The sequence below is a fragment of the Arachis stenosperma genome, chromosome 5, assembly GCF_014773155.1.
Source record: "Arachis stenosperma cultivar V10309 chromosome 5, arast.V10309.gnm1.PFL2, whole genome shotgun sequence".
NCBI classification, from domain to species: domain Eukaryota; kingdom Viridiplantae; phylum Streptophyta; class Magnoliopsida; order Fabales; family Fabaceae; genus Arachis; species Arachis stenosperma.
In genome coordinates this window covers 96,525,059-96,597,147 of record NC_080381.1, presented here as the reverse complement: position 1 = coordinate 96,597,147, position 72,089 = coordinate 96,525,059, and the positions used below count along the sequence as shown (strand labels likewise).

The 72,089-nt window shown below is 39.8% G+C and overlaps 4 non-coding genes across 4 annotated transcripts; all 4 read right to left on the bottom strand.

Moving 5' to 3' along the window:
• Nucleotides 1-7,715: 7,715 nt before the first annotated feature.
• LOC130984637 (small nucleolar RNA R71) lies at nt 7,716-7,823 on the bottom strand. The gene has a single exon (XR_009088555.1). It is a non-coding gene; the product is annotated as a small nucleolar RNA R71 (small nucleolar RNA).
• A 15,516-nt stretch (nt 7,824-23,339) lies between these two features.
• On the bottom strand, nt 23,340-23,443 carry LOC130984411 (small nucleolar RNA R71). The gene has a single exon (XR_009088349.1). It is a non-coding gene; the product is annotated as a small nucleolar RNA R71 (small nucleolar RNA).
• A 22,350-nt stretch (nt 23,444-45,793) lies between these two features.
• Nucleotides 45,794-45,897, bottom strand: LOC130984144 (small nucleolar RNA R71). Its single transcript, XR_009088096.1, has one exon. It is a non-coding gene; the product is annotated as a small nucleolar RNA R71 (small nucleolar RNA).
• Nucleotides 45,898-50,811: 4,914 nt separating this feature from the next.
• Nucleotides 50,812-50,915, bottom strand: LOC130983581 (small nucleolar RNA R71). Its single transcript, XR_009087564.1, has one exon. It is a non-coding gene; the product is annotated as a small nucleolar RNA R71 (small nucleolar RNA).
• Between the last annotated feature and the right edge of the window lie 21,174 nt (nt 50,916-72,089).

Here is a 72,089-nt window from a genome sequence, read left to right as displayed (position 1 = left end):
ACGTTTTCTGGAGTTAAACGCCAGTTCTCATGCCAGTTTGGGCGTTTAACTCCAAGTTTTATGCCAGTTCCGGCGTTTAACGCTGGAATTTCTGAGGCCGGTTTGCTACGCAGGTTTGGGCCATCAAATCTTGGGCAAAGTATGGACTATTATATATTGCTGGAAAGCCCTGGATGTCTACTTTCCAACGCCGTTGAGAGCGCGCCAATTGGGCTTCTGTAGGTCCAGAAAATCCACTTCGAGTGCAGGGAGGTCAGAATCCAACAGCATCTGCAGTCCTTTTCAGTCTCTGGATCAGATTTTTGCTCAGAACCTTCAATTTCAGTCAGAAAATACCTGAAATCACAGAAAAACACACAAACTCATAGTAAAGTCCAGAAAAGTGAGTTTTAACTAAAAACTAATAAAAATATAATAAAAACTCAACTAAAACTACCAAAAACATACTAAAAACAATGCCAAAAAGCATATAAATTATCCGCTCATCAGCATCACTACCACAAACCCTATGATGCTTTCGCAGCTCTATACAAAAATCTGAGTCCACCACAGAAATACACAGAAGAACCATAGAATCCACACAATCAGCCATTCCCTCAAGTACTTGGGAAGATGTCTCAACAATATTTTTGCGAGAAGCCATGAGGCCAACTAGTCCTACAATAAGAAAATAATATTGGATTACTAAAACACATATCGGACAACAGCAAAACAACTCGGCTACACAATCAGGCACGGTATGAGGAACAAAAGGAGACCTAGGACCTACACGAAATATCCAGGGGCGTCCTTTGGAGGCAAACACAAAACAAGAACTCAAAGGACCTACAAGTTCCCACCCCAGCAACGACCCTTCATTCTTAACCAGAAACCATCAAGAAATCATCATCTCCGTCAAAAAGATAAACTATCGACACAACAAAGCCACCAAAGGAGCAACCTTTTTTCAAAACGCAGCAACTTGCAAAACCCTAAAGGCACTAAACCACCAGGAAATCCAGCCGAAAGCATACAGAAAGACTAAAAGAAAATCAGAAACATACATCATAGCGACAGTCAAGCATAGTGGTACGAAAAGGTTCAAGCTTTCCAAGCATACAAAATCAAGGCCTCAGCAAAATGATCAAAAGCAAAAGTAGCAGAAATAAAAAGCTGAGGAAGAAAGCAAAACCAACCTGGAAGAAGGAGGAAAACTTTGAAAAGCGAGTAGCAGAGAATCGATCACAAAGCAGAAACACCAAGCGAAGGCCAAAGCTTCACAGAGAGACGAGAAGTGCAGAACAGGAAACGGCGAAAGAAAAGGGAAGTTACAGGGAAAGGAAAACAGTCTCTTGGATACAAAAATTTGAAAAGAGAAAATCAAGGGAAATGGAACAAATTAATGGGGGCATTAAAAACCCTCGCATATTCCCAAGGAAAATGCTAAAAAGCAAAAGCGCGCTCTTTCAGAAGAAATGGAATAGAAACGTTCCGCATTCAAGAAAAAGCTCTATGGAAGATAAAGCGACAAAATGCTCGAGTTCGGCTTTACCCGAGAAGGCTCGAAGTCCTAAAACCAAGACTCGACCGCCAGATAAAAGACTAAGCTCGAGCAGGGGAACTGTTCATACCCTGGGTCGAGCTGTCCGACCCGGGATGTTCTACAGACAAAGCGACCGACCTCTTCAGGCTAGCACAACCCGGCCTCTTCTTAAAGAGCTCGGTCAAGTCACAGGAAAGCCCAATAAAAGGGCCCAAGCAGAGGAACACGACCCGAATGCAAAGGCAGCCCAAGCCTATAGAGATAAAGGCGGTTCCCTTAAAGATAAGATGACCTCGCTCGAAGATAAAGATAAGATAAGATAACTAACTTATCTTATCTAAGAAGGTCACTCTATACCATTATAAATACATTGGAGCACCCAGGTATAAACTCATACTCTGATACTACTCAATACCTGCTTAATACCCTTGCTAACTTAAGCATCGGAGTCCCTTGCAGGTACCCCCACCCTCCGGAGACGAAGGATTAGCATTATCACCAAGTCTCACACGTCAAACACCGCGACTCCAAACACCCCCGTAAGATTGGACTCAGCAGCTCCGATCAGTATAAAAGATCTCGTCCGAGATCGACCTCTAGTTTCAGGTAACCCTCAGAATAGATTCTGACCTCCCTGCACTCGAAATAGATTTTTCGAAGATACAGAAACCCAAATGGCGTGCTCGCAATTGCATTGGAGAGTAGACATCCTGGGCTTTCCAGAAACATATAATAATCCATACTTTGCTCGACTTTTGAGGATGCAAACTGGCATTCAAAGGCCAACTTTCTGCCCTATTCTGGCATTAAACGCCAGAAACAGGATAGAAACTGCAGTTAAACGCCCAAACTGGCATAAAAACTGGCATTTAACTCCAAGAAATGTCTCTACACATGAAAGCTTCAATGCTCAGCCCAAGCACACACCAAGTGGGCCCGGAAGTCGATTTCTGCATCATTTACTTGTTTCTGTAACCCTAGTAACTAGTTTAGTATAAATAGAACTTTTTATTATTGTACTCACAATCTTTGGACGTTTAGTCCTTAGACCAAGATCTTTGATCAGTTTTATGCTATCTTAGACTTTTGGGAGGCTGGCCATTCGGCCATGCCTGGACCATCATCACTTATGTATTTTCAACGGTGGAGTTTCTACACCCCATAGATTAAGGTGTGGAGCTCTGCTCTCCCTCGACTATTAATGCAAAGTACTATTGTTCTTCTATTCAATTCACGCTTATTCTTGTTCTAAGATATCCATTCGCACACAAGAACATGATGAATGTGATAATTATGTGACACTCATCACCATTCTCAACTTATGAACGTGTGCTTGACAAACATTTCCGTTCTACATGAAAACAAGCTTGAATGCGTATCTCCTGGATTCCTGGTCCATGCGTTTGATTGCCTCTCTTGACAACAGAGCCTTCAATTCTTTGAGATCAGAGTCTTTGTGGTATAAGCTAGAACCAATTGGCAGCATTCTTAAGATCCGGAAAGTCTAAAGCATGTCTGTGGTATTCTGAGTAGGATCTGGGATGGGATGACTGTGACAAGCTTCAAACTCATGACTGTTGGGCATAGTGAGAGACGCAAAAGGATCACTGGATCCTATTCCAACACAAGTGAGAACCGATAGATGATTAGCCCTACGTAACCCGTAGCTGGACTATTTTCACTGAGAGGACGGGATGTAGCCATTGACAACGGTGATCCCCAACAAACAGCTTGCCATGGAAAGGAATATGACTGATTGAATGAAGACAGCAGAGATTCAGAAGGAATAACGCATCTCCATATGCTTATCTAAAATTCCCACCAATGAACTATATAAGTATCTCTATCTTTATTTTAAGTTTATTTATCTTTTAATTATGAAAACTCCAAAACCATTTGAATCTGCCTGAATGAGATTTACAAGACGACCATAGCTTGCTTCAAGCCGACAATCTCCGTGGGATCGACCCTTACTCACGTAAGGTTTATTACTTGGACGACCCAGTGCACTTGCTGGTTAGTTGTGCGAAGTTGTGAAAAAGAGTTGACATTACAATTGTGCGTACCAAGTTGTTGGCGCCATTGAGATCCCAATTTCGTGCACCAAGTTTTTAGCACCGTTGCCGGGGATTGTTCGAGTTTGGACAACTGATGGTTCATCTTGTTGCTTAGATTATGTAATTTTTTTCTTGTTTCAACCTTTATTTTATTTTCAAAAAGTTTTCAAAAAATCTTTCAAAAATTTTTCTTCTTTTTCGTTTTTCCAAAATAATTTTCAAAAAATTTCAAAAAAAATTTAATAAAATCATAAAAAAACAAAAATATTTTGTGTTTCTTGTTTGAGTCTAGTATCAATTTTTTAAGTTTGGTGTCAATTGCATGTTTTTAAAATTTGTGCATTTTTCGAAAAATTCATGCATTGCATTCTTCATGATCTTCAAGTTGTTCTTGACAAGTCTTCTTGTTTGATCTTCATATTTTCTTGTTTTTTGTCTTTTGTTATTTTTCATATGCATTTTTGAATTCTTAGAGTCTTGATGAGCGGATAATTTGTACCCTTTTTGGCATTGTTTTTAGTATGTTTTTAGTATGATCTAGTTAGTTTTTAGTATATTTTTATTAGTTTTTAGTTAAAATTCACTTTTCTGGACTTTACTATGAGTTTGTGTGTTTTTCTGTGATTTCAGGTATTTTCTGGCTGAAATTGAGGGACCTGAGCAAAAATCTGATTCAGAGACTGAAAAGGACTGCAGATGCTGTTGGATTCTGACCTCCCTGCACTCGAAGTGGATTTTCGGGAGCTACAGAAGCCCAATTGGCGCGCTCTCAACGGCGTTGGAAAGTAGACATCCTGGGCTTTCCAGCAATATATGATAGTCCATACTTTGCCCAAGATTTGATGGCCCAAACCGGCGTTCAAAGTCACCCTCACAAATCCCAGCGTTAAACGCCGGAACTGGCACCTAAATGGGAGTTAAACGCCCAAACTGGCATAAAAGCTGGCGTTTAACTCCAAGAAGAGTCTCTACACGAAATTGCTTCATTGCTCAGCCCAAGCACACACCAAGTGGGCCCGGAAGTGGATTTTTATGTCATTTACTCATCTCTGTAAACCTTAGGCTACTAGTTTTCTATAAGTAGGACCTTTTGCTATTGTATTAGACATCTTTTGATCATGCTTTGATGATTGAACCCTCTTTGGGAGGCTGGCCATTCGGCCATGCCTAGACCTTGTTCTTATGTATTTTCAACGGTGGAGTTTCTACACACCATAGATTAAGGTGTGGAGCTCTGCTGTACCTCGAGTATTAATGCAATTACTATTGTTCTTCTATTCAATTCCGCTTGTTCTTTGTCCAAGATATCACTTGTTCTTCAACTTGATGAATGTGATGATCCGTGACACTCATCATCATTCTCACTCATGAACAAAGTGACTGACAACAACTTCTGTTCTACAAGCAAACAAGGCTCTAGTGTTTATCTCTTGGATTCCTGATACACAATACATGGTTGATCGCCTGACAACCGAGTGCTCGCCTGACAAACGATGGTATAGGCAAGAACTGATGGCGGCATTCAAGAGATTCCGGAAGGTCTAACCTTGTCTGTGGTATTCTGAGTAGGATTCAATGATTGAATGACTGTGACGTGCTTCAAACTCCTAGCAGGCAGGGCGTTAGTGACAGACGCAAAAGAATCACTGGATTCTATTCCGGCCTGACCGAGAATCGACAGCTGATTAGCCATATGCTGTGACAGAGCATAGGAACATTTTCACTGAGAGGATGGGAGGTAGCCACTGACAATGGTGAAACCCTACATAAGCTTGCCATGGAAAGGAGTAAGAAGGATTGGATGAAGACAGTAGGAAAGCAGAGAGACGGAAGGGAAGGCATCTTCATATGCTTATCTGAAGTTCCTACCAATGAATTACATAAGTACCTCTATCTTTATCTTTATGTTTTATTCGTATATCACTATACCCATTTGAGTCTGCCTGACTATGATTTACAAGGTGACCATAGCTTGCTTCATACCAACAATCTCCGTGGGATCGACCCTTACACACGTAAGGTATTACTTGGACGACCCAGTGCACTTGCTGGTTAGTTGTGCGAAGTTGTAGTGATCACAATTTTGCGCACCAAGTTTTTGGCGCCGTTGCCGGGGATTGTTCGAATATGGACAACTGACGGTTCATCTTGTTGCTTAGATTAGGTATTTTTCTTCAGAGTTCTTAAGAATGAATTCTAGTGTTTCAAGGTGATGTTCTTATCATCACCAAAGCTGATTGATTATCATCAATTTAGCTCTTGAATGCAATGTCCTGCTGAAGCTTGGCTGGCCATGTCTAATTCCTTTAGACTGAAGCTTTAGACTAACATTGCATGATTCCTGGAATTCTCATTAAGAACTATGATACCTTTATTTTCTTTTCCATATAATTTTCGAAAAAAAAATTACAAAATCATAAAATCCAAAAATTTCTTGTTTGAGTCTAGTGTCTCATTTTAAGTTTGGTGTCAATTGCATGCATTCATTCATGTGTCTTAAGGATCTTCAAGATGTTATTGATGATTTCTTACTCTAATCTTTAAATTCTCTTGACTTGAGTGTTTTGTCTGTCTCATATGCATTCTCATTAGTGTCAGTAGTATACAAACTGCTAAGTTTGGTGTCTTGCATGCATTGTTATTTGATTTTAGTTGCATTCTGATTATTAAAAAATCCAAAAATATTTTTAATTTATGTCTTCTCAAGTCAACAATACAGAGAATTGAAGATTCAGAACATACAGCAGAGGAATTGCACAGAAAAAGCTGGGCGTTCAAAACGCCCAGTGAAGAAGGACAGACTGGCGTTTAAACGCTAGCCAGGGTACCTGGTTGGGCGTTTAACGCCCAAAAGGGTATAGTTTTGGGCGTTAAACGCCAGAATGTGCACCATTCTGGGCGTTTAACGCCAGGATGGCACAAGAGGGAGGATTTTGTTTTCAAATCAATTTTTTTTCAAGTTTTCAAAGTTTTTCAAAATCAAATCTTTTTCAAATCATATCTTTTCAATCAAATGTTTTCAAAATCAATTTCTTTCCTTTTTCAAAGATACTTGCTAACAATTAATGATTTGATTGAACATGTCTAATATGTTGCCTTTTCTGTTGAGAAAGGTTTAATGTTTAAATCATATCTTTTCTTGTTAGGCAAGTCATTAATTTTTTAAATCAAATCTTTTTAAAATTGTTTCAAATCATATCTTCTCAATCACATATTTTTTAAAACCAATCATATTTTCTTAACTTCATCTTTTTCAAAATAGTTTTCAATCAAATCTTTTTATTTCTAATTTCAAAATCTTTTTCAAAAAACATTTGATTTCTTTTCCACTTTCATTTTCGAAAATCAAGTAGTGTTTTTCAAAAATATTTTCAAAATCCTTTACTTAATTTTCGAAAATTACTTCCCTTCTTCTCACATCCTTCTATTTATGGACTAACACTATTCCTTAATGTAAAATTCGAACTCCATCTTCTCTGATAAGTTCGAATTTTCTACTTCTGTCTTCTACTTTTCTTTTCCTCTGGCACCTCAACGAATCTCTATACTGTGACATAGAGGATTCCACATTTTCTTGTTCTCTTCTCTTTCATATGAGCAGGAACAAAGACAAAAGCATTCTTGTTGAAGCTGACCCTGAACCTGAAAGGACCTTGAAGCGAAAGCTAAGAGAAGCTAAAGCACAATTCTCTATAGAGGACCTGACAGAAACCTTCAAAGAAGAAAGACCCATGGCAGCCGAAAACAACAACAATGCCAACAATGCAAGGAAGGTGCTGGGTGACTTTACTGCACCTACTCCCGACTTCTATGGGAGAAGCATCTCTATCCCTGCCATTGGAGCAAACAACTTTGAGCTTAAGCCTCAATTAGTTTCTCTAATGCAACAGAATTGCAAGTTTCATGGACTTCCATTGGAAGATCCTCATCAATTTTTAGCTGAATTCTTGCAAATCTGTGACACTGTCAAGACTAATGGGGTTGACCCTGAGGTCTACAGACTTATGCTATTCCCTTTTGCTGTAAGAGACAGAGCTAGGACATGGTTGGACTCACAACCTAAAGAAAGCCTGGACTCATGGGAAAAGCTAGTCAATGCCTTCTTGGCAAAGTTCTTTCCACCTCAAAAATTGAGTAAGCTTAGAGTGGAAGTCCAAACTTTCAGACAGAAGGATGGAGAATCCCTCTATGAAGCTTGGGAAAGATACAAACAATTGATCAGAAAATGTCCTTCTGTCATGCTTTCTGAATGGAGCATCATAGGTATTTTCTATGATGGTCTCTCTAAACTATCCAAGATGTCTTTGGATAGCTCTACTGGAGGATCTCTTCATTTGAAGAAGACGCCTACAGAAGCTCAAGAGCTGATTGAAATGGTTGCAAATAACCAATTCATGTACACTTTTGAAAGGAATCCTGTGAACAATGGGACTAATCAGAAGAAAGGAGTTCTTGAGATTGATACTCTGAACGCCATATTGGGATAATTTGTACCCTTTTTGGCATTGTTTTTAGTATGTTTTTAGTATGATCTAGTTAGTTTTTAGTATATTTTTATTAGTTTTTAGTTAAAATTCACTTTTTTGGACTTTACTATGAGTTTGTGTGTTTTTCTGTGATTTCAGGTATTTTCTGGCTGAAATTGAGGGACCTGAGCAAAAATCTGATTCAGAGACTGAAAAGGACTGCAGATGCTGTTGGATTCTGACCTCCCTGCACTCGAAGTTGATTTTCTGGAGCTACAGAAGCCCAATTCGCGCGCTCTCAACGGCTTTAGAAAGTAGACATCCTGGGCTTTCCAGCAATATATGATAGTCCATACTTTGCTCAAGATTTGATGGCCCAAACCGGCGTTCAAAGTCACCCTCAGAAATCCCAGCGTTAAACGCCGGAACTGGCACCTAAATGGGAGTTAAACGCCCAAACTGGCATAAAAGCTGGCGTTTAACTCCAAGAAGAGTCTCTACACGAAATTGCTTCATTGCTCAGCCCAAGCACACACCAAGTGGGCCCGGAAGTGGATTTTTATGTCATTTACTCATCTCTGTAAACCTTAGGCTACTAGTTTTCTATAAGTAGGACCTTTTGCTATTGTATTAGACATCTTTTGATCATGCTTTGATGATTGAACCCTCTTTGGGAGGCTGGCCATTCGGCCATGCCTAGACCTTGTTCTTATGTATTTTCAACGGTGGAGTTTCTACACACCATAGATTAAGGTGTGGAGCTCTGCTGTACCTCGAGTATTAATGCAATTACTATTGTTCTTCTATTCAATTCCGCTTGTTCTTTGTCCAAGATATCACTTGTTCCTCAACTTGATGAATATGATGATCCGTGACACTCATCATCATTCTCACTCATGAACAAAGTGACTGACAACCACTTCTGTTCTACAAGCAAACAAGGCTCTAGTGTTTATCTCTTGGATTCCTGATACACGATGCATGGTTGATCGCCTGACAACCGAGTGCTCGCCTGACAAACGAGCCAGCCATTCCGTGAGATCAGAGTCTTCGTGGTATAGGCGAGAACTGATGGCGGCATTCAAGAGAATCCGGAAGGTCTAACCTTGTCTGTGGTATTCTGAGTAGGATTCAATGATTGAATGACTGTGACGTGCTTCAAACTCCTAGCAGGCGGGGCGTTAGTGACAGACGCAAAAGAATCACTGGATTCTATTCCGGCCTGACCGAGAACCGACAGCTGATTAGCCATATGCTGTGACAGAGCATAGGAACATTTTCACTGAGAGGATGGGAGGTAGCCACTGACAACGGTGAAACCCTACATAAGCTTGCCATGGAAAGGAGTAAGAAGGATTGGATGAAGACAGTAGGAAAGCAGAGAGACGGAAGGGAAGGCATCTTCATATGCTTATCTGAAGTTCCTACCAATGAATTACATAAGTACCTCTATCTTTATTTTTTATGTTTTATTCGTATATCACTATACCCATTTGAGTCTGCCTGACTAAGATTTACAAGGTGACCATAGCTTGCTTCATACCAACAATCTCCGTGGGATCGACCCTTACTCACGTAAGGTATTACTTGGACGACCCAGTGCACTTGCTGGTTAGTTGTGCGAAGTTGTAGTGATCACAATTTCGCGCACCAAGTCTAAACATTAAAAATTTCTAATTTTGGTGTCTTGCATGTTTTCTTTTCTTGAAAATTTTTCAAAAATAAGTTCTTGATGTTCATCATGATCTTCAAAGTGTTCTTGGTGTTCATCTTGACATTCATAGTGTTCTTGCATGCATCATTTGTTTTTATCCAAAATTTTTATGTGTTGAGTCATTTTGTGATTTTTCTCTTTCCTCATTAAATTCAAAAAAATAAAAAAAAATATCTTTTCCTTATGTCACTCATAAATTTTGAAATCTTTGGGTTGACTTAGTCAAAAATTTTTAAAATAAGTTGTTTCTTGTTAGTCAAGTCAATATTTCAATTTCAAAAATTTAGCTTTTCAAAATCTTTTTCAAAATCAAATCTTTTTCATTTTTTCCCTTTGTTTTTCGAAAATTTTCAAAAAATCTTTTTCAAAACTTTTCAAGCTAAGGGAGAAGCTGGGAATCTTTGAGGTTCAAGCTACAAACATCTCACTAGAGATGGCAGACAAGTCAATGAAGAAAGCATATGGCTTAGTAGAGGATGTCTTGGTGAAGGTTGAAGACCTTTACATCCCTGCAAACTTCATAATCTTAGATACTGGGGAAGATGACGATGAATCCATCATCCTTGGAAGAGCTTTCCTAGCCACTACCAATTCTATCATTGATGTAGCTAAGGGAGATCTGATTTTGCAACTAGGGGAGGATCACATCTTGTTCAGGATGCCACACCCCAACTCTCCCTCTGAAAAAAGAGACATAACAGTGCAACACTTTGTGTTCCAATCTTCTCTTTGAGTGCAAATCTTTACTAAGCCCAAAACACCAATTCTAAGTTTGGTGCTCGGCAGCCGTCAACAAGCACTGTGAGCAAAGGTACTAAGAAGAAAGTACCTAAAGGCTGGAGGGACAAGAAAGTCTCCACTAAAGGCCTCTCACCTGGCATGAGAGTTGTCTTCACTAAGAAGCCAGTCATACCACATACATTGAGTCGTGTCCTATCTCTAGAGCATGTAGAGCTCATTCATGATAAGACAGGAAAAGAGTTCACTGTAAAGAGCAAAATTTTAAGCCCATATCCATCTCTGTAAGGAGCTAACCGTCAAGCTAATGATGTTAAAGAAGCGCTTGTTGGGAGGCAATCCAACCCTAATTAGTTATTTCTATTTCTTTTAATTCCTTAAATTTGTTTTTTCTTAAGTTATTTCTTTAGGTTCACGATTATGTGCGGAAGTCAGAATAGAGACAAAAAGGTTCAGCAATGAAAATAGAACACTCTGGATAGAGTGTTTTGCTGGCGTTGAACACCAGCCAGGGAGCACTGGCTGGGCATTCAACGCCCAAAATGGCAGCCTTGCTAGCGTCGAACGCCAGCCTTGGGCAAAGCCTGGGCATTTAATTCCCAAATTGGCATACTTGCTGGCGTTGAACACCAGCCAGGGGCATAGAGCTGGGCATTCAACGCCGATGCAGTGGGCAGGGAATCTGAATTCCCTAGCCTCTCATGACCATTGGGTCCCACAGCATCTTTACCTACCCCACTTCTTTCCTCTTCTCTTTCACACTTTCCCATGCACTCTTTCTTATAAACTTTAGCCCAATCACATCTATATCACTTTCCCAAAACCATCATAATTCCAACCAACCCCCACCCACTTCAAAATCAAATTTCTCTCCCATTTACTCCACCCATGACCGAACCCAACCCTAGCCCATTCCTATAAATATCCCCTTTTTAACCCTTCATACACACACCTTTCATACACATCAAAGCCCCCTTGGCCGAATTGCTTTTTCTCTCCATCTCCATCTATTTTCTTCTCCTTCTACTTCATTCTTCTCTTTTATTTATGTTTGCTCAAGGACGAACAAAGCTTTTAAGTTTGGTGTGGGAAAAGCGTTGCTTTTTTGCTTTCCATTATCACTTATGGCACCCAAGGTTGGAGAACCCTCTAGAAAGAGCAAAGGAAAGGCCATAGTTGCCACCTCTGAATCTTGGGAGATGGAGAGATTCATCACTAAAGCCCACCAAGACCACTTCTATGAAGTAGTGGTAGAGAATAAGGTGATCCCAGAGGTCCTTTTTAGGCTTAAGAAGAATGAGTATCCAGAAATCCAACGAGACATCTAGAGAAGGGGTTGGGAAGTCCTAACCAATCCCATCCAAGAGGTTGCGATCTTAATGGTGCAAGAGTTTAATGCTAATGCATGGGTCACGAAAAACTGATGAGCGGATAATTTAAATGCTTTTTGGCATTATTTTTAGGTAGTTTTTAGTATGATCTAGTTACTTTTAGGGATGATTTCATTAGTTTTTATGCTAAATTCACATTTTCCGGACTTTACTATGAGTTTGTGTGTTTTTCTTTGATTTCAGGTATTTTCTGGCTAAAATTGAGGGATCTGAGCAAAACTCTGATATGAAGGCTGACAAAGGACTGCTGATGCTGTTGGATTCTGACCTCCCTGCACTCGAAATAGATTTTCTGGAGCTACAGAACTCCATATGGCACGCTCTTAATGTCGTTGGAAAGTAGATATCTAGTGCTTTCAAGAAATATATAATAGTCCATACTTTATTCGAGATTTGATGACGTAAACTCGCGCTCAATGCCAGTTCCATGCTGCATTCTGGAGTCAAACGCCAGAAACACGTCACGAACCAGAGTTTAACGCCAAAAACATGTTACAACTTCGCGTTCAACTCCAAGATAAGCCTCAGCTCATGTAAAGATCAAGCTCAGCCCAAGCACACACCAAGTGGGCCCTGGAAGTGGATTTCTGCATCAATTACTTACTTCTGTAAACCCTAGTAGCTAGTCTAGTATTAATAGGACTTTTTACTATTGTATTATATATCTTTGGTCTCAATTTTATTTTATTATTCATCTTAGGAGACTATTGATCACGTTTTGGGGGCTGGCCATTCGGCCATGCCTGAACCTTCATCACTTATGTATTTTTAACGGTGGAGTTTCTACACACCATAGATTAAGGGTGTGGAGCTCTGCTGTACCTCAAGTTTCAATGCAATTACTACTATTTTCTATTCAATTCCGCTTGTTCTTATTCAAAGATATTCGTTGCACTTCAACATGATGAATGTGATGATCCGTGACACTCATCATCATTCTCACCTATGAACGCGTGACTGACAACCACATCCGTTCTACCTTAGACCGGGCGCATATCTCTTGGATTCTTTAGTCAGAATCTTCGTGGTATAAGCTAGAATTGATGGCAGCATTCATGGGAATCCGGAAAGTCTAACCTTGTCTGTGGTATTTCGAGTAGGATTCCGGGATTGAATGATTGTGACGAGCTTCAAACTCGCGATTGTTGGGCGTGATGACAAACGCAAAAGAATCATGGGATTCTATTCCAACATGATCGAGAACCGACAGATGATTAGCCGTGCTGTGACAGAGCATTTGGACCATTTTTACTGAGAGGATGGGATGTAGCCATTGACAACAGTGATGCCCTACATACAGCTTGCCATGAAAAGGAGTAAGAAGGATTGGATGAAAGCAGTAGGAAAGCAGAGATTCAGAAGGAACACAGCACCTCCATGCACTTATCTGAAATTCCTACCATTGAATTACATGAGTAACTCTATCTTTATTTTCTGTTTTATTTATTTACTATTCGAAAACTCCATAACATTTATTATCCGCCTAACTGAGATTTTCAAGATGACCATAGCTTGCTTCATACCAATAATCTCCGTGGGATCGACCCTTACTCACTTAAGGTATTACTTGAACGACCCAGTGCACTTGCTGGTTAGTTGTGCGGAGTTGTGACTAAGTGTGATTAACGTTTGAGAGTGCTACCAGGTCTTTGGAGCCATTGTTGATGATCACAATTTCGTACACCAAGTTTTTGGTGCCGTTGCCGGAGATTGTTCGAGTATGGACAACTGACGGCTTGTCTTGTTGCTTAGATTAGGTAATCTTCTATTTATTTTTCTTTTCAAAAAGTTTTCAAAAATATTTTTCAAAATTTTTTCTTTGTTTTCAAAAAATTATTCAAAATTTTTAAGAATGAATTCTAGTGTTTCATAAAGTATGTTGAAGCTTGGCTGGCTGTAAAGCCATGTCTAACTTGATGACAAGTCATCATATACCCATTTTTTCAAGCTAATTTCACTTGTTTTGTTAGCATTTATGCACTTTCTTGCATCCTAAGTAAGTGATTTGGAGTGGAAATGCATAACTTCTTTAAATCAAGCAACCACCATGAAATTAATGTTAAATCATGAGGTTTAAGGTAATTTTAATTGAATTTTAATTGATTTATAAGCCTCTTGAATTTGGTGATACTTTGAGTGGTTGTTTGGTTTATTATAGGTGAAGAAAAGAAAAGAAAAGGAAAAGCGTGGCCTAAGAAGCGTAGCCCAAGGAAAGGAAAGTGTGGCAAAAGAGGGGAGAAGCGTGCCGCATTGCAAGGAGGAGGCAACATTGCCCTCCACAAGAGCACACTGCCCTCTAGGAGAGCAACATAAGGTGACCAAGCAAGATGAGGCAACTCTGCCCTGCCCACTCCAAGGGCAGAGCACAAAATGTGCCTTGAAACCAAGAGAAAAAGAACCTTGCCCTGCCCTTGTGGAGGGCAGAATCGGGCTCTCCAAGGAAGAAATTCAAAGCAAAAATGTCACCCATGCATGCCACAAGGATCGAACAAGGGACCATGAGCAAGCTAAGCACTAAGGTTCACTACCGTGCCAAGAAACCAAGAAAATAATTGTAGCGCATGCGTCCGCCCAGTTTCGAACACGGGACGTGAAGGAAGGGACTTTGCCCTGCCCTTGGCGCGGGCAGGGCAGCATCGTGTGTGTGGCAGCACCATGCACGCACCAATTTCGATCCTGGCGCACCAATTTCCTCCCCTGGCAGCACCAACGCGCACACTCCACAATTCTGGCGCATCAAACTCTTCCTGCCCTGCCCTTGGCGCGGGCAGGGCAGCATCCTTGCGCACCAACAAGCGCTCCACGCACCATGGCCGCACCAATTCTCGCACCATGCACCAATTTTCTGCCCTGCCCTCCACAAGGGCAGGGCAGCCTCCTGGGAGTGAATTTTCATGGGCCGAAAATTCAAATTAAAACACCATTTTAATTCATTTCTTCACCAATTCAAAAGCCCATCCAAATTCCAAAATCCAAGAATAGAAAGTGTATAAATAGAAGCTAGTTTGATGTAATTAGGACCTTTAACAACTTTTGAACCTTTGAACTTTTACTTTGGCATTTTTACCTTCACTTTTGAATTTTACCTTTCTTTGGAGCTTTGGCACTTGTTCTTGGTGACTTGACTGAGAATTCTGAGAATTGGGGAGGAGAATTGATCTCTCTTCTTCCTCATTCTTGCCTAAGCATTTCTAATCTTCTGTTTTTGAGTTTTGGGTGTGTGAAATTGAGGAAATTCAGTCTCAATTCCCATTCAAACTCTTTTCAATTTGTTTTCTGCATAATTCAATTTAAATTCTGTTCTTCCATTGCTTCTTCTTTAATTTTCTGTCAATTGCTTAGATAACTCGGATCTGGGAAGGAAATTGGGTTTTAGGCTCTGCTACCTAAGCCCTTGAATCCTGAGATCACAATTCACTTTGGGTTCTTCTGTGAACCTTGCTGCATTTTATTTCCTTTCTGTTTGAATGCTTATTGCTTCTAATTCAATTTCTGCTCAATCAATTGTTGCAATTTACTTTCTCTTTGTTTAGATTCTGCAATCCCATTCCTCAACCCCTTTTACATTCAAGCAATTTATCTTTCTTGCCATTTAAGTTACTGCAATTTAAGTTTCTTGCACTTTAAGTTTCAGTCATTTATTTTCTTGTTCTTTAAGTTTCTGCAAATTTACTTTCCTGTTCTTTAATTTACTGCATTTTTCCCTTCTCCCTTTACATTTACTGTCATTTACTTCTTGTTAAACACAAATCACTCAACCAAAACTTGATTCGCTTGACTAAATCACCCACTAAACTAAAATTGCTCAATCCTTCAATCCCTGTGGGATCGACCTCACTCATGTGAGTTATTATTACTTGATGCGACCCGGTACACTTGCCGGTGAGTTTTGTGTTGGATCGTTTTCCACACATCAAGTTTTTGGCGCCGTTGTCGGGGATTGAAATAGATTGACAATGATTAAGTGAAGTGGAGGTCTAGATTAAGCATTTTTTTTCTTCTTCTCTGTTATTCTAATTCTTACTAACACACTAACTGTTTGAGAAATTGCCCCTATTAACTCACTAACAATTTATCTCAAATAACTGTACCTAATTCTCGAGCGTGTTGTTGTTTGGTCATCCTGATTTTTTGCATATCACAGGAAATCAAGTTCCTACAGACAAAGGGGATCATGACATGAAGCCACCACTCATCACACTCATCAAGAACAATTGTTCTTATGACGGAAATCCATCGGAAGATCCTCAGCAGCACATATCCACCTTTCTAAAGACTTGTAATGCAGTCAAAACTGATGGCTCAGATCATGACACTTATAAGATTCTGTTATTCCCCTTCTCATTAAAGGGTGAAGCTGCACAATGGTTTGAAACTTTTCCTCAAGGAAGTATCACTAGTTGGGATGATTTGGTTACCAAATTTCTGGCCAAATTCACCTCATCTAGACAGATCATCCAGCTGAAAAAGGAGGAACATCTATTCACACAAGGGAATGAAGAACCACTCTTCAAGGCATGGGAAAGATACAAGAAAGCTACTGATAAAGTGGGCTTCCGAGCTTTCTATGAAGGATTGACCCCAGAAACAAGAAAAGCAGTGGATTACTTCTCAGATGGCCTACTCAAAGCAACAACAACTGCCCAAGGAATTTCAGACTTCAATGACAAAGAAGTCAACAACCAACACTCATCTGAGAAATCACAGAATGCAATCCCAGAAAAAGAAGTGACGAATATTGAAGGGGCGAATGCGTTCAAGGACCTAAACGGACAAATGCACCATCAAACACAGCAAAATATGGAACTATCTGCTGCAGTGAATGCCAAATTTCCACCATGGAGACCTCATTCTTATCTGAGAATAAGGGAGCCTCAACATCAAGAACAAGGAAGTTTCCACCAGGGCAATCCCATGACCACAACCAAACAACATCTCCCACCCACTAATACCCCCCAAAGCCAATACTCACAACACAGACACTCCCAGACACATTTCAACTGGAGAAGGAACGAGTACCAAAATCACAAACCAAGGGACTTCAATTATAACAACCATAATTTCACAAATCAACAAAAACATCATTACAGCAATAACAACCACTACATGCCACCACCACACCCACCCTTCCTACCTTTAACATGTCATAACCAACCAACCTCACAAGACTCTCAGAGAATCACAAACTTGGAAATCCTAATGGAGAGAATAATGAAACATCAAGAGGAGACAATAAGGAAACAAGAGATGTTAATGAGAGGAATTGAGTAGCAGATAGCTCAACTGGCGAAGTATTTTGCAGAAATGGGTGAGACGAAACCAGATACTTTCTTCAAAACCATTGAAGACAAACCAACCAACAATAAAGATGCTACAAGGAAGGAAGGATGGAAAGGGATCATAGAGGACAATGAGAAAAAACTGGACAAAGGAAGCACCAGCCAAGAAAAACACAACAAGGAATTCTTTCAAGAAGAAGCAGAGGATAGAACTAAAGAAAAGCAAAAAATCCTCACTGGAAAGTTTTCACTAGGGGATCGAGTGATGATCAATATTCAACCCTTGAAGGTGTCCCCACAGTTACTTGAGCACTACATTGTAACTAAGATCCTTCCACAAGAATCTATAGAGGTCATCAAAGAGGAAACCGGAAGGAAGTTCACAGTAAAGAAAGACAAGCTAAGACACTGTGATTTTCAACCTCCATGATTAGCAGAACAGAAGATGTCAAGCTAGTGACAATAAAAGAGCGCTTGTTGGGAGGCAACCCAACCTGAGGTAGTTGTCTTTTTCATAGCTTTTCAATAAAAATGTTGAATAATTGGTATGCATTGCAAGGAGCTAAGTTTGGTGTTGCACACCAAAACAATTTGAGGGAGAATGAAAACTTCTAAGTTTGGTGTTCCACCAAAAATATCATTTAAAAACACATTCTCACCTCTTGCATGATTCTAGCTCAAAGCAATCAAACACATTATTCAACTGTTGAGTTGTTTTCTAGCTTTAATTCCATTAACCTTTAGCAAGGATACATGATTTCAAATATGGTTAACTTGTTGCATCTGAGACAGTGGCAAAACAATTAAGTTTGGTGTTCACACACCAACACAAATCCTGCAACCACACTCAGTTTATGCACACTAACCATATAAATTAAGGGCTTGAGAAGCAAGCAACTTTGAGGATTATGCAGAACATGAGTCAACAATTGAAGACACTATGCATTTTAACTCAAAGAGAACACAACAGAAGGAAGAATCAAAGGGCTGCAACTTCAAAGGTTGTATCTAAAACTTAATCCTTGCTGCTGTGAAATGTTCTGAATCTGGAAACAATTGTATGTCTTGCTAAAGTGTTCATCTAGTTGCAAGTGAAATAGCTAGAAAAATGCTAAGTCTGCATATTGCTTGCATCCATCACTTAGCTTTAAATATTGTTTTGTTTCCCATATGCTTAAATAAAAGAGTTTGGTTTGAATTGAAAAGTGAAATATCCAATGTTGCATAAGTATGAATGGAAGTTGGTGGTGGTATATGTGTTTGATTAAATGCATAACTCATGAAATAATTGTTGCATAATATCATTCTCATTCAAATGTGAGTTAGCTTGCTGTTACAAAGACTCCTATCAATAATGAAAAGGCCCTTGGTAACAAAAACAGAAAGAAAAGAGAAAGAAAAAGCCAAAATGGCAAGAAAAACAAAGAATAAAGGTTGGACACCAATAGCTTGGACCTTAGGACATATGCCTGTGGTGTTCTTGTACTAAGATCTGCTTGGATGAGTAAATTCTAAGGGGTATTTTAAAACCCGGTCACTTAGATCAACTGATTTGGGATGGCCAATTGAAAATCCATAATAAAGAGCAACTTAGATACAAAACATTTAGTTATCCAAAGAGATGCTGGGCATCAATGATCCTAGGAAGAATTAGTGAGCCATGTGTCTGTGGTGGAAAGATGTTGAGCAAAAGAAAAGAAAATAAAGCCAAAGGCTATGCTGCAGCATTTGACACCCAACCTCTAAAAGAATAATAAGCTTGTTAAAGCATTATAAGCCAAGAAAAGTTAGCAAGGGAGTGAGTAAAAAGTGAGTCTTATAACAGCAAGTTTAGCAAACCTTTGATGCAAAATGTATATTATGTAACAAGAACAATAACTTGAGTTGTCATTGTCTGCATAAATGCCCCATAGATCAAGTTCTGCTATCTGCATAATAAGGATATGCATTCTTTTCTTATTCATTTCATTTACTCTTAGTTTTGATGCTTGCTTGGGGACAAGCAAGGTTTAAGTTTGGTGTTGTGATGACAAGTCATCATATACCCATTTTTTCAAGCTAATTTCACTTGTTTTGTTAGCATTTATGCACTTTCTTGCATCCTAAGTAAGTGATTTGGAGTGGAAATGCATAACTTCTTTAAATCAAGCAACCACCATGAAATTAATGTTAAATCATGAGGTTTAAGGTAATTTTAATTGAATTTTAATTGATTTATAAGCCTCTTGAATTTGGTGATACTTTGAGTGGTTGTTTGGTTTATTATAGGTGAAGAAAAGAAAAGAAAAGGAAAAGCGTGGCCTAAGAAGCGTAGCCCAAGGAAAGGAAAGTGTGGCAAAAGAGGGGAGAAGCGTGCCGCATTGCAAGGAGGAGGCAACATTGCCCTCCACAAGAGCACACTGCCCTCTAGGAGAGCAACATAAGGTGACCAAGCAAGATGAGGCAACTCTGCCCTGCCCACTCCAAGGGCAGAGCACAAAATGTGCCTTGAAACCAAGAGAAAAAGAACCTTGCCCTGCCCTTGTGGAGGGCAGAATCGGGCTCTCCAAGGAAGAAATTCAAAGCAAAAATGTCACCCATGCATGCCACAAGGATCGAACAAGGGACCATGAGCAAGCTAAGCACTAAGGTTCACTACCGTGCCAAGAAACCAAGAAAATAATTGTAGCGCATGCGTCCGCCCAGTTTCGAACACGGGCCGTGAAGGAAGGGACTTTGCCCTGCCCTTGGCGCGGGCAGGGCAGCATCGTGTGTGTGGCAGCACCATGCACGCACCAATTTCGATCCTGGCGCACCAATTTCCTCCCCTGGCAGCACCAACGCGCGCACTCCACAATTCTGGCGCATCAAACTCTTCCTGCCCTGCCCTTGGCGCGGGCAGGGCAGCATCCTTGCGCACCAACAAGCACTCCACGCACCATGGCCGCACCAATTCTCGCACCATGCACCAATTTTCTGCCCTGCCCTCCACAAGGGCAGGGCAGCCTCCTGGGAGTGAATTTTCATGGGCCGAAAATTCAAATTAAAACACCATTTTAATTCATTTCTTCACCAATTCAAAAGCCCATCCAAATCCCAAAATCCAAGAATAGAAAGTGTATAAATAGAAGCTAGTTTGATGTAATTAGGACCTTTAACAACTTTTGAACCTTTGAACTTTTACTTTGGCATTTTTACCTTCACTTTTGAATTTTACCTTTCTTTGGAGCTTTGGCACTTGTTCTTGGTGACTTGACTGAGAATTCTGAGAATTGGGGAGGAGAATTGATCTCTCTTTTTCCTCATTCTTGCCTAAGCATTTCTAATCTTCTGTTTTTGAGTTTTGGGTGTGTGAAATTGAGGAAATTCTGTCTCAATTCCCATTCAAACTCTTTTCAATTTGTTTTCTGCATAATTCAATTTAAATTCTGTTCTTCCATTGCTTCTTCTTTAATTTTCTGTCAATTGCTTAGATAACTCGGATCTGGGAAGGAAATTGGGTTTTAGGCTCTGCTACCTAAGCCCTTGAATCCTGAGATCACAATTCACTTTGGGTTCTTCTGTGAACCTTGCTGCATTTTATTTCCTTTCTGTTTGAATGCTTATTGCTTCTAATTCAATTTCTGCTCAATCAATTGTTGCAATTTACTTTCTCTTTGTTTAGATTCTGCAATCCCATTCCTCAACCCCTTTTACATTCAAGCAATTTATCTTTCTTGCCATTTAAGTTATTGCAATTTAAGTTTCTTGCACTTTAAGTTTCAGTCATTTATTTTCTTGTTCTTTAAGTTTCTGCAAATTTACTTTCCTGTTCTTTAATTTACTGCATTTTTCCCTTCTCCCTTTACATTTACTATCATTTACTTCTTGTTAAACACAAATCACTCAACCAAAACTTGATTCGCTTGACTAAATCACCCACTAAACTAAAATTGCTCAATCCTTCAATCCCTGTGGGATCGACCTCACTCATGTGAGTTATTATTACTTGATGCGACCCGGTACACTTGCCGGTGAGTTTTGTGTTGGATCGTTTTCCACACATCATAACTCAATTGGATTGAGGCTTCAAAACCATCAGCATAGAGGCAAGTTAATTGGAATATCAGTTGTTACATGCCTGATTTATATCTTCTAAAGCTGGTTGGCTATTAAGCCATGCCCAACCCTTGGATTGGAGCATTAGGCTAATATTGAAAGACTCCTGGAATTCTTATTAAAAATTTTGGATTTCTTATTTTCTTTTTTTCTATATGTTTTTCGAAAAAAATATAAAAGAAAATACAAAAAAACCAAAAATATTGTGTTTCTTGTTTGAGTCTTGAGTCAAGTTATAAATTTGGTGTCAATTGCATATTCATCTTGTTCTTGCAATTTTCAAAAATTCATGCATTCATAGTGTTCATCATGATCTTCAAGTTGTTCTTGGTAAGACTTCTTGTTTGATCTTGATGTTTTCTTGTTTTGTGTCTTTTATTGTTTTTCATGTGCACTTTTGCATTCATAGTGTCCATGCATTAAAGATTTCTAAGTTTGGTGTCTTGCATATTTTCTTTGCATAAAAAATTTTTCAAAAATATGTTCTTGATGTTCATCATGATCTTCAAAGTGTTCTTGGTGTTCATCTTGACATTCATAGTGTTCTTGCATGCATCTTGTATTTTGATCCAAAATATTTATGTTTTGTGTCATTTTTATGTTTTTCTCTCTCATCATTAAAAATTCAAAAAATAAAAAATATATCTTTTCCTTTTTTCCCTCAAAAAAATTCGAAATTTTGGGTTGACTTGGTCAAAAATTTTTTAAAATAAGTTGTTTTCTTGTTAGTCAAGTCAAAATTTCAATTTTAAAAATCTTATCTTTTCAAAACTTTTTCAAAAATTAAATCTTTTTCATTTTTTTTATTAATTTTCGAAAATTCTTTAAAATATTTTTCAAAAATCTTTTTTTTAATTTTATCTTCATTTTTGAAAATTATGCTAACAATTACTATGATTGATTCAAAAAATTTGAAGTTTGTTACTTTCTTGTTAAGAAAGGTTCAATCTTTAAATTATAGAATCTTATCTTTTAGTTAGTAATTAATTTTAATTTAAGAAAAAATTAAATCTTTTCCAACCATATCTTTTTAATCATATCTTTTTACCATATCTTTTTTAAAATTTTATCCTTTTCAAAAATTTGATTTTAAAATATCTTTTCTAACTTCTTATCTTCTTATCTTTTCAAATTTGATTTTCAAATCTTTTTCAACTAACTATTTGACTTTTTGTTTATTTCTTATCTTTTTCAAAATCACCTAACTACTTTTCTCTCTCTAATTTTCGAAAATATCTCCCTCTTTTTCAAAATTCTTTTTAATTAACTAATTGTTTTAAATTTTAATTTTAATTCTATATCACCTTTAATTTTCGAAAATCATTAACTACTTTTCAAATTAATTTCGAAATTTTCTCCCTTTCTCATCTTTTCCTATTTATTTATTCATTTACTAACACTTCTCTTCACCTCTCTTCATCTCAAGTCACTACCCCTATCCTCACCCTTCTGTTTGGATTCTCCTTTCTTTATTCCCTTTCTTTTCTACTAATAATAAGGAACCTCTTTACTGTGACATAGAGGATTCCTCTTCTTTTTTCGTTCTCCTCTCTTTCATATGAGCAGGAACAAGGAAAAAGACATTCTTGTTGAAGCTGATCCAAAATCTGAAAGGACTCTGAAGAGGAAACTAAGAGAAGCTAGATTACAACAATCCAGAGACAACCTTACTGAAATTTTTGAACAAGAAAACGAGATGGCAGCCGAACCCAACAACAATAATGCAAGAAGGATGCTTGGTGATTATACTACACCTACTTCCAAGTTTAATGGAAGAAGCATCTCAATTCGTACCATAGGAGCAAATAATTTTGAGCTGAAACCTCAATTAATTGCTCTAATGCAATAGAACTGCAAGTTTCATGGACTTCCATCAGAAGATTGTTACCGATTCTTAACTGAGTTCTTGCATATCTGTGAGACTATTAAGACTAATGGAGTAGATCCTAAAGTCTACAGGCTCTTGCTTTTCTCTTTTGCTATAAGAGACAGAGCTAGAGCATGGTTGGATTTTCAACCTAAAGATAGCCTGGACTCCTGGGATAAGCTGGTCACGGCCTTCTTGGCTAAGTTCTTTTCTCCTCAAATGCTGATCAAGCTTAGAGTGGATATTCAAACCTTCAAACAAAAATATGGTGAATCCCTCTATGAAGCTTGGGAAAGATACAAGCAGATGACCAAAAGATGTCCTTCTGACATGTTTTTAGAATGGACCATGATAGATTTATTCTATTATGGTCTATCTGAGTTCACTAAAATGTCATTGGACCATTCTGCAGGTGGATCCATTCACCTAAAGAAAACGCCTGCAGAAGCTCAAGAACTTATTGACATGATTGCAAATAACCAGCTCATGTACAGTTCTGAGAGGAATTCCATGAATAATGGGATGCCTCAAAGGAAGGGAGTTCTTGAAATTGATGCTCTGAATGCCATATTGGTTCAGAACAAAATGTTGACTCATCAAGTCAACATGATTTCTCAAAGTCTGAATGGATGGCAAAATGCATCCAACAGTACTAAAGAGGCATCTTCTGAAGAAGAAGCTTATGATCCTGAGAACCCTGCAATAGCTGAGGTAAATTATATGGGTGAACCTTATGGAAACACCTATAATTCATCATGGAGAAATCATCCAATTTTCTCATGGAAGGATCAACAAAAGCCTCAACAAGGCTTTAATAATGGTGGAAGAAATAGGCTTAGCAATATTAAGCCTTATCCATCATCTTCTCAGCAACAGACAGAGGATTATGAATAGAGTACCTCTAACTTAGCAAATTTAGTCTCTGATCTGTCTAAGGCCACTTTAAGTTTCATGAGTGAAACAAGGTCCTCCATCAGAAATCTAGAGGCACAAGTGGGCCAGCTGAGTAAGAAAATCTGAAACTCCTCCTAGTACTCTACCAAGCAATACTGAAGAGAATCCAAAAAGAGAGTGCAAGGCCATTGATATAATCAACATGGCCGAATGCAAGAAGGAGGGAGAGGATGCAAATCCCAATGAGGAAGGTCTCAGGGGACGTCTCTCAAGCAAGAAGGAGTTCCCTATTGAGGACCCAAGGGAATCTGAGGCTCATATAGAGACCATAGAGATTCCATTAAAACTTCTTCTACCATTCATGAGCTCTGAAAACTATTCTTCCTTTGAAGAGGATGAAGATGTAACTGGAGAGCAAGTTGCTCAATATCTAAGAGCTATCATGAAACTGAATGCCAAGTTATTTGGTAATGAGACTTGGGAAGGTGAACCTCCCTTACTCATTAGTAAACTAGATACCTGGATTCAGCAAACTTTACCTCAAAAGAGATAAGATCCTGGCAAATTCGTAATACCATGTACCATAGGCACCATGACCTTTGAGAAAGCTCTGTGTGACCTAGGGTCAGGCATAAATCTTATGCCACTATCTGTAATGGAGAAACTGGGGATCATTGAGGTACATCCTGCCTTATTCTCATTACAAATGGCAGACAAGTCAGTAAGACAAGCTTATGGATTGGTAGAGGACGTGTTGGTAAAGGTTGAAGGCCTTTACATCCCTGCTGATTTCATAATCTTAGACACTAGGAAGGAGGAGGATGAATGCATCATCCTTGGAAGACCCTTCCTAGCCATAGCAGGAACTGTGATAGATGTTAACAGAGGAGAATTAGTCCTTCAATTGAATGGGGACTACCTTGTGTTTAAAGCTCAATGATCTTCTTTAACAATGGAGAGGAAGCATGAAAAGCTTCTCTCAGTACAGAGTCAAACAGATCCCCCACAATCAAACTCTAAGTTTGGTTTTGGGAGGCCACAACCAAACTCTAAGTTTGGTCTTGGGACAATACAACAATGACCTGATCACCTGTGTGGCTTCATGAGAGCCCACTGTCAAGCTATTGACATTAAAGAAGCGCTTATTGGGAGGCAACCCAATTTTTATTTATCTAATTTTATTTTATTTTCATTGTTCTTTTATGTTTTATTAGGTTCATGATCATGTGGAGTCACAAAAAAAATATTAAAATTAAAAACAGAATAAAAAATAGCAGAAGAAAAATCACACCCTGGATGAAGAACTAAACACCAGTAAGGAGCATCTGGCTGGCGTTCAACGCCAGAATAGAGCATAGATCTGGCATTGAATGCCAGAAACAAGCATGGAACTGGCGTCAACGCCAGAAACATGCTGCACATGGGCGTTGAACGCCCAAAACATGCATCACTTCGGCGTTTAAACGCCAGAATTGCATGCAAAGGCATTTTATATGCCTAATTGGTGCAGGGATGTAAATCCTTGACACCTCAGGATCTATGGACCCCACAGGATTATCTTAGGATCTGTGGACCCCACAGGATCCCCACCTACCATATTCTCCCCTATTCTCAACATTCATCCTCTCTTTCCAATAAACACTCTTCCCCAAAACACTTCAGCAATCAGAACTAATATTCATTGATATTTTGAGATTTATAGTATATTCTCTTCTTTTTATCCTAGTTGATTTTCAGTTTCTTGGGGACAAGCAACAATTTAAGTTTGGTGTTGTGATGAGCGGATAATTTATATGCTTTTTGGCATTATTTTTAGGTAGTTGTTAGTATGATCTAGTTACTTTTAGGGATGATTTCATTAGTTTTTATGCTAAATTCACATTTTTCGGACTTTACTATGAGTTTGTGTGTTTTTCTATGATTTCAGGTATTTTCTGGCTGAAATTGAGGGACCTGAGCAAAACTCTGATAAGAAGGCTGACAAAGGACTGCTGATGTTGTTGGATTCTAATCTCCCTACACTCGAAATGGATTTTCTGGAGTTACAGAACTCCAAATGGCGTGCTCTCAATGGCGTTGGAAAGTAGACATCCAGAGCTTTCCAGAAATATATAATTGTCCATACTTTATTCGAGATTTGTCGATGTAAACTGGCGCTCAATGCCAGTTCCATGCTGCATTCTGGAGTCAAATGCCAGAAACACGTCACGAACCAGAGTTGAACGCCAAAAACACGTTACAACTTGGCGTTCAACTCCAAGATAAGCCTCAGCTCGTGTAAAGATCAAGTTCAACCCAAGCACACACCAAGTGGGCCCCGGAAGTGGATTTCTGCATCAATTACTTACTTCTGTAAACCCTATTAGCTAGTCTAGTATAAATAGGACCTTTTACTATTGTATTATATATCTTTGGTCTCAGTTTTCTTTTATTATTCATCTTAGGAGACTATTGATCACGTTTTGGGGGCTAGCCATTCGGCCATGCCTGAACCTTCATCACTTATGTATTTTTAACGGTGGAGTTTCTACACACCATAGATTAAGGGTGTGGAGCTCTGCTGTACCTCAAGTTTCAATGCAATTACTACTATTTTCTATTCAATTCCGCTTGTTCTTATTCTAAGATATTCGTTGCACTTCAGCATGATGAATGTGATGATCCGTGACACTCATCATCATTCTCACCTATGAACGCGTGACTGACAACCACTTCCGTTCTACCTTAGACCGGGCGCATATCTCTTAGATTCCTTAATCAAAATCTTTGTGGTATAAGCTAGAATTGATGGCGGCATTCATGGGAATCCAGAAAGTCTAACCTTGTCTGTGGTATTCCGAGTAGGATTCCGGTATTGAATGACCGTGACGAGCTTTAAACTTGCGATTGTTGGGCGTGATAACAAATGCAAAAGAATCAAGGGATTCTATTCCAACATGATCGAGAACCGACAGATGTTAGCCGTGCCGTGACAGAGCATTTGGACCATTTTCACTGAGAGGATGGGATGTAGCCATTGACAACGGTGATGCCCTACATACAGCTTGCCATGGAAAGGAGTAAGAAGGATTGGATGAAAGCAGTTGGAAAGCAAAGATTCAGAAGGAACACAGCACCTCCATGAACTTATCTGAAATTCGTACCATTGAATTACATGAGTAACTCTATCTTTATTTTTTGTTTTATTTATTTACTATTCAAAAACTCCATAACATTTATTATCTGCCTAACTGAGACTTTCAAAATGACCATAGCTTGCTTCATACCAATAATCTCCATGGGATCGACCCTTACTCACGTAAGGTATTACTTGGACGACCCAGTGCACTTGCTGGTTAGTTGTGCGGAGTTGTGACTAAGTGTGATTCACGTTTGAGAGTGCTACCAAGTCTTTGGAGCCATTGTTGATGATCACAATTTCGTGCACCAAAAACCATGACATTAGTGTAAACCTAAATCCCAAGAATTGGAGCACCATGGTATGAGGAAGAATCTTAGACTTTAGTCCAGAAAGTGTGAGGTTGATGTTCAATTTGACTTTGATGCAAGGAGACCCACATCCTTACACTAGAAGAGTCAACTTTGATCAAAGACTGGATCAAGTGCTCTCAGACATCTGTGTGGAAAGAGCAAAGTGGAAAAGGGATTCTCAAGGCAAGCCCATTCAACTGGGAAGGCTTGACCTCAAGCCCGTAGCTAGAGGATGGTTGGAATTCATCCAACGCTCTATCATCCCTACTAGCAATCGGTCAGAAGTAACCATTGACAGAGCCATCATGATTCATTGCATCATGATTGGAAGTAGGGTGGAAGTACATGAAGTAATACCTCAAGAACTGTACAAGATAGCTGAGAAGCCTTCCACCCAAGCAAGGTTAGCATTCCCTCACCTTATTTGTCACCTATGCAATTCAGTTAGAATTATCATAGAAGGAGACATCTTCATTGAGGAGGACAAGCCTATCACTAAGAAGAGGATGGAGTAAACTAGAGAGCATGCACGTGAGCCTGTACAACTGCCTCAGTAAGAAATCCCTGAGATACCTCATGGGATGCAATTTCCTCCTCAAGGCTATTAGAACCAATTGCATAATTCTCTTGGAGAATTGAACACTAATATGGAGCAATTGAGGATGGAGCATCAAGAGCATTCCCGCATTCTCAATGAACTAAGAGAAGATCAAAGGGCTGTGAGGGAAGAACAGGAGAGACAAGGGCGTGACATTTAAGAGATCAAGCACTACATTGGATGCTCAAGGAGGAGCAGTAGCCACCATCACTAAGGTGGATTTGTTCTCTTAACCCCCTTCTCTTATGTTATTTTTCTATTTTGTGTTATGTTTTATTGTCTGTTCTCTTCTTCTTATTGCATGATCATTTTTATTTATGTCTTAAAGTTATAAAATGTTCCATATATCTTTCACCTTACTTAAAAGAAAATTTTATTTTAAAAGAAGTGAGAGATACATGAATTTCGAGTTCTATAATAAGAAAAGTCAATTATTTTGATGTGGTGGCATTACTTTCGTTTTCTGAATGTATGAATGAACAGTGCATAATTGAAGTTGGAATTAAGAATGTTGGCTCTTGAAATAATGATGAAAAAGGAGAAATATTATTGGCAATCTAAAAAATCCAAAAGTGATTCTTGAAGTAAGAAAAAGCAGCAAAAAGAAAAAAAAGCAATAAAAGAAAAAAATTATATATATATATGCTTATACGAAAAAAAAAACTAAAATAAAATAAAATATGAATGAAAAATAAAAAGCAGACAAAGCCAATAGCTCTTTAAACTAAAAGGCATGGGTAAAAGGATCCAAGGCTGTGAGCATCAATGGTTAAGAGGGTCTAAAAAGAAACAAAATCTTGGCCTAAGCGGCTCAAACAGTGTCAAGTGAAAAGCTTGGGACTGAACAGTTAAAGTCATGATCCAAAGCAAAAAGAGTGTGCTTAAGAACTCTGGACACCCTTATCTGGGGAGTATAGCAAAGCTGAATCACAATCCAAAAGGGTTTTCCCAATTAAGTGTCTGTGGCATTTATGTATCCGGTGGTAATATTGGAAAACAATGTGCTTAGGGTCACGATCAAAACTCTAAAAAACTATGTCCAAGAATAAAAAAGAACTAAAATAGGAGAGTCAATGATATCATATGGATTCTAAGTTCCTAAAGAGACCAACACGCCTAAGTTTCAATCGATAGTGAGATGCCAAAACTATTCAGAAGCAAAAAGCTACTAAGTCCCGCTCATCTATTTGAAACTGAGCTTCATTGAAAACTCTGAGATTTATTGTATCTTACTCTTCTTTTTATCGTACTTTTTTTTGGTTGCTTGGGGACAAGCAACAGTTTAAGGTTGGTGTTCTGATGAGCGGATATTTGATACGCTTTTTGCCATCATTTTTATATAGTTGTTACTATATTTTGTTTAAGTTTTATTGAGTTTTAATAGGTTTCAGTGCAAAATTCACATTTTTTCGATTCTAATTTGATTTTATGTGTTTTTATGCAATTTCAGGTATTTTCTGGCTGAAATTAAGGAGCTGGAGCAAAAGTCTGATTCAGAGACAGAGAAAGCACTGCAGATGTTGTCTGGATCTGACCTTCTTGCACTCGAAAGCAATTTTCTAGAGCTACAGAAGTATAAATAAAGCTTTCTTAATGACTATGGAAAGATAACATCCAGAGCTTTCTAGCAATGTATAATAGTCTATGCTTTGCTTCAAAATTGAAGGCCCAAAACTAGCGTTCAACGCCAGCCTCCTGGCCTATAATGGCGTCCAGCGCCCAAAGGAGAAGAGACCAGCGTCCAACACCCAAAAAGGACACCCTAACCAACGTTCAATGCCCTAGAGGCCTCCCAGCATGTGGATCTCAATGAAGCTCAGCCCAAACACTCACCAAGTGGGCCCCAAAAGTGGATTTTAGCACTAAAAGACATGTTTTACCCTTCTTATGTAATCCTTAGTCATTAAATTAGTATATATAGAACAAGGATCACCCTTGTTCACACCTCTAGCATATTTTCGAATTCCACATTGTATTTTCTATCAGTATGAGTTTCTAAACCTCCTATGTTGAGGGGAGGAGCTCTGCTGAGTTTTATGGATTAATAAAGTACTACTGTTCTACCTCAATACATGTTTGATTCTCTATTCTAAGATGTATATTCGTTCTTCATCAATATGAAGGCGTTGAACTGGCATAAGGTTATCTCATTCTACATGGGTTCAGAGTGAGTCTCTCATCAGATAATTTTGAACCGCTAACTTGATTATACATCTCTTAGACGGCTAATCCACGACTTCATTGGGGACTTCTCGAGACACCGGTTCAGCCGAGGTATGTGAAGATTAGAGTCTTTGTGGTAAAGGCTAGAACCAAGGGCACAGCATTCTCTGATCCGGAAGATTCGACCTTATCTGTGGCGTTTTGAGTAGGATTGGTGCACAAAATTGTGATCTCTAACAATGGCGCTCAACTTGGTATGCGCGTTTATAATCTCAGCACTTTCTTCACAACTTCGCATCACTAACCAGCAAGTGCACTGGGTCGTCCAAGTAATAAACCTTACGTGAGTAAGGGTCGATCCCACGGAGACTGTTGGTATGGAGCAAGCTATGGTCATCTTGTAAATCTCAGTCAGGCGGATTCTAATGGTTATAATGGTTTTCGAAAATAAAGATAAATAAAGCATAAAATAAAGATAAAGATACTTATGTAATTCATTGGTGGGAATTTCAGATAAGCGTATGAAGGTGCTGTATGGCTCTTTGAACGTCTGCTTTCCGGCTGTCTCCATCCAATCGTGCATATTCCTTTCCATGGCAAGCTGTATGTTGGGGATCACCGTTGTCAATGGCTACCGTCCATCCTCTTAGTGAAAATGGTCCAGGTGCTCTATCACGGCACGGCTAATCATCTGTCGGTTCTTGATCATGCTGGAATAGGATCCATTGATCCTTTTGTGTCTGTCACTACTCCCAACACTTGCCAGTTTGAAGCTCGTCATAGTCATTCAATCCCTGAATCCTACTCGGAATACCATAGACAAGGTTTAGACTTTCCAGATTCTCAAGAATTCTGCCAATGGATTCTAGCTTATACCACGAAGATTTTGGTTAAGGAACCCAAGAGATACTCATTCTAGCTTATTTACTTTTAGAACGAAACTGGTTGTCAGGCACGCGTTCATAGGTGAGAATGATGATGAGTGTCACATAATCATCACATTCATCAGGTTCTTAGGTGCGAATGGATATCTTAGAATAGAAATAAACGAGAGTTGAATAGAAAAATAATAGTACTTTGCATTAATTCTCAAGGTACAGCAGAGCTCCACACCGTAATCTATGGTGTTTAGAAACTCCACCGTTAAAAATACATAAGAAAAAGGTCCAGGCATGGCCAAGAGGCCAGCCCCTAATGTCTAAGATCGCATAAACTGATCAAAGATGTAAATACAATAGTAAAAAGTTCTATTTATACTAAACTAGTTACTAGGGTTTACAAAAAAAAGTCTAAGTGCAGAAATCCGCTTCCGGGGCCCACCTTGATATGTGCTTGGGCTGAGCTTGAGCTTTACACATGCAGAGGCTTCTCTTGGAATTAAACGCCAAGTTGTAATGTGTTTTTGGCGTTTAACTCTGGTTTGTGACGTGTTTCTGGCGTTTTACTCCAGAATGCAGCATAGAACTGGCGTTGAACGCCAGTTTGCGTTGTCTAAACTTGAATGAAGTATGGACGATTATATATTGCTGGAAAGCCCTGGATGTCTACTTTCCATTGCAATTGGGAGCGTGCCATTTGGAGTTCAAAATCCATTTTGAGTGCAGGGTGGTCAGAATCTAACAACATCAGCAGTCTTTTGTCAGCCTTCTATCAGATTTTTGCTCAGGTCCCTCAATTTCAGCCAGAAAATACCTGAAACCACAGAAAAACACACAAACTCATAGTAATGTCCAGAAATGTAAATTTTGCATAAAAACTAATAAAAACATCCCTAAAAGTAACTAGATCCTACTAAAAACTACCTAAAAACAATGCCAAAAAGCGTATAAATTATCCGCTCATCACAACACCAAACTTAAATTGTTGCTTGTCCCCAAGAAACTGAAAATCAAATAGGATAAAAAGAAGAGAATATACTATAAATCCCAAAACATCAATGAAGCTTAGTTCTAATTAGATGAGCGGGACTTGTAGCTTTTTGCTTCTAAACAGTTTTGGCATCCCACTTTATCCTTTGAAGTTTAGAATGATTGGCATCTATAGGAACTCAGAGTTCAGATAGTGTTATTAATTCTCCTAGTTAAGTATGTTGATTCTTGAACACAGCTACTTTTATGAGTCTTGGTCGTGGCCCTAAGCACTTTGTTTTCCAGTATTACCACCGGATATATAAATGCCACAGACACATAACTGGGTGAACCTTTTTAGATTGTGACTTAGCTTTGCTAAAGTCCCCAATTAGAGGTGTCCAGGGTTCTTAAGCACACTCTTTTGCTTTGGATCACGACTTTAACCACTCAGTCTCAAGCTTTTCACTTGGACCTGCATGCCACAAGCAAATGGTTAGGGACAGCTTGATTCAGCCGCTTAGGCCTGGATTTATTTCCTTGCGCACTCCTATCCATTGATGCTCAAAGCCTTGGATCCTTTTTACCCTTGCCTTTTGGTTTTAAGGGCTATTGACTTTTTCTGCTTGCTTTTTCTTTTTCTTTTAAAAATTTTTTTCGCAAGCTTTTTATTCACTGCTTTTTCTTGCTTCAAGAATCAATTTTATGATTTTTCAGATCATCAATAACATTTCTCTTTTTCATCATTCATTCAAGAGCCAACAATTTTAACATTCATAAACAACAAGATAAAAAATATGCACTGTTCAAGCATTCATTCAGAAAACAAAAAGTATTGTCACCACATCAATATAATTAAACTAATTTCAAGGATGAATTCGAAACTCATGTATTTCTTGTTCTTTTGTATTAAAAACATATTTCATTTAAGAAAGGTGAAGGATTCATGGAATTATTCATATCCTTAAGACATAGTTACTAAATACTAATGATCATGTAGTAAAGACTCAAAACATAGACAAACATAAAGCATAAAATCGAAAAACAGAGAGAATAGAACAAGGAAGTTAAGGAATGAGTCCACCTTAGAAATGGTGGCGGCTTCTTCTTGAAGGACCAATGGTGTTCTTGAGCTCCTCTATGTCTCTTCCTTGCCTCTATTGCTTCATCCATAGAAATTTTGGTGCTCCTATCCTTAGTTGCTCCCAATAGTTGTGTGGAGGAAAATGTATCCCTTGAGGCATCTCAAGGATTACTTGATGAGGGAATTCCACATGCTCTTGTTGAGGTCCATGAGTGGGCTCTCTTGATGTGCAGTCAAATGCTCTACTACTGAGCTTTGAACCCTTGAGATGAATCTCTCCATCTCCCATGACTCGGAGATGGAAGCTTTTGCCTTCCCTTTTCCTTTTTCTAGAGGTTTCTCTGGCCTTAAGTGCCATCAATGGTTATGGAAAAACAAAAAAGCTATGCTTTTACCACACCAAACTTAGAATGTTGCTCACCCTCGAGCAAAAGTAGAAAGGGATTATTGGGGGGAGAGGGGTATGGGTTCGGTCATTTAGGGTAGGTTTGGGTAGGAAAGAGATTTTGAATTTGAAGGTAGGTGGGGTTTATGGGGAAGAGAGGATGGATGAGAGTGGTGAAGAGGTGATGGGGAAAGGTGATATGAAAAGGTGTGAGAGAGAGGGATAAGGTAGGTGGGGATCCTGTGGGGTCCACAGATCCTGAGGTGTCAAGGATTTCTCATCCCTGCACCCCTTAAGCGTGTAAAATGCCCTCTATATGCAATCCTGGCGTTTAACACCAGACTGCAGCTTGTTTCTGGCGTTAAATGCCCAAATGTAACCTATTTCTAGCATTTAACGCCAGCCTGATACTTGTTTATGGCGTTAAACGCCAGCTTGGTGCTTGTTTCTGGCGTTAAACGCCAGACAGATGCTTGTTTCTGGCGTTTAAGCACCAGACAGCTCTTCCTCCAGGGTGTGCTTTTTCTTCTGCTATTTTTTATTCTATTTTTAATTTTTTCAATTGTTTTGTGACTCCACATGATCATAAACATAATAAAACATAAAAAAACAAAAAAATATAGATAAATAAAAATTGGGTTGCCTCCCAATAAGTGCTTCTTTAATGTCAATAGCTTGACAGTGAGCTCTCATGGAGCTTCACAGATGTTCAGAGCATTGTTGGGACCTCCCAACACCAAACTTAGAGTTTGAATGCAGGGGTTCAACACCAAACTTAGAGTTTGGTTGTGGCCTCCCAATACCAAACTTAGAGTTTGACTTTGGAGGCTCTGTTTGACTCTGCATTGAGAGAAGCTGTTCATGCTTCCTCTCCATGGTTGCAGAGGAAGATCCTTGAGCTTTAAACACAAGGTAGTCCTCATTCAATTGAAGGACTAGCTCTCCTCTGTCAACATCAATTACAGCTCTTGCTGTGGCTAGGAAGGGTCTTCCAAGGATGATGCATTCATCCTCATCCTTCCCAGTGTCTAGGATTATGAAGTCAGCAGGGATGTAAAGGCCTTTAACCTTTACTAACACGTCCTCTACCAATCTATAAGCTTGTTTTATTGACTTGTCTGCCATCTCTAATGAGATTCTTGCAGCTTGTACCTCAAAGATCTACAGTTTCTCCGTTACAGAGAGTGGCATAAGATTTATACTTGACCCCAAGTCACACAGAGCCTTCTCAAAGGTCATGGTGCCTATGGTACAGGGTATTAAGAATTTACCAGGATCTTGTTTCTTTTGTTGTAAAGTTTGCTGAACCCATGTATTTAATTCACTAATGAGTAAGGGAGGTTCATCTTCCCAAGTCTCACTACCAAACAACTTGGCATTCAGCTTCATGATGGCTCCTAGATATTGAGCAACTTGCTCTTCAGTTACATCTTCATCCTCTTCAGAGGAAGAATAGTTCTCAGAGCTCATCAATGGCAAAAAGAGGTTTAATGGAATCTCTATGGTCTCTATTTGAGCCTCATTTTCCTTTAGGTCCTCAATAGGGGAACTCCTTTCTGTCTGGAGGGCGTCCCATGAGGTCTTCCTCATTGGGATTCACGTCCTCCCCTTCCTCCTTGGATTCAGCCATGTTGATTATATCAATGGCCTTGCATTCTCTTTTTGGATTCTCTTCTGTATTGCTTGGGAGAGTACTAGGAGGAGTTTCAGTGATTTTCTTACTCAGCTGACCCACTTATGTCTCCAAATTTCTAATGGAGGACCTTGTTTCATTCATGAAACTTAAAGTGGTCTTAGATAGATCAGAGACTATGTTTGCTAAGCTAGAGGGGCTCTGCTCAGAATTCTCTGTCTGTTGTTGAGAAGATGATAGAAAAGGCTTGCTATTGCTAAACCTGTTTCTTCCACCATTGTTATTATTGAAGCCTTGCTTCTGTGGATCCTTCCATGAAAAATTCGGATGATTTCTCCATGAAGGGTTGTAGGTGTTGCCAAAAGGCTTCACCCATGTAATTTACCTCTACCATTGCAGGCTTCTTAGGATCATAAGCTTCTTCTTCAGAAGATGCTTCTTTAGTATTGTTGGATGTATTTTTCAATCCATTCAGACTCTGAGATATCATATTGACTTATTGGGTCAATATTTTGTTCTGAGCCAATATGGCATTCAGAGCATCAATTTCAAGAACTCCCTTCTTTTGAGGCGTCCCATTACTCCCAGGATTCCTTTCAGAAGTGTACATGAACTGGTTATTTGCAACCATGTCAATGAGTTCCTGAGCTTCTGCAGGCGTTTTCTTTAGGTGAATAGATCCACCTGTAGAATGGTCCAATGACATCTTAGACAATTCAGACAGACCATCATAGAATATATCCAGGATGGTCCATTCTGAAAGCATGTCAGAAAGACACTTTTTGGTCAGTTGCTTGTATCTCTCCCAAGCTTCATAGAGGGATTCCCCTTCTTTTTATCTTAAGGTTTGAACATCCACTCTAAGCTTGCTCAGGTTTTGAGGAGGAAAGAAATTGGCTAAGAAAGCCATGACCAGCTTATCCCAAGTGTTTAGGCTGTCTTTAGGTTGAGAATCCAACCATACTGTAGCTCTATCTCTTACAGCAAAAAGGGAAAAGTATAAGCCTGTAGACCTCGGGATCAACCCTATTGGTCTTAACAGTATCACATATCTGTAAGAATTTAGTTAAGAACTGAAAAGGATCTTTTGATGGAAGTCCATAAAACTTGCAATTCTGTTGCATCAAAGAAACTAATTGAGGCTTTAGCTCAAAATTGTTTGCTCCAATGGCAGGGATTGAGATGCTTCTTCCATGTAAGTTGGAATTTGGTGCAGTGAAGTCACCAAGCATCTTCCTTGCATTGTTGGCATTGTTTTTATTTTTGGCTGCCATATCTTCTTCTTTTTCGAATGTTTCTGTCAAGTCCTCTCTAGAGGGTTGTGCTTTAGCTTCCCTTAGCTTCCTCCTTAGAGTCCTTTCAGGTTCAGGATCTGCTTTAACAAGAATGTCCTTGTCCTTGCTCCTGCTCATATGAAAAAGAATAGAACAGAAAAGAAGAGGAATCCTCTATGTTACAGTATAGAGATTCCTTTATGTGAGTAGAAGAAGAAAAGAATAGAAGAAGGAAAAGAGAAAAGTTCGAACAAAGAGGAGAAGAGAGGGTTCGAAATTTTAGATGAAGAGAAATGTTAGTAAATAAATAAATAAATAGAAGGAGATGAGAGAGAGGAGTTTTCAAAAATTGTTTTTGAAAAATGATTAGTGATTTTCGAAAATTAGAGATAGAAAAGTAGTTAGGTGGTTTTGAAAAAGATAAGAAACAAACAAAAAGTCAATTAGTTAGTTAAAAAAGATTTGAAAATCAATTTTGAAAAGATAAGAAGTTAGAAAAGATTTTGAAATTGATTTTGAAAAAGATTTCATTTAAAAAAAGATATGTTTGGAATGATATGATGGAAAAGATATGGTTGAAAAAGATTTTATTTTTAAAATTAAAATGATTACTTGACTAACAAGAAACTAAAAGATATGATTCTAGAATTTAAAGATTGAATCTTTCTTAACAAGAAAGTAACAAAATTCAAATTTTTGAATCAATCACATTAATTGTTAGTAAAGTTTTTGAAAATAAAAGAAAAATAAGAAAAAGATTTTCAAAAACAATTTTTTTTAAATTTTCGAAAATAATAAAAAAATGGAAAAGATTTGATTTTTGAAAAAGATTTTGAAAAGATAAGATTTTTAAAATTGAAATCTTGACTTGACTAATAAGAAATAACTTATTTTAAAAAATTTTGACCAAGTCAACCCACAGATTTCAAAATTTATGAGAAAAATAAGGGAAAGATATTTTTTTATTTTTTAATTTTTAACGAGGAGAAAAAAAACACAAATATGACCCAAAATATGAAAATTTTGGATCAAAACCAATAATGCATGCAAGAACACTATGAATGTCAAGATGAACACCAAGAACACTTTGAAGATCAAGATGAACATCAAGACTTATTTTTGAAAAGTTTTCAAGAAAAGAAAAACATGCAAGACACCAAACTTAGAGATTTTTCATGTTTAGACACAAACAAACTAAAAATGCATATGAAAAACAAGAAAAGACACAAAATATGAAAATCACAAGATCAAACAAGGAGACTCACCAAGAACAACTTGAAGATCATGAAGAATACTATGCATGAGTTTTCAAAAATTCTTGATAACAAAAAAATATGCAATTGACACCAAACTTAAAAATTGACACTAGACTCAAACAAGAAAAACAAAATATATTTTTTTGGTCTTTATGATTTTATTAATTTTTTTTGGTTTTTTTTCGAAAATTATTATTAGAAAAACAAAAAAGAAAAGAAAAATTTTGAAAGATTTTTGAAAACTTTTTGAAAAGAAAATAATAAGAAAATTACCTAATCTGAGTAACAAGATGAACCGTTAGTTGTCCAAAGTCAAACAATCCCCGGCAACGGCGCCAAAAACTTGATGCACGAAATTGTGATCTCTAACAATGGTGCTCAACTTGGTATGCGCGTTTATAATCTCAGCACTTTCTTCACAACTTCCCATCGCTAACCAGCAAGTGCACTGGGTCGTCCAAGTAATAAACCTTACGTGAGTAAGGGTCGATCCCACGGAGACTGTTGGTATGGAGCAAGCTATGGTCATCTTGTAAATCTCAGTCAGGCGGATTCTAATGGTTATAATGGTTTTCGAAAATAAAGATAAATAAAGCATAAAATAAAGATAACGATACTTATGTAATTCATTGGTGGGAATTTCAGATAAGCGTATGAAGGTGCTGTATGGCTCTTTGAACGTCTGCTTTCTGGCTGTCTCCATCCAATCGTGCATATTCCTTTCCATGGCAAGCTGTATGTTGGAGGATCACCGTTGTCAATGGCTACCGTCCATCCTCTCAGTGAAAATGGTCCAGGTGCTCTGTCACAGCACGGCTAATCATCTATCGGTTCTCGATCATGCTGGAATAGGATCCATTGATCCTTTTGTGTCTGTCACTACTCCCAACACTCGCAAGTTTGAAGCTCGTCATAGTCATTCAATCCCTGAATCCTACTCGGAATACCATAGACAAGGTTTAGACTTTCCAGATTCTCAAGAATTCTGCCAATGGATTCTAGCTTATACCACGGAGATTTTGGTTAAGGAACCCAAGAGATACTCATTCTAGCTTATTTACTTGTAGAACGGAAGTGGTTGTCAGGCACGCGTTCATAGGTGAGAATGATGATGAGTGTCACATAATCATCACATTCATCAGGTTCTTAGGCGCGAATGGATATCTTAGAATAGAAATAAACGAGAGTTGAATAGAAAAACAGTAGTACCTTGCATTAATTCTCGAGGTACAACAGAGCTCCACACCTTAATCTATGGTGTGTAGAAACTCCACCATTGAAAATACATCAGAACAAGGTCCAAGCATAGCCGAGAGGCCAGCCCCCAATGTCTAAGATCGCATAAACTGATCAAAGATGTAAATACAATAGTAAAAAGTTCTATTTATACTAAACTAGTTACTAGGGTTTACAGAAACAAGTCTAAGTGCAGAAATCCGCTTCTGGGGCCCACCTTGATGTGTGCTTGGGCTGAGCTTGAGCTTTAGATGTGCAGAGGCTTCTCTTAGAGTTAAACGCCAAGTTGTAATGTATTTTTGGCATTTAACTCTGGTTTGTGACATGTTTCTGGCGTTTTACTCCAGAATGCAGCATGGAACTAGCGTTGAACGCCAGTTTGCGTCATCTAAACTTGAATGGAGTATAAACTATTATAAATTGCTGGAAAGCCCTGGATGTCTATTTTCCAACGCTATTGCGAGCGCACCATTTGGAGTTCTGTAGCTCCAGAAAATTCATTTCGAGTGCAGAGAGGTCAGAATCTAACAACATCAGCTGTCCTTTGTCAGCCTCCTATAAGATTTTTGCTCAGGTCCCTCAATTTCAGCCAGAAAATACCTGAAACCATAGAAAAACACACAAACTCATAGTAAAGTCCAGAAATGTAAATTTTGCATAAAAACTATTAAAAATATCCCTAAAAGTAACTAGATCATACTAAAAACTACCTAAAAACATTGCCAAAAAACGTATAAATTATCCGCTCATCAAGGATCACTAAGGAGAATGAACTGTAGGAGCTTCACCCTCAATCAGACTGGATCTACAATAATCCTGGTGTTCAGATCTTGAGGAGCGTAGGCGATCTCTTAAGAAAGGCGTTGATCACATACGGCCTGCCATAGAAGAAATCATTCACAGTTGAAGAAGACAGTAAGATTGGATTAATCCAGAAGAACAAAGCATCTCCAAGCCTTAACCATCTTCTTATCATTGCTTTTATCTTCAACTGAGTAACATTTTATTTATTTTACATTTATGCGTTTAAACAATCAAACAACTTTTCTATCCGCCTGACTAAGATCTACAAGATAACCATAGCTTGCTTCAAATCATATTCCTCATGGGATCGACCCTGACTCACTCAGGTATGACTTGGACGACCCAGTGCACTTGCTGGTTCAGTTGTGTGAAGTGTAATTCCGTGCACCAAAATACTACTAAGCAAATCAAAACTAAAACAAATCTTCTATCAAAGTTTAACCACAAAACAAACTAAAACAAAGGCAAAAAAAAATCAACTTTTCGTGATAAATTATGCCTGCCACTGAATTTGAAAAGCATTATTGGGCTTCTTGCTATCTTGACTTAGCGCAATGGGCCATATGAGCTGCCGCCATTTTAGCACCACTATTTTTTAGATGAGTGACATTAAGACTTTTTGATGATCTAGATTTTTGTCAAAATAAGATTTCTTTCGTTGCAAGTATAGTCTAAATCAACAAACAATCCTCACAATCAAATATTTCAATTCAAAACAAAAGATAACCGAGAGTATCTAAACCTCGGGTCATTCTCCCTAGGAAGCAATTGCAGTGTCACTTCCTTGGTTGTTAATGCCAAAAGGGGTTTTCAAGCAAGAAATTGAAGATTAAAAGAACTAAGAAATCAAAGAACTAAGAAATGAGCAAAATTGTGAATTAATGCATAAAATAGACCTTGACTTAGGAATGAGGATCCAAGGAATCCTATCATTGCCATAACCACAACTATGGTAATTATCATGAGTTAGTCTCACCTCGTTAACCCCAACCATCGAGGAGCAAGTCAAGCAAGCATAATTGACCTTAATCCATAAGTCCTAGCCAACTCACCAAACTAGTTGAGAAAAGGCTAGCGTCAATGGAAACAAGAGTCAACTAACTACCCAAGAATTACCACTAAATGTCGGACATTATGACTCTAGTATCCTAGGAACTCAAACCACAAGCCAAGGTGTAAAAATATAGTCAAAATTTAAAGTTGGCATTTTCACAAACACCTTGTGTGCATAAAAGTAAAGTATGGAAAATTGCAAGGAAAATTATAAAACTATACCCAACTATTAACAATATCAATAATAAACAAGCAATCAACATAGAGGAAGCATGAAATAGTAAATTCAACAATCAAAACTTCAAGAACTCAAAATTGCAACTATAAACAAAGCACTTTAACAAAAGGAAAGTGAAAATAAAGACAATGTAATTAAAGAGGAAATTAAGAGTACTTACAAAAGAGTTGATCAACATCCAAAATTAAAGCTTGCTATAAAATGCTACAATTGAAATTGCCTAAACCCTAAGAGAGCAATGCTACACTACTCCTACTCCTATGGAAGCTTCCTATACTACTACTACCTAAATAAAAGTGAGCTCCCTTTGCTATGTGATGAATCTCCCCTCATATAGCACTTCAGTTCAGCAATTCATCCTTCCAAAATGGGCCAAAGGCCCCCAAAATATGTGCTGCACATGTTTCATTAATGAAATCACGTGTTGGGTCCTTTACGGACATACAGACGTGTGCGTCTGGACACTCGGCTAAAAATCGACCTGTGCGTATGCACAGGTGCTTGTGCGCACACACACATGGAAATCCTTGCTTGTGCGTACGCACGCAAGGTTTTGCGCACGCACACTTCGCTGTGTGTGCTTTTCCTTGTTTTCTTCATGTTTTCTCCTGATGAGCGGATAATTTATATGCTTTTTGGCATTGCTTTTAGGTAGTTTTTAGTATGATCTAGTTACTTTTAGGGATGTTTTCATTAGCTTTTATGCTAAATTCACATTTCTGGACTTTACTATGAGTTCTTGTATTTTTCTGTGATTTCAGGTATTTTCTGGCTGAAATTGAGGGACCTGAGCAAAACTCTGATAGGAAGCTAACAAAGGACTGCTGATGCTGTTGGAATCTGACCTCCCTGCACTCGAAATGAGTTTTTTGGAGCTAAATAACTCGAAATGGCTTGCTCGCAACAGCGTTGGAAAGTAGACATCCAGGGCTTTTCAGCAATATATAATAGTCCATACTTTATTCGTGATTAGACGACGTAAACTGGCGCTCAACGCCAGTTCCCTGTTACTGTCTGGAGTCAAACGCCAGAAACACGTCACGAACCGGAGTTGAACGCCCAAAACACATTACAACTTGGCGTTCAACTCCAAAAGAAGCCTCATCTCGTGGATAGATCAAGCTCAGCCCAAACATACACCAAGTGGGCCCTGGAAGTGGATTTATGCATCAATTACTTACTCTTGTAAACCCTAGTAGCTAGTCGAGCATAAATAGGATAGTTTACTATTATATTAGACATCTTGGGACATTTAGTTCTCAGATCATGGGGGCTGGCCATTCGTCCATGCCTGGACCTTTCACTTATGTAATTTCAACGGTGGAGTTTCTACACACCATAGATTAAGGGTGTGGAGCTCTACTGTACCTCAAGTTTCAATGCAATTACTATTATTTTCTATCCAATTCGATTTATTCCTGTTCTAAGATATTAGTTGCACTTCAACTTGATGAATGTGATGATCCATAACACTCATCGACATTCTCACCTATGAACGCACGTGACTGACAACCACTTCCGTTCTACCTTAGACTGGGTGCATATCTCTTGGATTCCTTGATCAGAATCTTCGTGGTATAAGCTAGAATTGATGGCGGCATTCATGGGAATCCGGAAAGTATAACCTTGTCTGTGGTATTCCAAGTAGGATTCTGGGATTGAATGACTGTGACGAGCTTCAAACTCCTGAATGCTGAGCGTTAGTGGCAGACGCAAAAGAATCAAGAGATTCTACTCCAACCTGATTGAGAACCGACAGATGATTAGCCATGTTGTGACAGAGCATTTGGACAATTTTTACTGAGAGGATGGGATGTAGCCATTGACAACGGTGATGCCCTACATACAGCTTGCCATGGAAAGGAGTAAGAAGAATTGGATGAATGTAATAAGAAAGTAGAGATTCGGAAGGAACACAGCACCTCCATGCACCTATCTGAAATTCCCACCATTGGATTACATGAGTAACATTATCTTTATTTCTTGTATATTTTATTTATCTTTTAAATATCTAATCCAATCATATTTGAATCAGCCTGACTGAGATTTACAAGATGACCATAGATTGCTTCATACCAACAATCTCCGTGGGATCGACCCTTACTCACGTAAGGTATTACTTGGACGACCCAGTGCAATTGCTGGTTAGTTGTGCGGAGTTGTGACTAAGTGTAATTCACGTGTGAGAGCTACCAAGTCATTGGAGCCATTGTTGATGATCACAAATCCGTGCACCATCTCCCTTGTACATGCCTTCTTCCACTTTTGCCCATCCATTCTTGCCTTCAAGGCCTGAAATCACTCACAAACCATATCACGGCATCGAATGACATAAAAGTGGGATTAATTTGCTCTTTTAAAGCACAAAATTGCATGTTTTCACATTTAAGATCAAATTAGGGATCAAACACAAAAGTATGCTATTTTGGTGCTTAAGTGTGAGTTTATATGCTAGAATCTATCCAAATTGAATCAAAATATACCATCAAATATAGACTCATCAATTCTTTCACACGTAAATGATAGCATATCCTCATGCTAAACTAACAGGGGAAATGATCTATAGGGGTAATCAACATATTAAATGCAACTATCTGTATGCATGCAAGTATGTAAATACTATCTATACCTATATATCAATCTATAGTATCTATATAAAATTGGTGAAAACAAACAATCAAATTCCCATGCAAGTATAGACAATTAGGGCAAAGCAAGGGAATAATCCAATGCAACCAAATTCTTTCAAAAATTTTTCTTTATTTTCGTTTTTCAAAAATATAATTTTTGAAAAAAAATAATAAAAATACAAAAAAATCATAAAATCATAAAAACCAAAAATATTGTTTTTCTTGTTTGAGTCTTGAGTCAATTTTTAAGTTTGGTGTCAATGGCATGCTTTAAAATTTTTTCTTGCATTTTTCGAAAATTCATACATTCATGGTGTTCTTCATGATCTTCAAGTTGTTCTTGACAAGTCTTCTTGTTTGATCTTGATGTTTTCTTGTTTTGTGTTGTATGTTGTTTTTCATATGCATTTTTGCATTCATAGTGTCCATGCATTAAAGAATTCTAAGTTTGGTGTCTTGCATGTTTTCTTTGCATAAAAAATTTTTCAAAAATATGTTCTTGATGTTCATCATGATCTTCAAAGTGTTCTTGGTGTTCATCTTGACATTCATAGTGTTCTTGCATGCATCATGTGTTTTGATCCAAAATTTTCATGTTTTGGGTCATTTTTATGTTTTTCTCTCTCATCATTAAAAATTCAAAAAAATAAAAAATATCTTTTCCTTAATTTTCTCATGATTTTCGAAAATTTGAGTTGACTTAGTCAAAATAATTTTAAAATTAGTTGTTTCTTACAAGTCAAGTCAAATTTTCAAATTTAAAAATCTTATCTTTTCAAAATCTTTTCCAAAAATCAAATCTTTTTCATTTTTTTATAATTTTCAAAATTTTTTAAATTTATTTTCAAAATCTTTTTCTTAATTTTATTTCAAATTTTCGAAATTACACTAACAATTAATGTGATTGATTCAAAAATTTGAAGTTTGTTACTTTCTTGTTAAGAAAGGTTCAATCTTTAAATTTTAGAACCATATCTTTTAGTTTCTTGTTAGTTAAGTAATTAACTTTAATTTTAAAAATTAAATCTTTTTCAATCCTATCTTTTTATCATATCTTCTTATCTTATCTTTTTATCATATCTTTTTCAAAATTTTATCTTTTTCAAAAATTTGATTTCAAAATATCTTATCTAACTTCTTATCTTCTTATCTTTTCAAATTTGATTTTAATATCTTTTTCAACTAACTATTTGACTTTTTTTTGTTTCTTATCTTTTTTAAAACCACCTAACTACTTTTCCCTCTTTAAATTTGAAAATATCTCATCTCTTTTTCAAAAATTCTTTTTAATTGTTTTAAATTTTAATTTTAATTATATCTTATCTTTAATTTTTGAAAATCATTAACTACTTTTTCAAAATTATTTTCGAATTCTCCCTCTCTTCTCTTCTTCTATTTATTTATTTATTTACTAACACTTCTCTTCACCTCTCTTCATCTCCAATTCACTACCCCTATCCTTACCCTTTTGTTTGGATTCTCCTTTCTTTATTCCCTTTCTTCTTCTACTAACAATAAGGAACCTCTTTATTGTGACATAGAGGATTCCTCTTTCTTTTCTTGTTCTCTTCTTCCCTATATGAGCAGGAACAAGGAAAAAGGCATTCTTGTTGAAGCTGACCCTGAACCTGAAAGGACTCTGAAGAGGAAATTAAGAGAAGCTAAATTACAACAATCCAAAGACAACCTTACTGAAATTTTCGAACAGGAAAAAGACATGGCAGCCGAACCTAACAACAATAATGCAAGGAGGATGCTTGGTGATTATACTACACCTACTTCCAATTTTGATGGAAGAAGCATCTCAATCCCTACCATTGGGGCAAACAATTTTGAGCTGAAACCTCAACTAATTGCTCTAATGCAACAAAACTACAAGTTTCATGGACTTTCATCAGAAGATCCCTATCAGTTTTTAACTGAGTTCTTGCAGATCTGTGAGACTGTAAAGACGAAGGGAGTAAATCCTGAACTCTACAGGCTCATGCTTTTCCCTTTTGCTGTAAGAGACAGAGCTAGAACATGGTTGGATTCACAACCTAAAGATAGCCTGGACTCCTGGAATAAGCTGGTCACAGCCTTCTTGGCTAAGTTCTTTCCTCCTCAAAAGCTGAGCAAGCTTAGAGTGGATGTTCAGACCTTAAAACAAAAAGATGGTGAATCCCTCTATGAAGCTTGGGAAAGATACAAACAGATGACCAAAAGATGTCCTTCTAACATGTTTTCAGAATGGACCATATTAGATATATTTTATTATGGTCTATCTGAGTTTTCCAAAATGTCATTGGACCATTCTGCAGGTGGATCCATTCACTTAAAGAAAACGCCTGTAGAAGCTTAAGAACTAATTGACATGGTTGCAAATAACCAATTCATGTACACTTCTAAGAGGAATTCCGTGAATAATGAGACGCCTCAAAGGAATGGAGTTCTTGAAATTGATGCTCTAAATGCCATATTGGCTCAGAACAAAGTGTTGACTCAGCAAGTCAACATGATTTCTCAAAGTCTGAATGGATGGCAAGAAGCATCCAACAGTACTAAAGAGGCAGCTTCTGAAGAAGCTTATGATCCTGAGAACCCTGCAATAGCAGAGGTAAATTCCATGGGTGAACCTTATGGAAACACCTATAATTCATCATGGAGAAATCATCCAAATTTCTCATGGAAAGATCAACAAAATCCTTAACAAGGCTTTAATAATGGTGGAAGAAATAGGCTAAGCAATACCAAGCCTTTTTCATCATCTTCTCAGCAACAGACAGAGAATTCTGAGCAGAGCCCCTCTAATTTAGCAAATTTAGTCTCTGATCTGTCTAAGGCCACTTTAAGTTTCATGAGTGAAACAAGGTCCTCCATCAGAAATTTGGAGGCACAAGTGGGCCAGCCGAGTAAGAAAGTCACTAAAACTCCTCCCAGTACTCTCCCAAGCAATACAGAAGAAAATCCAAGAGGAGAGTGCAAGACCATTGATGTAATCAATATGGCCGAATGCACAAGGGAGGAGAAGGACGAAAATCCTAGTGAGGAAGACCTCCTGGGATGTCTCTCAAACAAGAAGGAGTTCCCTATTGAGGACCTAAAGGAATCTGAGGCTCATATAGAGACCATAGAGATTCCATTAAATCTCCTTCTGCCATTCATGAGCTCTGAAGATTATTCTTCCTCTAAAGAGGATGAAGATGTAACTGGAGAGCAAGTTGCTCAATATCTAGGAGCCATCATGAAGCTGAATGTGTAACGACCCAATTTCTTGTACGTCATGATCATACTAGAAACTGAGCGCTACCAACTTGTCTTCCTAATTATTATCTATTATTTATCATATGAGCCTGACTCGTTGTTAAAAACGTAGTTAATTTACGAGATACTTTTTTTTTGAAAACATTCGGATTAATAAACAGAATCATTCATAAGAAATTCACAAATAATAATAGATAAAACAGTTATAAACAACCACACATAAATACATCTCAAGCAGTTGATAACATTCCATGATCCAGCTTTATTAGAACATAGACTGTTAGTTAAAACACCCCTAGATATAGCTAAATAATAACTATATACATATATATACATACAACATCCTAGGCCCTGACCTGTTCAAGAAGTCCCTAAGCTGGCGCCCAAGCTAGCCTAGACTCTATATTCACCTAGTCCCTTGATGAGCGGATAATTTATACACTTTTCGGCACTGTTTTTAGTATGTTTTTGGTATGATCTAGTTAGTTTTTAGTATATTTTTATTAGTTTTTAGCTAAAATTCACTTTTCTGGACTTTACTATGAGTTTGTGTGTTTTTCTGTGATTTCAGGTATTTTCTGGCTGAAATTGAGGGACCTGAGCAAAAATCTGATTCAGAGACTGAAAAGGACTGCAGATGCAGTTGGATTCTGACCTTCTTGCACTCGAAGTGGATTTTCTGGAGCTAAAGAAGCCCAATTGGCGCGCTCTCAACGGCGTTGGAAAGTAGACATCCTGGGCTTTCCAGCAATATATGATAGTCTATACTTTGCCCAAGATTTGATGGCCCAAACCGGCGTTCAAAGTCACCCTCAGAAATCCCAGCGTTAAACGCTGGAACTGGCACCCAAATGGGAGTTAAACGCCCAAACTGGCATAAAAGCTGGCGTTTAACTCCAAGAAGAGTCTCTGCACGAAAATGCTTCATTGCTCAGCCCAAGCACACACCAAGTGGGCCCGGAAGTGGATTTTTATGTCATTTACTCATCTCTGTACACCCTAGGCTACTAGTTTCCTATAAATAGGACCTTTTACTATTGTATTTTCATCTTGGTTCTTCTGGTTCCCTCTCTGGGGCCGAAACCAATGATCACTTTTGTTCTTATGTATTTTCAACGGTGGAGTTTCTACACACCATAGATTAAGGTGTGGAGCTCTGCTGTACCTCGAGTATTAATGCAATTACTATTGTTCTTCTATTCAATTCTACTTGTTCTTTGTCCAAGATATCACTTGTTCTTCAACTTGATGAATGTGATGATCCGTGACACTCATCATCATTCTCACCTATGAACAAGGTGACTGACAACCACTTCTGTTCTACAAGCAATCAAGGCTGTAGTGAATATCTCTTGGATTCCTGATTGCACGATGCATGGTTGATCGCCTGACAACCGAGTGCTCGCCTGACAAACGAGCCAACCATTCCGTGAGATCAGAGTCTTCGTGGTATAGGCAAGAACTGATGGCAGCATTCAAGAGAATCCGGAAGGTCTAACCTTGTCTGTGGTATTCTGAGTAGGATTCAATGACTGAATGACTGTGACGTGCTTCAAACTCCTAGCAGGCGGGGCGTTAGTGACAGACGCAAAAGTATCAATGGATATTATTCCGGCCTGACCGAGAACCGACAGCTGAATTCCGCGTGCCGTGACAGGGCATATGCAATCGCTTTCACTGAGAGGATGGGAGGTAGCCATTGACAACGGTGAAACCCTACACGAGCTTGCCATGGAAAGGAGTAGGAAGGATTGGATGAAGACATTAGGAAAGCAGAGAGACGGAAGGGAAGGCATCTTCATGCGCTTATCTGAAGTTCCTACCAATGAATTACATAAGTATCTCTATCTTTATCTTTTATATTATTTTCGTTCATCATCATATCCATTTGAGTCTGCCTGACTAAGATTTACAAGATGACCATAGCTTGCTTCATACTAACAATCTCCGTGGGATCGACCCTTACTCACGTAAGGTATTACTTGGACGACCCAGTGCACTTGCTGGTTAGTTGTGCGAAGTTGTGTAATGCCATGGAATTGAACCACCAAGTTTTTGGAGTTCATGACCAGGGATTATGAGAGTTGTGAAAAGTATTGTTCACAATTTCGCGCACCAAGATTTTGGCGCCGTTGCCGGGGATTGTTCAAGTTTTGAGCAAGCTTTTGGTAACAAGGCCTGAGATTGTCAAGTTTGGACAACTGACGGTTCATCTTGTTGCTTAGATTAGGTATTTTTTTTCGAAATTCTTGAAGATGAATTCTAGAGTTTCATGATGATTTGTTGAAGTCTGGCTGGCTGAGAAGCCATGTCTAATCTCATTGGACCGAGGTTTCAACTTATCATCACAAGAGCTTGTTGATTTTCATCAATCTTGCTTTTGGAGCAGTGATTTGCTAAGGCTTGGCTGGCCTTTGGCCATGTCTAGTGTTTTGGACCGAAGCTTTCTTTGAAAGCTTGGCTGGCTGTGAAGCCATGTCTAATTCCTGGACCGGAGTCTTAGACTAACATTGCACTGATTCCTGGAATTCTCATTAAGAATTTTGAGATCTTTTTCCACTTAATTTTCGAAAAACACAAAAAAAAAAATCATAAAAAACCAAAAATATGTTATGTTTCTTGTTGAGACACTAGTCTCATCTTAAGTTTGGTGTCAATTGCATGTATTCATTCATGTGTCTTAGTGATCTTCAAGATGTTCTTGATGATTTCCGTGCTCTAATCTTTGAATTCTATTGACTTGAAGTATTTTGTGTGTCTCATATGCATTCTCATTAGTGTCAGTAGTATACAAACTGCTAAGTTTGGTGTCTTGCATGCATTGTTAGCCAAGATAAAGATCTCAAAATTCTTTTCTGTTGAGAAAGGTTTAATGTTTGAATCATATCTTTTCTTGATAGCCAAGTTACTAGTTTTTAAAATCAAATCTTTTTAAAATTGTTTTCAAATCATATCTTCTCAATCACATTTTTTTAAAACCAATCATATCTTCTTAACCTCATCTTTTTCAAAATAGTTTTTAATCAAATCTTTTTGATTTCTACTCTCAAAATCTTTTTCAAAAATCATTTTATTTCTTTCCTACTTTCATTTTCGAAAATCAAGTAATGTTTTTCAAAAATATTTTCAAAATCTTTCACTTAATTTTCGAAAATTTCTTCCCTTCTCCTCACATCCTTCTATTTATGGACTAACAATATCCCTTAATGCAAAATTCGAACTCCATTCTTTCTGATAAGTTCGAATTTTCTACTTCTGTCTTCTACCCTTCTTTTCCTCTGACACTTCAAGGAATCTCTATACTGTGACATAGAGGATTCCACATTTTCTTGTTCCCTTCTCTTTCTTATGAGCAGGAGCAAAGACAAAGGCATTCTTGTTGAAGCTGACCCTGAACCTGAGAGGACCTTGAAGCGAAAGCTAAGAGAAGCTAAAGCACAACTCTCTTTAGAGGACCTGACCGAATTCTTCAAAGAAGAAGAACACATGGCAGCCGAAAACAACAACAATGCAAACAATGCAAGGAAGGTGCTGGGTGACTTTACTGCACCTACTCCCGACTTCTATGGGAGAAGCATCTCTATCTCTGCCATTAGAGCAAACAACTTTGAGCTTAAGCCTCAATTAGTTTATCTAATGCAACAGAATTGCAAGTTCCATGGAAACCCATTGGATGATCCTCATCAGTTCTTAGCTGAATTCTTGCAAATCTGTGACACTGTCAAGACTAATGGGGTTGACCCTGAAGTCTACAGACTCATGCTATTCCCTTTTGCTGTAAGAGACAGAGCTAGAATATGGTTGGATTCTCAACCTAAAGAAAGCATGGACTCTTGGGAAAAGCTAGTCAATGCCTTCTTGGCAAAGTTCTTTCCACCTCAAAAATTGAGTAAGCTTAGAGTGGAAGTCCAAACCTTCAGACAGAAGGATGGAGAATCCCTCTATGAAGCTTGGGAAAGATACAAACAATTGATCAGAAAATGTCCATCTGACATGCTTTCTGAATGGAGCATCATAGGTATTTTCTATGATGGTCTCTCTGAACTATCCAAGATGTCTTTGGATAGCTCTGCTGGAGGATCTCTTCATCTGAAGAAGACGCCTGCAGAGGCTCAAGAGCTAATTGAAATGGTTGCAAATAACCAATTCATGTACACTTCTGAAAGGAATCCTGTGAACAATGGGACTAATCAGAAGAAAGGAGTTCTTGAGATTGATGCTCTGAATGCCATTTTAGCTCAGAATAAAATATTGACTCAACAAGTCAATTTGATTTCTCAAAGTCTGTCTGGAATGCAAAATGCACCAAGCAGTACTAAGGATGCTTCATCTGAGGAAGAAGCCTATGATCCTGAGAACCCTTCAATGAAAGAGGTGAATTACCTAGGAGAACCCTATGGAAACACCTACAATTCTTCATGGAGAAATCACCCAAATTTCTCATGGAAGAATCAAGAGAAACCTCAACAAGGTTTCAACAACAATAATGGTGGAAGAAATAGGTTTAGCAATGGCAAGCCTTTTCCATCATCTTCTCAGCAACAGACAGAGAGTTCTAAGCAGAATACCTCTGACTTAGCAACCATGGTCTCTGATCTAATCAAAACCACTCAAAGTTTCATGACTGAAACAAGGTCCTTCATTAGGAATTTGGAGGCACAAGTGGGTCAGCTGAGCAAGAAAATCACTGAACTCCCTCCTAGTACTCTCCCAAGCAATACTGAAGAAAATCCAAAAGGAGAGTGCAAGGCCATTAACATGGCCGAATTCTGGGAGGAAGAAGAGGCAGTGAACGCCACTGAGGAAGGCCTCACTGGACGTCCACTGGCCTCCAATGAGTTCCCCAATGAGGAACCATGGGAATCTGAGGCTCAAAATGAGACCATAGAGATTCCATTGGAATTACTTCTGCCATTCATGAGCTCTGATGAGTATTCTTCCTCTGAAGAGGATGAGTATGTCACTGAAGAGCAAGTTGCTAAATACCTTGGAGCAATCATGAAGCTAAATGACAAGTTATTTGGAAATGAGACTTGGGAGGATGAACCCCCTTTGCTCACCAAAGAACTGGATGACTTGTCTAGGCAAAAACTGCCTCAAAAGAGGCAGGATCCTGGGAAGTTTTCAATACCTTGTACCATAGGCACCATGACCTTCAAGAAGACCTTGTGTGACTTAGGGTCAAGTGTAAACCTCATGCCTCTCTCTGTAATGGAGAAGCTAGGGATCTTTGAGGTGCAAGCTGCAAAAATCTCACTAGAGATGGCAGACAACTCAAGAAAACAAGCCTATGGACTTGTAGAGGATGTTCTGGTTAAAGTTGAGGACCATTATATCCCTACTGATTTCATAGTCCTAGAGACTGGGAAGTGCATGGATGAACCCATCATCCTTGGCAGACCCTTCCTAGCCACAGCAAAGGCTGTGATTGATGTTGATGGAGGTGAACTGATCATTCAAGTGAATGAAGAATCCTTTGTGTTTAAGGCTCAAGGATATCCCTCTGTCACCATGGAGAGGAAGCTTGAAGAGCTTCTCTCAAATCAGAGTCAAACAGAGCCCCCACAGTCAAACTCTAAGTTTGGTGTTGGGAGGCCACAACCAAACTCTAAGTTTGGTGTTGAACCCCTACATTCAAACTCTAAGTTTGGTGTTGGGAGGTTCCAACATGGCTCTGAGTATCTGTGAGGCTCCATGAGAGTCCTCTGTCAAGCTAATGACATTAAAGAAGCGCTTGTTGGGAGGCAACCCAATGTTTTATAATTAACTATTTCCTTTTGTTATTTTATCTTTTTTGTAGGTTGATGATCATAAGAAGTCACAAAATCAATGAAAAAAGCAAAAACAGAATGAAAAACAGGAAGAAAAATAGCACACCCTGGAGGACGCACTTACTGGCGTTTAAACGCCAGTAAGGTTAGCTGTTGGGCATTTAACGCCCAGTCTGGCACCATTCTGGGCGTTTAACGCCAGAAAGGGGCATCAGACTGGCGTTAAACGCCAGAAAAGGGCAAGAAGCTGGCGTTAAACGCCAGAAATGGGCACCAGCCTGGCGTTTAACGCCAGAAATGGCACAAAACGTGATTTTGTTAGCCATTTGGTGCAGGGATGACTTTTCCTTGACACCACAGGATCTGTGGACCCCACAGGATCCCCACCAACCCTACCACTCTCTCTCTCATTCACCAATCACCTCAACTCCTCTTCCCCAAAAACCCCTAACCTATCAAATCCCCTCTTTCTCTTCACCACTCACATCCATCCTTCATAAAAATCCACCTACCCCTTCATTCAAATTCAAACCACTTTCCCACCCAAACCCACCCTCAAATGGCCGAACCACCCTCTCCCTCTCTCCTATATAAACCCTCCTTCACTCTTTCATTTTCACACACCTTAAACACCATCTCTCTCCCCTTTGGCCGAATACAAAGCCATTCCCTTTCTCCTCATTTCTTCTTCTTCTACTCTCTTCTTTCTTCTTTTGCTCGAGGACGAGCAAACATTTTAAGTTTGGTGTGGTAAAAGCATTGCTTTTTGTTTTTCCATAACCATTTATGGCATCCAAGGCTGGAGAAACCTCTAAAAAGAGGAAAGGGAAGGCAAAAGCTTCCACCTCCGAGTCATGGGAGATGGATAGATTCATCTCAAGGGTGCATCAAGATCACTTCTATGAAGTTGTGGCCTTGAAGAAGGTGATCCCCGAGGTCCCCTTTTCACTCAAAAAGGGTGAATATCCGGAGATCCGACATGAGATCCGAAGAAGAGGTTGGGAAGTTCTTACCAACCCCATTCAACAAGTCGGAATCTTGATGGTTCAAGAGTTCTATGCCAATGCATGGATCACCAAGAACCATGACCAAAGTATGAACCCGAATCCAAAGAATTATCTTACTATGGTTCGGGGGAATTACTTGGATTTTAGTCCGGAAAGTGTAAGGTTGGCATTCAATTTGCCCATGATGCAAGGAGATGAACATCCTTACACTAGAAGGGTCAACTTTGATCAAAGGTTGGACCAAGTCCTCACAGTCATATGTGAAGAGGGCGCACAATGAAAGAGAGATTCAAGAGGCAAGCCGGTTCAATTGAGAAGGCATGACCTCAAACCCATGGCTAGAGGATGGTTGGAGTTCATTCAACGCTCAATCATTCCCACTAGCAACCGGTCCGAAGTTACTCTAGACCGGGCCATCATGATTCATAGCATCATGATTGGAGAAGAAGTGGAAGTTCATGAGGTTATAGCCCAAGAACTTTATAAGGTGGCGGACAAGTCCTCTACCTTAGCAAGGTTAGCCTTTCCTCATCTCATTTGTCACCTCTGTTATTCAGTAGGAGTTGACATAGAGGGAGACATCCCCATTGATGAAGACAAGCCCATCACTAAGAAAAGGATGGAGCACACAAGAGACCCCACTCATCATGAGATCCCTGAGATGCCCCAAGGGATGCACTTTCCTCCACAAAACTATTGGGAGCAACTGAACACCTCCCTAGGAGAACTAAGTTCCAACATGGGACAACTAAGGGTGGAGCATCAAGAACACTCCATCATCCTTCATGAAATTAGAGAAGACCAAAGAGTCATGAGGGAGGAGCAACAAAGACAAGGAAGAGATATTGAGGAGCTCAAGCACTCCATAGGATCTTCAAGAGGAAGAAAGAGCCGCCATCACTAAGGTGGTCCCGTTCTTTGATTTCCTTGTTCTTTATTCTTCTGTTTTTCAAATTTTATGCTTATGTTTATCCATGTTTGTGTCTTGTGATCATTAGTGTCTTAGTGTCTATGCCTTAAAGTTATGAATGTCCTATGAATCTGTTCATACCCTGACCGAGCTCCTCCAACTCGGCAAAATCCATGAAAGGTCCGACCTCATCCCAAGGCCCACGCCTAAGGTCGGACCTCGGACAAATAAAGCTAAGGAGGCCCATCAAAAGGAACGAAGCCCAAAACCTAAAGGCCGAAAAAGCCTAGGAAAGGCGGTTCCGCAAAGATAGAGGTAAAACTCCCAAAAGATAAGATAAGATAAGAATATCTTATCCAGGGAAGATCACGACCAACTACTATAAATACACTGGAGCACCCAGGTATGACATACATTCCACATTCTACACATATCTGCTTGGACCCATGCTAACTTAAGCATCGGAGTGTCATTGCAGGTACAACCACCAATCGCCAACACATCAAGCTTGGGTCCTTGACCCCCACCTCGGGCATCTCCAGACGACCGAGCTACACGTTTCAGGTAACCCCCGGAACATTGGCGCCGTTGCCGGGGACCTGGAAGTCATCCCTTTACCATGGCGGACGACCCTCTCAACAATGACCACGCTACATCAGAACAAGAGGAGGAAGTTGACACCGGAGAACGACCGGACAGCCCTCTATCACCACGCACTCCAGGAGGAAACAAACAGAACCGCCCAAAGACATCGCTCCCAAACAAAGATCCACAAAATCCCGAAAAAGAAAAGAGCTCAGAAATTCTAGAAGCAGTCCGGGCACAACAAAACCGACTGAAACAACTCGAAGAGGACATAAAGAAGCAAAAAGAAACTGAACAAGATCTGAGAAGGGAGGCTCGCAAGCGCAGAGAATTAGAAGAAAAACTGCGGAAAATAGAGGCCAACCTGAAAGATCGGACAGAACGCGACACCACCCCCGAAGGCAACCATGATCCCTTCACGCAAGAGATCATGAAGGAGAAGGTACCGCGAAACTTCAAACCACCCGATATGGATCTCTACGACGGCACCACCGATCCAAGTCACCACCTCAGCAACTTCAGAAGCAGAATGTACCTAGTTGATTCCTCCGACGCGATTCGGTGCAAAGCCTTCCCCACCACTCTCACCAAGTCAGCCATGAAGTGGTTCGACAACCTGCCACCAAGATCAATCACCAGCTTCGAAGACCTAACCAAAAAATTCCTAACAAGATTCTCTATTCAAAAGGACAAGACAAAGCATGCCCCCAGTCTACTCGGGATCAAGCAAGGTAACCAAGAAGCTCTCCGAGAATACATGGAGCGATTCAACAAAGCCTGCCTGGACATACAACACTTACCCACTGAAGTGGCCATCATGGGACTAGCAAACGGCCTAAAAGAGGGACCGTTTAGCCAATCCCTATCCAAGCGCTACCCGACCTCCCTATACGAGGTGCAGGAGCGGGCAGAAAAATATATCAACATGGAGGAAACCTCCCAGCTAAGAGACTCTTCTAGGAAGGAATCAACCTACCCACTCCGAGATCGGGATCGGGAACAAAAGAAAAAAGAAGACCCCAACTCGGACAAGCCACGAAAGTACCACAACTACACCCCCCTCCGAGTCTCCCTGGTAGACGTCTACAAAGAAGTATGCCACACCGAAAAGATCCCACCGCCCCGACCGCTAAAACACAAGAGAGCGGGAAGAGATCGGTCCGAATACTGTGAATATCACAAGCTCTACGGTCATTCTACTAACGACTGCTATGACCTAAAAAATGTTATAGAAAAACTGGCCAGAGAAGGAAAACTCGACAGATACATAGCAGAAAAAGGAGAAGAGACCAGGAAGAGAAGGCGGGGAGATAACGAAGGTCGGGCCGAACAAACCCCGCGAACCCCTGAAAGACACATTCACATGATAAATGGAGGTTTTGCAGGCGGGGGAACATCCAGATCCTCGCGAAAAAGACACCTCAAAGAAGTCTATCATGTCCGAGAAGACAGCCCCCTGGCCGAGTTACCTACTATCTCATTTACCCGAGAAGACGCTCAAGGGATAATTCCCGGGCACGACGATCCAATGGTAGTCACCATTATCCTAGCAAACGCCAACTTACATCGAACCCTGATTGACCAGGGAAGCTCGGCAGATATCCTGTTCAAAACGGCATTCGACAAGCTCGGACTTGAAGAAAAAGAACTAAAGGCCTATCCCACCGACCTATTTGGGCTAGGGGACACCCCGATCCATCCCTTAGGATACATCCCGCTACACACTACCTTTGGAAGAGGCGAGCAATCTAAAACATTAAGCATCGACTACATTGTGGTCGACGTCACTTCGGCATATAATGCCCTCATTGGGCGACCAACCCTAAACAGACTGGCAGCTATAGTCTCGACCCCACACCTCTGCATGAAGTTCCCTACCGCAAAAGGAATCGCTACCCTAAAAGGCGACCAAAAACTAGCGCGACGATGCTACAACGAAAGCCTGAGCCTAAAAGGGAAGGAGGTCAACACGATAGAACTCGGACGAGTGCAGTCCCAAGAAGATCTTCGACCACAACCAGAGGGAGAGACCGAAAAAGTCCAGATTGGGAACGCACCTGAAAAAATAACAAACATAGGAGCGAACCTCAAAACGGGCCTAAAAGAGGAACTCATAACCCTCTTAAAAGAGAATTCCGACCTCTTCGCCTGGAAAGCCTCCGACATGCCAGGCATAAGCCCCGACTTGATGTGCCATAAGCTATCAGTTTACCCGGGATCCCGACCTGTCCAACAAAGACGCCGGAAGCTCGGACCCGAGCGCATGCAAGCGATAGAAGAACAAGTACAAGCACTACTAGATGTAGGGTTCATTAGGGAAGTAAAATATCCCCTATGGCTTGCAAACGTGGTCCTGGTAAAAAAGCCCAACGGAAAGTGGAGGATGTGCGTCGATTACACAGACCTCAACAAAGCCTGCCCCAAAGACCCATATCCATTACCAAACATCGACGCCTTAGTAGACGCAGCCTCAGGCTACAGATATCTCTCCTTCATGGACGCATACTCGGGATACAACCAAATCCCGATGTACGGACCCGACCAAGAAAAAACCTCGTTCATAACCCCAAGGGCAAACTACTGCTACGTAGTAATGCCCTTTGGGCTGAAGAACGCAGGGGCAACCTACCAGAGGCTAATGAACAAAGTGTTCTCAGAGCACATCGGACTACAGCTAGAGGTGTACGTCAACGACATGCTGGTAAAGACACAAGAAGACAGAAACTTACTGACCGACCTCGCCAGCGTCTTCGGCACCCTCAGAAAACACAACATGAGACTTAACCCGACAAAGTGCACCTTCGCCGCAGAAGCCGGAAAGTTCTTAGGCTTCATGCTGACTCAAAGGGGCATCGAAGCGAACCCGGATAAATGCCAAGCAATACTCAATATGAAAAGCCCGACGTGTGTCAAAGAAGTACAACAACTGAATGGAAGGCTGGCCGCCCTATCAAGATTCTTGGCAGGATCAGCGATAAAGTCACTACCTCTCTACTCACTCCTAAAGAAAGGGAAACCCTTCTCATGGACCCCGGAGTGCGAAAAAGCCTTTCAAGAATTCAAGGAATTCCTCGGGCAGCCACCAATCCTAACCCGACCTTTAAAAGGGGAAGAGCTCGTACTATACCTCTCGGTCGGACATCGAGCAGTCGCTTCAGCATTAATACGAGAAAATAACCAAGGACAACACCCCATATACTTTGTAAGCAAGGCACTACAAGGGGCCGAATTAAACTATCAGAAAATAGAAAAATTCGCCTACGCCCTAGTGTTCACAGCTCGGAGGCTCCGTCCCTACTTTCAAGCCCACACCATCAAAGTCCGGACAAACCAACCCATGAGACACATCCTACAAAAAACAGACCTGGCGGGACGAATCCTACAATGGGCGGTGGAACTGTCTGAGTTCGACCTCCACTATGAAGCCCGGACTGCCATAAAATCTCAGTATCTAGCCGACTTCATCGCAGAATACACTGAGACCCCTGGAACCCCACTCTCATGGAACCTGTATGTCGACGGGTCCTCAAACAAAACAGGAAGTGGAGCAGGGGTTATACTCGAAAGCGACCAAGGAACGCGGATAGAACTATCCCTAAAATTCGAGTTCCAGGCCTCGAACAACCAAGCCGAATACGAGGCCCTACTAGCAGGCCTAAAACTAGCCGAAGAGGTCGGAGCCCAGAAAATCACGATCTTCAGCGACTCCCAGGTCGTCACATCACAAGTAAATGGAAGCTACCAGGCCAAAGACCCAACTATGAAGAAATACCTGGACCAAACACAGGCACAATTACGCCACTTTTCAGAAATACAGATCCAACACATACCGCGGGAACAAAACGCCCGGGCAGACGCCCTCTCAAAGCTCGCCAGCACCAAGCCCGGAGGCAACAACAGAAGTCTCCTCCAGGAAACCTTACAATCTCCCTCCGTGACAAGAGAAGAAGAAACGCTAAATATATCCAACCAACAGCAAGGATGGATGACCCCCATACTCAACTACCTGAAGTCGGGAACTCTCCCCACCGAAAGAAAGGAAGCTAAAAGACTCACGAAAGACGCCCAGAATTATACACTAATTCACGACGTATTATACAGAAGAGGATTCGCAAACCCCCTCCTTAGGTGCGTCCCGACCTCAGAAACAAAGAGCGTCCTCGAAGAAGTCCACGGAGGCATGTGTGGGAACCACCTCGGAGCTCGGGCGTTATCAAAGAAAGTAGTCCGAGCCGGGTTCTACTGGCCAACTTTGCAAAGAGACGCAACGGAGTTTGTGAAAATATGCCCCCCTGCCAAAAACACGCCAACTTCCACAAAGCACCACCCGAAGACCTCATCAGCATCACCGCACCATGGCCCTTCGCAAAATGGGGACTTGACCTACTCGGCCCGTTCCCCCCAGGACCGGGGCAAGTCAAATACCTCATAGTAGGGGTCGACTACTTCACAAAGTGGATCGAAGCTGAACCCTTAGCCACCATTACGGCTCAGAAAAGTCGCAAATTCCTATACAAAAATATTGTCACAAGGTTCGGAGTCCCCTACCCCATCACAACAGACAATGGAACACAGTTCACGGACACAAGTTTTCAGAACTTGGTGGCCGAACTAAAAATCAAACAGCAATTCACCTCAGTCGAGCACCCACAAGCCAATGGACAAGCAGAGGCTGCAAATAAAGTCATCTTGGCCGGGTTAAAACGGAGACTCCAAGAGGCCAAAGGGGCATGGGCTGAAGAGCTCCCCCAGGTGCTATGGGCATATCGGACAACTCCACACTCTACAACAGGAGAATCGCCATTCCGACTAGCTTATGGGATGGAGGCAATGATTCCTATCGAAATAGATGAAGGGTCACCCAGAGTCATCTTCTACAACGAAGAAGGTAACCCGCAGGCACAAAAGGAAGAACTCGACCTCCTCCCCGAGGTCCGAGAAAGGGCCCGGATCCGAGAAGAAGCCTTAAAACGGCGAACGGCCCTCAGATACAATCAGAAGGTAATAAAACGAAGCTTCTCCACTCACGACCTAATTTTAATCCGAAATGACATCGGAACACAAAAGTCGGGAGAAGGAAAGCTAGCCGCAAACTGGAAAGGACCCTACAAAGTAACAGAAGTCTTAGGAACAGGCTATTACAAGATATCCGACCTAGAAGGCAATGAGCTGCCCAGGGCCTGGCACGCCTGCAATCTAAGACGGTACTACAGCTAGAAAAATTTGACCCGAGGTGTACTCTTTTTCCCCTACAGGGGTTTTTTAATGAGACACCCGGTCAAGTAAGGCACCCGACCTAGTCAAGGGTAAACACTCTGTAAATATTCTTTCTTTTTTAAATACTAATCAAATCTTTCTATTTTCTTTTGTTCTTCCTCGTGATGAAACAAATCCTGAAAAAGTACCCCGCCAAGGCGCATTAATTTATGCTCGGCAAAACGCAAAAAAATCATTTGCCAAAAAGACCGCACAAGGTCGGCAAAGATAAAGCGACGAGGTTCAAATTAATGTGAGAAGTTATAAAGTAACTCTGAAAAGGTTCAAAAAAACCAAATAAAAAGAGATTACAAAAATAACTTAAAAGGCCGACCAACGACAAGGTCGGACCCAACAAAGGGAAGTACTCGAACACCCGAGGTCCGAGGAAAAACCCGGATCCAAGAAAGAAGCCTTAAAGCAGCAAAAGCCAAGATTTCGAAAACGCTTACTAAAAGTTGCTATACAAAAACAACTAAAAAGTACAAGCGAAAAAATGAAATCAAAGGAAGAGGCAAAACCAAGATTTCGAAAACGCTTACTAAAAGTTGCTATAAAAACAACTAAAAAGTACAAAGCGAAGAAACGAAATCGAAGGAAAAGACAAAACGAAGTTTCGAAAACGCTTACTAAAAAAGTTGTTATCCAAAAACAACTAAAAAAGTACAAGCGAAGAAACGAAAACGAAGGAAAGGACAAAACGGAAGTTTCAAAGCGCTAGCTAAAAAGTTGTTATCCAAAAAACAACTAAAAAGCATAAAAGCGGAACAAAAAGTCAAAGCAAAACACCGCATAATAAGCTAAAAAGTTACTACAAGTAGCTAATAGCAAAAAAGCGTCCAAAGCGTTCACAGCAACCATCCAAAAACAAAAAAGCCCACAGGCCGGGCAAAGAACCAAAAATAAAAGATTACAGAGGATCAAGGTCCTTTCCGGATTCCACATCGGTAGAAGGCTGCGGAGGAAGAACCATAGAAATCGGGACAGCCTTGACAGCACCATCATCTTGGCTTGAAACCTCCACACCAGATCCATCCCCGGCCAAAGGTGAAGTCGGGTCCGCAACCGGAACCTTGAGGTCGGACACCGGAACCTTGGGATCGGACACCGGCACCTCATCCTCATTGGGAGCAGGAACAATCTTTCCCTCCACAACAACGTTATCCGTACTAAATAAGCTCAGATCCAGGTCAGGAGCAAGAACCCGGACCTGAGCCTTCAAATTCTCGAACATAGCATCCATACCCTTAGCCACATGGCCTTCCAGCTCGTAAAAATCATCCTGAGCAGATTGCAACTTCTCCCTTGTCTCCACAAGCTCGGCATATACCCGAGTATAATTCTCCGTCGCCGCCTTCGCCATCTCCTCGGACGCTTTCGCTGCCGCCACAGCCGCGGTAGCTTTAGCTTTCTCCTTCTCCAAAGAGGCCTCCAGCTCCGTAATCCTAGCAGCCTTCAGCTCACTAAACTTCTCAAACTCGGACTGAGCCTTCTCAAGTCGGGAGCTGGTCGCGCCAATGGGAGATTTCTTGAACTCCCGGGCAATAGCAGCATGAAGACTGGCCATCCGAACACAACTCCGCGCCATATACTGAAAATGATGCTCCATAGACACATCATCAGTAGAGATAAAAGTCTGAGGGAGAATATGCTGTTCAATCCAACCAAGAGCATCGAAATCCTTATCGTTAAAACCCGCAAGCTCTTGAGAGGTCTTCTGCTTCTTGGGAGGAGGACCCGAGAACGGGGGAGGAGAAGAGGTAGCAGGCCCGGAGGTCGGAGGGTCTTGATTTATAGCTCGGAACTGGGGAGTCGGAATAGTCTTCGACCGAGTCTGAACACCCACGGTAGCCTTCTGCGGAGAAGATCGAGCAGAAGCCTCAGCCTCGATATTTCGAGCAGCCACAGACTTCTTCGTCCGACGAAGGAACTTCATGGAATCCGCCTGAGAAGACATCTCTGCAGAAATATAAAGAAAAGGATTACCACAACAGAAATTCAACCAAAAACAAGTAAAACAACAATATTGAAAAAGAAGAATCTCGGAGAGGTCGGGAAACTACCTAACTTGGAACGGAGAAGGCTTGGATCCCCCAAACATTTTCTTCGTATCCAAGTGAGGTGCCCGACCCCATAAACTGCTCACCACACTCACAAAAGCCTGCTCAACCTCATCTAAACTCTCAAAAGTATACTTAGCAGACACTACATTCTCCTGCCAACAAAGAGGAAAAGAAGGCTCCCCACTCTCATCCAGAAAGAAAGGTCGGACGTCTCCAGTAGCCCGGACCTTGAAATAAAAGTTCTTGAAATCATGAAAGGACTCATCATAAAGGGTACAAAACTTCCTTCCCTGGTTAGCCCTAAAAGAGACCCAAGACACCTTCCCTCCACCCGACCCCGGCTTCGTCAACACAAACAAATAGGAAAAAAGAGAAATAGAGGGAGCGACGCCCAAAAACTGACACAAAAGTTGAAACAGCTTTAAAAACGCCCAAGAATTTGGATGGAGCTGCGTAGGGGCAAGGTTACAAGACCACAACACCTCGGACTCCAGGTCGGTAAAAGGAAGTCGGACACTCAGCTTAGAGAAAAAACAATCATAAGCATAAAAGAAGAGCTTCTCGGAACTATCTAAAGGCGGGAAGCAAACTCTCTCCTCGGAATCCGGGGCTACTAGCTCATAATCCCTCTCAGACTCTCTATTCTCACATATACTACAGTGCCTACGGAACCTAGCCAAATATTCAGAATCTACCACAGAAGGGACTTTTAGAGGAAGAGGGTCTACCCAACCAAGACCACTTGGAATCTTGGTCGACATCGCCTGAAGAACCTTTCGAGACATAAAACTCTTACCTACAAAGAAGAAATACAAAAGCAAGCAAAAATCACATAAAGCAGACAGCGAAAAACCCGTTCAGCCAAGCAAGAAACAAAAAGAAAATGCGGCAACCCGAACAAAGTACCAGAAAAACAAAAAAGAGCCCCCCCCATATGCAAACAAAGCAATGGCGGCGCCTCTTTTTGGGGCAACCCAGGCATAAAGAAAGAAGAAACAGACAAAGAGCCACACAAAAGAACAGAAAGCATATGTGCGCAAAGAAAAGGGACGGGAATAAACCTGGAAGAAAGAAAGAAGACGACGAGCTCCGAAGAAAGAAGAACGAAACGGCGGCACAGAGGAAACCCCGGAAAGACGCACGGAAAGATTCGGGGAAGAAGAACAAAGAGAAAGAAGAAGCGGTGCTCGAAAAAGAGATGGCGAAAACTTAGAAAAAACAGGAAGGAACAGAATAAACGAAGAAAAAGGAAGGGAGCAAATAAATAATGCCTTCACAGAGCCCGAACGGAAATCGAGGAGAAACGGTAAAATGCAATAAATGCAGGAAACGGCCATTTTTGAATTTTGAAAAACAACTATGCCCGAGCTCGACCTCCCAAAAAGGACGAACTCGGGCAGGGGCACTGTTCATACCCTGACCGAGCTCCTCCAACTCGGCAAAATCCATGAAAGGTCCGACCTCATCCCAAGGCCCACGCCTAAGGTCGGACCTCGGACAAATAAAGCTAAGGAGGCCCATCAAAAGGAACGAAGCCCAAAACCTAAAGGCCGAAAAAGCCTAGGAAAGGCGGTTCCGCAAAGATAGAGGTAAAACTCCCAAAAGATAAGATAAGATAAGAATATCTTATCCAGGGAAGATCACGACCAACTACTATAAATACACTGGAGCACCCAGGTATGACATACATTCCACATTCTACACATATCTGCTTGGACCCATGCTAACTTAAGCATCGGAGTGTCATTGCAGGTACAACCACCAATCGCCAACACATCAAGCTCGGGTCCCTGACCCCCACCTCGGGCATCTCCAGACGACCGAGCTACACGTTTCAGGTAACCCCCGGAACAGAATCCATCACCTTTCTTGAATAAAAACATGCTTAAATTGAAAAGGAAAGAATTGCATGAATTTTGAATTTTATAATAGTTTAATTATTTTGATGTGGTGGCAATACTCTTGTTCTCTGAATGTATGCTTAAACAGTGCATATATATCTTGAATTTGTGGTTCATGAAGGTTGGCTCTTGAAAGAATGATGAAAAAGGAGACATGTTACTGAGGATCTGAAAAATCATTAAAAATGATTCTTGAAGCAAGAAAAAGCAGTGAATACAAAAAAAAAAAGAGAGAAAGCAAGCGAAAAAAAAAACCGAAAAAAAGAAAGAGAAAAAGAAAGAATAAAGTTGTGATCCAAGGCAAAAAGAGTGTGCTTAAGAACCCTGGACACCTCTAATTGGGGACTTTAGCAAAGCTAAGTCACAATCTAAAAAGGTTCACCCAATTATGTGTCTGTGGCATGTATGTATCCGGTGGTAATACTGGAAGACAGAGTGCTTTGGGCCACGGCCAAGACTCATAAAGTAGCTGTGTTCAAGAATCATCATACTCTACTAGGAGAATCAATAACACTATCTGGATTCTGAGTTCCTAAAGAAGCCAACCATTCTGAATTTCAAAGGATAGACTGAGATGCCAAAACTGTTTAGAGGCAAAAAGCTAAAAGCCCCGCTCATCTAATTAATACTGATCTTCATAGATGTTTTTGGAATTCATTGCATATTCTCTTCTTTTTATCTTATTTGATTTTCAGTTGCTTGAGGACAAGCAACAATTTAAGTTTGGTGTTGTGATGAGCGGATAATTTATACACTTTTTGGCACTGTTTTTAGTATGTTTTTGGTATGATCTAGTTAGTTTTTAGTATATTTTTATTAGTTTTTAGCTAAAATTCACTTTTCTGGACTTTACTATAAGTTTGTGTGTTTTTCTGTGATTTCAGGTATTTTCTGGCTGAAATTGAGGGACCTGAGCAAAAATCTGATTCAGAGACTGAAAAGGACTGCAGATGCTGTTGGATTCTGACCTCCCTGCACTCGAAGTGGATTTTCTGGAGCTACAGAAGCCCAATTGGCGCGCTCTCAACGGCGTTGGAAAGTAGACATCCTCGGCTTTCCAGCAATATATGATAATCCATACTTTGCCCAAGATTTGATGGCCCAAACCGGCGTTCAAAGTCACCTCAAGAAATCCCAGCGTTAAACGCTGGAACTGGCACCCAAATGGGAGTTAAACGCCCAAACTGGCATAAAAGCTGGCGTTTAACTCCAAGAAGAGTCTCTGCACGAAAATGCTTCATTGCTCAGCCCAAGCACACACCAAGTGGGCCCGGAAGTGGATTTTTATGTCATTTACTCATCTCTGTACACCCTAGGCTACTAGTTTCCTATAAATAGGACCTTTTACTATTGTATTTTCATCTTGGTTCTTCTGGTTCCCTCTCTGGGGCCGAAACCAATGATCACTTTTGTTTTTATGTATTTTCAACGGTGGAGTTTTTACACACCATAGATTAAGGTGTGGAGCTCTGCTGTACCTCGAGTATTAATGCAATTACTATTGTTCTTCTATTCAATTTCGCTTGTTCTTTGTCCAAGATATCACTTGTTCTTCAACTTGATGAATGTGATGATCCGTGACACTCATCATCATTCTCACCTATGAACAAGGTGACTGACAACCACTTCTGTTCTACAAGCAATCAAGGCTCTAGTGAATATCTCTTGGATTCCTGATTGCACGATGCATGGTTGATCGCCTGACAACCGAGTGCTCGCCTGACAAACGAGCCAACCATTCCGTGAGATCAGAGTCTTCGTGGTATAGGCAAGAACTGATGGCAGCATTCAAGAGAATCCGGAAGGTCTAACCTTGTCTGTGGTATTCTGAGTAGGATTCAATGACTGAATGACTGTGACGTGCTTCAAACTCCTAGCAGGCAGGGCGTTAGTGACAGACGCAAAAGTATCAATGGATATTATTCCGGCCTGACCGAGAACCGACAGCTGAATTCCGCGTGCCGTGACAGGGCATATGCAATCGCTTTCACTGAGAGGATGGGAGGTAGCCATTGACAACGGTGAAACCCTACACGAGCTTGCCATGGAGAGGAGTAGGAAGGATTGGATGAAGACAGTAGGAAAGCAGAGAGACGGAAGGGAAGGCATCTTCATGCGCTTATCTGAAGTTCCTACCAATGAATTACATAAGTATCTCTATCTTTATCTTTTATATTATTTTCGTTCATCATCATATCCATTTGAGTCTGCCTGACTAAGATTTACAAGATGACCATAGCTTGCTTCACACTAACAATCTCCGTGGGATCGACCCTTACTCACGTAAGGTATTACTTGGACGACCCAGTGCACTTGCTGGTTAGTTGTGCGAAGTTGTGTAATGCCATGGAATTGAACCACCAAGTTTTTGGAGTTCATGACCAGGGATTATGAGAGTTGTGAAAAGTATTGTTCACAATTTCGCGCACCATCCCTCTAACCTACTAAAGCGAGGGAAAATACGTTCTAGGTCTTCTGAACTCAAGTCAGGTGGAACGTCATCAAAAGGTGGAAGGTTGTATACTACTCCTCTGCACGATCATATGACATCAAAGAGCATCTGTCAAGTACTTCATCGAGTGGCCACATAACAGCAACATCGTACGAAGGAGTTAGGCTAAAGTTTGTAGATAAGCGGGGTGCAGACGTTGGCTGGCCTCACCGTATATACATATGAATAGAGAACGAAATTCACCCTAGACTCAGAAGACTACCTAGAGCGGAATCCTCTTTACGAACAGTCATCAGCGAACTACGGAAGGGTACTCATGCTTCCATCTGGAGGGCGAAGGGAGAGAGAAGGGGTAAGAACTGGGGAGTTCTTAGTAGGGTCGGGGTTATTAGTTACGTTCATTAATTCTATGTTGTTTAGCAGACTATTAGAAAAATACAAGGAAGCAGTAATTAGAAAACACAGATAAGTAGAAAAGATAGAGAAAACAGATAGCAGAACACAAATAGAAGAATACAAGAAAGTAAAACACAGACACAAACACAGAGAATAGAGTACAAACAAGGAAAGGATACATTCATACCACAAACATAACAAAGGAAATGCGCAACCAAGTATGATGCATGTCTGTCCTATGCAGGCCATGAGCTCACGTGTCGGTTTACACCCTGCATCCCGACATTACCTAGGAACAAGTCCCAGATATGGCTTCCCTTTGTGTCCTTAGTGCATATGTGTCGGTGGTAAGAATACCACTCTTTCGTGACTACCGGCAGTCGGCGCAAAGCCCGACCCCATAATATACGCACAAGGGGAAACAGTGATCCTCAGTTCGTGGGCGTCCCCGAGATCAATTCACAATAACAAAACAGAGATCTTCAGTTCGTGGGTTATTCCCCGAGATCATTACACAATAACATAGTGATCTTCAGTTCGTGGGTTATACCCGAGATCAACATACAATGATTCATGGGTTATTCCCGTAATCAATGATTATCAGTCCGTGGGTTTTTCCCGCTTATAAAACAAATAACAATTTATGGGTTTTCCCGAGATCAATGATCATTCAGTTCGTGGGTACTTCTCGAATTCAACCAATTATCAGTTCATGGGTGTCCCCCGTAGTTAAACAATTAACAGTTCGTCGGGTATTTCCGCCTTTTATCATTTTTCGTTATCCTTTCTCAACCTCAACAAATCCACAAATAAATCTTCATTTCCTCTTTCCCTTTGAATCCTTAACACATATTCCTAAACCTTTCTTAACTTTTTCTTTATCTCTTTATTCTGCTCTAATTACTCTATCTTCTGTATCTCTTTATTTTTCTCTGATTACTATTTCCTTTATATATATGTTACTCTTCTTCTCTTTATCTCTTTCCTCAACTCTGATTATTCTGTTCTCTGTGTTTCCCTATTCTGCTCTGATTTTCTCTGCTTAACATATATAGTTGAAGCTTATGTAAATTTCGGTATGAATAGTTAGCCTGTCCCAAGTATAGGTTCATTAAGTCTATACTGAAACAGTTTAACTTTTCATATAATACCTAACCCTAGTCGCAACTCAAGTACTATCTAAGTTGCCCTAGTTCGTTTACTAGTCTCTGTCTGTTTTTCTGTCATTAAAACATTACAGACTTTTTCTTGGGTTTTTATCTTTCCTTTGAGTTTTATCTTTGTTTTATCTTTACCTCACTAATATGTTCTTACCACTCCCTAAGTGTTTTATGAAGGTAATTAGGAGAATTCTGCACTTAAAGTTGTCTTTCTAAAGCTTTTACGGAAAACTGCCTTTTTCGCATTATTTTATTATTTTTATTAAAATATTATTTTTATTTAAATATTATTATTTAATATTTTATTATTATTTATTATTTTATTAATATATTTTCGAAAATTAACTCACTTTTACTTTTAACCTTTAAAATTCACTTTTTACCACCCGTAACTTTTAATATTTCTACTTTTACCACCCTAACTTTCAGAAATTACCAAACAACCCCTAAAACACCAAAAATTTTACTTCCTTGCCCTTTTTAAGATCTAAGGCCTTTTCTTCATTGTTCTTCATCACACTCAAAGTGTTCTTCATGTTCTTCGTATATTCTTCAGATTCTTTCTCTGTTTTTACCCGTTTTTCATTCTTTTCAGCAACCGATTTTTACCAAAATTCAAAATAAATTCCCAGCCACTAAAACCCTATCTTTTCTACATGATTTTAACACAAATTAAACCCCAATTTAAGGCCTAGGGTTTCGTTTTCCAGCAGCCCTCAAGAACAACATTCATAGCTTAAATATCATCAAATTTCATCAAATTTTCAACAAACTTTCAACAAGAATCACTCATATAAACAATCAATTTCAAGCACAGCCAAACCATATCATAATTACACAACTCAAACACAATCAATCAAGATTAAATTCATCAAATCCTACCTTGATTTGCTGCTCCAAATCCGGTTACTCTTTGAAGTGTTCTTAAAGCACTTTTTCCTCCTAAAACACATCAAGAACAACTTTAAATCCAAAAACTCTCAACTGACCAAATCTCACTCAGCATGTTAGGAAGAGATATATCACCTTAGACTTGCTGGAAATTCACGTTTCTTGGCCCTCAAGTCAAGTTAAGCATGATTCCTAAGGAAAAACATCAAGAAAACACATGTTTACATGGTTTTCCTTGAAAACCGAATTGAAGAGGGAGGAAGACAGCCATCTCACCTTATTTCCAGCCTTGATATGTCACATGGTTATGTAGAGGAAGAAGAGAGGATCATTTTGGTGAAATCGGAGTTTTGATCTGAGTTTTAGTTCAGAAGAAATCAAGCTTTGAAGATCAAGTGTTCATGAAAGTTTCTCTCTTTTCTCTCTTGTTATTTTCGTCCAAAATGAAGAAATGAGACAGCCTTGGAGGTCTTGGGGGTGTAAGGTAAGTTGTGATTGGTTGGCTTGGAGGTGGATTAAAATAATATTAAAATATCTCAGGTGTATAACTACTAAAACTAGATGTATCGAAACACTTGTAAAAACATCTCTAAAAATTATTTTCTGAGCTACTAGCATAAATGACACTAGTAACATATTTATTATGATAATAAAGCATGTATGATGAGGCCTTAGCATTGCTAAAGTCATCAGAGAGTGCTGGTGCTAAGCTGCACCAGTAAACCGTAAACCCGGTTAAACCGATTTTCTATTTTTAACTAAAACAGACCAGGTAACCTTATAATATCATTCAAGCATTTTCTAATACTAATATAATGATAATATTATACTATTATCTCTCTCCTTTCATGAATCGAGTCCGGTTCATCAAATAGAGACTATTTACGAAAATCAGAATCAAAACTGCCAACCGATACGGTTCAAAAACTAGGTTCTTCGTGACCGCGTTATCGAGCTTGCCTCAGAAAAGGTTCTAGCTTAAGGATGACATAATGACAATGAGGATTGAGATACTTGTTGATATAGAAGAGGTGTTCCCTTTACTGATCTTCTGGCAAAATCCGTGCCTTCAGAAAATATCTCGCATACTCGAAAACCAAGGTTGTTACATTCTACCCTCCTAAAAGAAAATTTTGCCCTCAAAATTTCAGCCGTATGCAAGAATCCATCTTCAAGCAGTCTATTTCCTTCAAGCCATCCTGGCGAAGATATCAGTTCATTCCTTATAGCATCTAAATATCACATAGCCATGGCCATGGAGATCATAATAGCTATAAGAATAGTTGTGCCTGACACAAATTTGTCGTTCGGAACTCGATTAAACCATGCCTATTCACAGTCATTGAGGTCTTATCCGCACCAAACAATCAATATTAAGGTGATCAGTCTTAATATCTCAAGTTAAGTATGAACATTCCCAAAATGAGCACTCATAGACATTCATGCCAAATGTATCTTAAAGGTACCCTAACGGCGTGAGACACACAAGCAGAGTATGCAATGAAGCATAGTCAGTCCACTCCCCAGGCTCTACTGGGAACGAACTGCTCTGATACCAAATTGTAACGACCCAATTTCTTGTACGTCATGATCATACTAGAAACTGAGCGCTACCAACTTGTCTTCCTAATTATTATCTATTATTTATCATATGAGCCTGACTCGTTGTTAAAAACGTAGTTAATTTACGAGGTACTTTTTTTTTTGAAAACATTCGGATTAATAAACAGAATCATTCATAAGAAATTCACAAATAATAATAGATAAAACAGTTATAAACAACCACACATAAATACATCTCAAGCAGTTGATAACATTCCATGATCCAGCTTTATTAGAACATAGACTGTTAGTTAAAACACCCCTAGATATAGCTAAATAATAACTATATACATATATATACATACAACATCCTAGGCCCTGACCTGTTCAAGAAGTCCCTAAGCTGGCGCCCAGGCTAGCCTAGACTCTATACTCACCTAGTCCCTCTAACCTACTAAAGCGTGGGAAAATAGGTTCTAGGTCTTCTGAACTCAAGTCAGGTGGAACGTCATCAAAAGGTGGAAGGTTGTATACTACTCCTCTGCACGATCATATGACATCAAAGAGCATCTCTCAAGTACTTCATCGAGTGGCCACATAACAGCAACATCGTACGAAGGAGTTAGGCTAAAGTTTGTAGATAAGCGGGGTGCAGACGTTGGCTGGCCTCACCGTATATACATATGAATAGAGAACGAAATTCACCCTAGACTCAGAAGACTACCTAGAGCGGAATCCTCTTTACGAACAGTCATCAGCGAACTACGGAAGGGTACTCATGCTTCCATCTAGAGGGCGAAGGGAGAGAGAAGGGGTAAGAACTGGGGAGTTCTTAGTAGGGTCGGGGTTATTAGTTACGTTCATTAATTCTATGTTGTTTAGCAGACTATTAGAAAAATACACGGAAGCAGTAATTAGAAAACACAGATAAGTAGAAAGATAGAGAAAACAGATAGCAGAACACAAATAGAAGAATACAAGAAAGTAAACACAGACACAAACACAGAGAATAGAGTACAAACAAGGAAAGGATACATTCATACCACAAACATAACAAAGGAAATGCGCAACCAAGTATGATGCATGTCTGTCCTATGCAGGCCATGAGCTCACGTGTCGGTTTACACCCTGCATCCCGACATTACCTAGGAACAAGTCCCAGATATGGCTTCCCTTTGTGTCCTTAGTGCATATGTGTCGGTGGTAAGAATACCACTCTTTCGTGACTACCGGCA